Source organism: Benincasa hispida, chromosome 5, assembly GCF_009727055.1.
Source record: "Benincasa hispida cultivar B227 chromosome 5, ASM972705v1, whole genome shotgun sequence".
Lineage (NCBI taxonomy): Eukaryota > Viridiplantae > Streptophyta > Magnoliopsida > Cucurbitales > Cucurbitaceae > Benincasa > Benincasa hispida.
Genome location: NC_052353.1, coordinates 19,446,225 through 19,517,719, shown reverse-complemented (window position 1 = coordinate 19,517,719; position 71,495 = coordinate 19,446,225). Strand labels below are relative to the sequence as shown.

The 71,495-nt window shown below is 35.2% G+C and overlaps 2 protein-coding genes, 1 long non-coding RNA gene and 1 pseudogene across 3 annotated transcripts; 1 reads left to right on the top strand and 3 right to left on the bottom strand.

Moving 5' to 3' along the window:
* Positions 1 to 15,235: 15,235 nt before the first annotated feature.
* LOC120077612 lies at positions 15,236 to 39,506 on the bottom strand. Its single transcript, XM_039031551.1, has 16 exons — positions 38,741 to 39,506; positions 38,324 to 38,446; positions 37,538 to 37,664; positions 37,138 to 37,246; positions 36,315 to 36,365; positions 35,861 to 35,955; positions 35,664 to 35,742; positions 35,180 to 35,242; positions 34,992 to 35,039; positions 34,739 to 34,791; positions 33,019 to 33,094; positions 32,869 to 32,940; positions 32,660 to 32,722; positions 32,469 to 32,537; positions 31,939 to 32,014; positions 15,236 to 15,371 (listed from the first exon to the last, which is right to left on the bottom strand). Exons 1-15 carry the CDS (start codon positions 38,928 to 38,930, stop codon positions 31,967 to 31,969), a joined length of 1,266 nt encoding a protein of 421 aa, XP_038887479.1. The 5' UTR covers positions 38,931 to 39,506; the 3' UTR covers positions 15,236 to 15,371; positions 31,939 to 31,966.
* Positions 21,882 to 24,507, top strand: LOC120077613. Its single transcript, XR_005481793.1, has 2 exons — positions 21,882 to 21,941; positions 23,345 to 24,507. It is a non-coding gene; the product is annotated as an uncharacterized LOC120077613 (long non-coding RNA).
* Positions 39,507 to 54,646: 15,140 nt separating the features above from the next.
* On the bottom strand, positions 54,647 to 55,189 carry LOC120078543 (pathogenesis-related protein 1-like). The gene has a single exon (XM_039032818.1). It carries the CDS (start codon positions 55,172 to 55,174, stop codon positions 54,647 to 54,649), a length of 528 nt encoding a protein of 175 aa, XP_038888746.1. The 5' UTR covers positions 55,175 to 55,189.
* Positions 55,190 to 65,226: 10,037 nt separating this feature from the next.
* The window catches only part of LOC120077249, a 105,537-nt pseudogene continuing 99,268 nt past the window's right edge, over positions 65,227 to 71,495 (bottom strand).

Sequence of the window (71,495 nt, the reverse complement as noted above, 5' to 3'; positions counted from 1 at the left end):
CATCAATCCAAAGAAATGTGTCTTCTTATGCAGCAATATCAAATTTCTTGGCTCCCTTATTGGACAAGAAGGTGTCCAAGCAGATCCTAAAAAAATTGTAGCCATCAAAGAATGGTCAATCTACATCGGTAAAAAAGGTGCAATCTTTCCTTGGTTTAGCATCATTTTACCACAAATTTATTAAGAATTTTAGCTCCATGTTGCCCCTTTAACTTATTGTCTAAAGAAAGGTAATTTTTCATGGTCTAAGGAGACTTTTGATAGTTTTAATGCTTTAAAAGACAAACTAGCCAACCCACTAGTTTTAGCCCTCCTGGATTTTACTAAAGTATTTGAAGTAGCTGTAGATGCAAGTTCTATTGGCATAGGGGCTGTTCTCTCACAAGAATCCCATCCTTTAGAGTTTTTTAGTGAAAAGTTAAGCGAGGTTAGACAAAAGTGGTCCACCTATGAACAAAAACTTTATGCATTTGTCAGAATCCTCCATTAATAGAAACTTTATCTTATAGGCAAGGAATTTGTTTTAATAACCAATCCTTATTCCTTAAAATTCTTTCATTCTCAGAAAAACATTAGCTGAATGCATGCTAGATGGATTTCTTTTATAAAAAAAAAAATTGATTTTATCATCAAGCATACCTCCGGAATTACTAACAAAGTGGCCGATGCCTTGAGAAAGTCATCCCTCCTTACCATGCTTCAGAGTAAAATTATCGCCTTTTACCATCTACCAACTTGTTATAAGAATGACCTGATTTCCATGATATTCGGCAAACATGTTTCTCTAACTCTCTTCCTAAGGACTACCACCTTTTGGATGGTTCTTTTAGTTTTGTGGTAATAGGTTATGCATCCCACAAGGATCTCTACATGAGATTTATCATCATGGGAGCCCATTCGAGTGACCTAGCAGCTCATTTAGGCCGTGAATAAACCTATGGAACCCTTGTCAAACGTTTTTTCTGGCCTCAGCTTCGAAAAGATGTCAACAATTTAGTCAAAAGGTGCTTTACTTGTCCAATCTCTAAAAGTCACACTCAAAACACCGGTTTGTATACTTCTCTTCCAATCCCTACTAATATTTGGGAGGACTTATCAATATAATTTATATTAGGGTTGTTATAGTCAGAGAACGCGCAACGGAAGTACAACAAATCAATAAGCATTCTAATTTATTAATTTTGGCTTTAAATTAAGCATGCTCATAAACTAACAAGAGAGTTTCATGGCATACCTTAGTTGAACCACTAGAATCTTGATTTCAACTGCAAATCTTCTCCAAATGAACTTGTGAACCACCTCAAGGCCTTCCCTACTATTCTCTTGGTGTCTTAGATTGAGTTGTAGGACTTAAAATAAGCTTGAATAAAGGGAAATTGGAGAAGAAGATCAATGCTACACCATGGAAGAAGACCTTCCTCAACCTCAAGTTTTTCAAAAAAACTCAACAAATGCATGCTCGATTCTCAGCAAAAACTTCTCCATTTATTGCAAAACCATCATGCAAAGAGAATTGTTGAATGAAAAGCACCTCCTGCTTGGAAGATCGACTCAAGAAAGGAGTGGAGAATGTGTGAGCAACTTAGTTTTGAAAGTGGAGATATCCCACTTTTGGGATTTTTCATTTTCAATCTTTTTCAATTTTGTTTATTAAATTGATTTCCAAAATCAATTTTATTTTTAAAATTGAAAACTTTATTAATTTTACAAAATTAATTCATTAACTAATTTTCTAACAAAATTAATAATAAATAATTAATTATACTTAATTAAATATCAAATATTAAATTAATTTAATACAAATTCCTCCATCATGAATACCTATTCATGAATTTAATATTTAAATCATATTTAAATATTAATTGATTCTCCAATTCTGTTTAGTTCTAAAATTAAACGCATAATTTATCACATATAACTACTAATTCCCTTAATTCTAATTTGAACATTTCAAATTAACTTATCATCCTACACTCTAAGGTTAATCCATTTATGAGCTAGTTAGGGGGATCTCGTGGACCTGAAGATCATGGGCTCCAACGATGCGAGATTAATTGGCTAAACTCTTTAGCCCAAATTAATCCCCATTTGTTAACTACTAGGTCACTGATGCGTTGTGAATGTGATGAAATAATGGTGTATATTGCGATGGTGAATTATGCATTGCACATGCAAGTTTTCCTAGTAAAATCCAAGTATAAATCCTACTAGGTTGCCTAGTAAGTCCAGGGTCAAACACAGGGACTATTGAGACAATATACAATGGTAAGTTTTGATTTTTTGCGGTGACAAAAACAATAAGTTGGTTGGTATTTTTGTTTAGAGTATAAATCCTATGCGGCGGAGTTGAGTAAAGAGTTAATGACAGTGAAAGTTACAATGAGTATGCGAAGAACAGGCTGAGAAGGGTTTTAGCTAACACTTCCTAAGATTGCGTTCAAGTTATGCGATCATGCTACACACATACAACAACATGTCATCTCTTAATACAAATGCCATAGTTTCTATTCCTAGGATGCATGCGACATATACGATAATGTCTATAGGACTTATTTCTAAGCCTCTATTCTTGTCTATGCGATGATGAATGATACACACATATACAAGGCGACCACATACTATCATATCATATTTCTAGGGTGCATGCGATGCATGATAGAAGACAGAACTTATTTCTAAGTCTCTATCTTTTGCTTATGTGTTTCTAATCTGACTCTCTCAAGCCTAGATTCTAACCTGACTCTCTCAAGTCTAGGTTCTTTCTTTAGACTACCCTCTCAAGTATCTCTAAAGGGTGATGGACGCATACATAAGACAAGATGATCGCATAAAGTGAAGATCTTAGGTCATGCTAGCTAAATGCTTCTCAACCCTTTCAGAAATTTAGTTACTCATGCGCAATGTGAAGAGATTGAACAGATGTAGAGATGCAAATTCCATTTTATAGATAAGTTAGAATATAAAACAACAATGGAAGATAGGGATAAGAAGCCCGGTAGCAATGTCTTGCTTCCCGAGGCTTTTACACTGTGTTTTTCTCTACTCTGTCCAAAAGAATGTTCTTGCTTTCGCAAGAGTNCAATGTCTTGCTTCCCGAGGCTTTTACACTGTGTTTTTCTCTACTCTGTCCAAAAGAATGTTCTTGCTTTCGCAAGAGTCGGCCCTCTCTCCATTTGCAGCGCTTCCCAGTGGTCTCTTGAGCTAACCAGGAATGATCCTTTGGCGTCTTCTTTCTTCGCTCGCCTCCGCCTTCTAAGTGTAAGAATTACAGACTACGGCTATCTATCTATCTTCTATGTATATGGCGAAGAAGAACTCCAAAATTCTGAACTCCTTTAATGAAGCTGGCCTTCGGTATTTATAGAGCTTCAGGATGAAGAGCTTTCCTCTCAAATGATTGCAATGATGGAAAGTCATTAAATTTCTATCTAATGCGCTGATTAATGGTCACCGAAAAGTTGAATGTACTTGCTAAAGTGTGTCGTTAACGGATTGTCAACTAAATTCAGATTCGACCATCATCAGCTTTCTGTCCCATCGTGGTTTATTAAGCTTTCACGTTGATGCACCATCCTTATGCGGCCACCTTCTTGAGCAGATTTTCGCGAGCGCATACAATCACATTGTTCTACAGTCACAATCTTCTAATGTGCTCGGGTTCCGAATTCCTTGGATCGCAATTTGCTTTGCGCCAATGTATTTTTCTGCACAAAATAAGAAAATTAGTTGCTTTAATGCGATGGGTGCATGCGATCGCAATATTCTTAACTTAATGCTTTTGGACATGATTATGCATATTCTTATCGTCGCATTCCCACATTGTTTTATATTTTTACGTTGTAATAATATGCATTTTTTCCCGTTATCAGTCACTCCACTAAAGCCCAGAGTTGCACCCCTCACTGTAGATAAATTATGTCCACTCGATATAACCATGATTATAAATTAACCCTTCACAGGTTATTCATAATAACAGTTGGGTCAAATGACTGTTTTACCCTCGAGATTACCTTTTGTTCCTTAAGTCCCACTAACCCTCTAATGAACAATTGGTTTGTGACCCGATCAACAAACCGAGGTCCTCTCGGGCCAATCAGAGGGTGGGGCCCCTTGTTCAAGACCTAGAGTCAACACTTAAGGGAACAACCTCTCTACTATCCCTGGAAGCAGGTAGAAGTGAATTCCATCTTGTACCCTATGTCTCCATCTATCTATCCGGTCTTACGCCTGAAATTGAGGTTTATTGAACCGGCGTTGTTGAGCCAACCCTCAGCTATGAAAATATAAGGATAATCACGAATAAACAAGAGTTCATAGTTAGCTCAGGATTAAGGTTAAGTTACCTAGATCATCGCTTTGAAATAGTCAGTCTTAAACAGTAAACAACTTTATAAAGTAAGATGACTAATTTCGTGGTCCGGTCTTGTACAAACTCATTGCATAGGACGACCCCACTCCTCATGTCATAACATGTACGAATTACAATCACATTGTCTATAGCACTTTACAACTCCTTGAAACAACTACAGAGTGAGCCACATCCGATAGTGTTACCAAAATAAGGCACCCAACCTTATTCATATACTATAGATTATTTTGACAATTTACTTAAACTGATCCACTTTGATGTCTCCACATAAAGTTCAATTATTCATGTAATAGACATGGATATTTTAAGTTTATTGCATTTATTTCTAAAACCAAATAAGCAATTCATATATTCAATAACAACTTATTGAATTTTAAACATAAGTTTTATCGTTTACAAACCACGAGTTTTAAGACATAAAACCCAAAAAAGGGCTGCTAATGACACAAAGGGGGTTTGACTCTATATTTATTGTTATGGATAGGTTTAGCAAAATGACTCATTTTGTACCTTGTAAAGAAATATATGATGCTTTGAACATTGCTAATCTTTTCTTTCGAGTCATTGTCAGGCTTCATACAATTCCAAAGACAATTGTGTCTGATAGAGATGTCAAATTTATGAGTTTTTTTTTTAAAAAAAAAATTGTGGAAACATTTTGGCAGTAACCTCAAATTTAGCTATCCAAGCGACCCACAAACAAAAAGTCAAAAAAAAGTTAGAAACCAAACTTTGGGTAATATGCTTCGATGTCTAAGTGGAAATCTACCAAAATAGTGGGACACTAACCTTGCATAAATGGAGTTTGCTTGAGATAACATGCAGAGTAAATCAACAGGGAAGTGTCAATTTGAGATTGTATACACTAGACCCCCTCGTTTGACGTTTGATCTTACAACTCTTCCTTCTAATGTAAATAGTAGCAAAGAAGTTGAACAACTAGTTGAACGTATTCAAGAGCTTCCCTCTGAAGTCATTGACCACCTAGAGAAAGCAACCTCCACATATAAAGCCCAAGCGAATATTCATAAAAGACATGTTCATTCAAGTCAGAAGACCTTGTAATGATATATCTTCGAAAGGACCCCTTGCCAAAAGAAACATACAACAAACTTAATGACAAAAAAATTCAAACCATTTGTTATCCTTGAGAAATGTAGTGATAATGCTAACAAGATCGACCCCCATCTTCATTCAACATACACAATACTTTAAATGTTGCAGACATCTTCCCTTATCAAGCCCCAGATGAGTTCAAGCTTTCAACTTAAAACTTGGATAAGTTTAATTCTAAGAGGGTTGAGTTGATGTAGGGATATTAAAGGTATTTTGAACATTTCTTGTAAAGAGAGTATTTTGGGTTTTCTTATAAAGTGACAGATTGTATTCTCTTTTTAAATTTAGTTTTAATTTTAGAATAAGTGTGACAAAACCCTTCCCTTTGGGTCTATTGGTGACGTGAAATTAACCGAGGTCCTATGCCGCATGACTAAGTATGCGATACTCTAGCAATCTCACTAAGTGATGCAATGAAGGTTAAAGATGCTAAGTAATGAAGATGGAGATGGAGTCGAAGAAAATTATAGAAATGCATTGATCAAAAAATGTATTAATTTCTTAAGCTAAAATGTAATACAATACAATATAAAAAAAGAAGAGAAAATGAAAGGACCAGCTGGAAGCAATGTCTGCTGGCAGCAATGTCTTGCTTCCAGCAGATGTGTGTCAAGACTGCCGGTGGTGCTATGGATGGGCGGTGGAGCTGACTCTCTCGAGCTCTAACTCCGACAAAGGCTTCGGTCGTCACTTGGAATGGATGAAGGGGATGAAGAACTCTCAAGCTTTCTCCTCTTGCATTTGTCTGGATCATAAGAATCTGCCCTAAGACGAGCCTCAGGCGAAAAACATGGATGATCTGAAACTCTGCTCAGCGGCTTCAATTTATAGAGGTTGATCACCGATAACATTAATGGACCTGATCTGATTTTGACATTCGCGGCGTGATGGTCCTTTTCTGAATCTCTGTTGCTAACGACGTGATAGGTGAAATGTCAACATCATCTTTTGATACTCCTGAGATATGCGTTCATGTTGCATTTCACCAACCTTGCGTTCATCCCTCTATTATGGTTATCATCATGTAGCCATAATCTCCTTGGAATGACCGCATTCGCTCGATGGCCACAACTTCTCAGCAATGACCGTATTCGTTTGACGACCGCAACCTCTATGCGATGGACGCATGCTATTGATGGCCGCAACATCCATGCATCGAATGTATGCTTTCGCCTTTGCGATGGAGAAATTCTCCGCATGTGGTCGTCTTTGCGATAGCCCGGCTTCCGCGTATGCGTCCGCTTCTTGCGTTAGCTACAAAGATAGACAATTGAACGCATAATAACGCATAATAGTGGGTTAGACGAAATTCTTAATGTCGATGAACGCAAACTCATTTTCTCATGAATTCCTAACATAATCGCCGTATATTCTGCTTAACAACCCTCATAATTCGAAATAAAAGGCCTAAGATGACGTGCATTTCTGCATGTCATCACAAAAAACTTGATGTGTTGTTGTTATGTAGTGAAATAATGATAAAGGATGCGATGGTGAAAATGCGTTGTGCATGCAAGTTTTCTCAGTAAAATCGAAGTATAAATCCTACTGAGTTGCCTGGTCAGCCCAGAGTCGAACTCAGGGACTAGGGAAAACAGTATGCGATGGTAATTTTTTAGATCACTTTGCGGTGATAAATAAAATAAGTGGTTGGTTGGTTGGTTGTTTGAAATATAAAAGCTATGCGACGGATTTGAGAAAAGAGTTAATAATACGGAAGATGCGATGAATATGTGGGGGAACGGGTTGAGAAAGGATTTAGCTAACACTTCCTAGGATTGTGTTCATTGTTATGCGATCATGCTACATACATACAACAACAAATCATCTCTCAATGCAAATGTTATGACTTCTAGGTATAAGAACGCATGCGATATATGCGATGATGTCTATAAGACTTACACATAAGCCTCTATTCTTGTCTATGTGATGACGATTGACACACACACATACAAGGTGACCATATGCTACCATAACCTATCTCTAGGATGCATGCAATGCATGTAGGAAAACAGAGCTTATCTCTAAGTCTCTATCTCTTGCTTATGCAGATCTAATCTTGCTCTTTTGAGTCTAGATTCTAACCTAGCTCTTTCAAGTCTTAGGTTTTTTCTTTAGACTCTCTCTCTCGAGTAGCTCTAAAGGGTGTTGGGTGCAACATAAGACAAGATGATCGCATGCAATGAAGATCCTAGGTCATGTAAGCTAAGTATTCCTCAACCCACTCGACAAATTTAGCTACTCATGCGTATTTTATAGAGAGTGAACAGATGTAAAAGTGCAAGTTCCATTTTATATATATAAAATCGAAGTACAGAATGATAATGCGAAATAAGAATAAAGAACCTGGTAGCAATTTCTTGCTTCCCAAGGCTTTTACACTGTTCTTTTCTACTCTGCTCAAAAGATATTCTTGCTCTCGCAAGAGTCAGCCCTTTCTCTGTTTTTCCACGCCCCCTGGGTTCTCTCTCGAGCTGACCAGGACGATCTTCTGGCGTCTTTTCCCTTCTCTGCTTCCGCCTTCTAAGTATAAAATAAGAACTAAGAACAAGGCTAATTCCTTAACTGAACGAGCCCTTCACTGAAGATGGCCTTCGTTATTTATAGAGCTTCAGGGTGAAAAGCTTCTTCTCTCTTATGATTACACTGATGGGATGACATTAATTATCTGTCTGATGCGCAGAATAATTATCACCGAAAAGTTGAATGTACTTACTACAGTAGGTCGTTAACGGCTTGTCAACTTAATTCGGAATCGACCGTCATCAGCTTTCTATCCCATCGTGATTTATTAAGCTTTCACCCAGATGCACCCACCTTGATGTGCCCACTCTATGCAGCCACCTTCTTGAGCAGATTTTCGTGAGCACAAATGATCGCATAGCCTTGCGGTCGCAATCTCTTAATATGCTCGGACGTTAATTTCTTTGGATCGAAATTTCGCCTTGCGCCAACGCATTTTCTGCATAAAAATACATAAGTTAGCTGTTTTAATGTGATGGACGCATGCGATCGTAATGTTGTGAACTTAATGCTTTTGGACGCAATGTTGTATATTTTTACCATCACAATCCTGCATTGTTTTATAATTTTACGTTGTAATAGTGTGCATTTCTGCCTGTTATCATCTATTTAAAGGATAGGTTAGTTAATTAGGTGATTACAAGCTCTTTCCCTTTGGGCCTATTTAAAGGGAACTTATCACTCATTTTAAATCATTAATAAAAATTTGAGCTCCATGATTCTTCCAAAATTTCTCAAAGACTCTTTAGTCTTCACCATATTTTCTGTCCAATTTCCTTCTCTTTCAAGAAGGCTCCCACAAGCATTGATTCATCTTCAGAGTCACAGTAAGGAAGACTTTGTGTTAAGGAGATGAATGGAGCGCAAACTCACAAACACGTTCTCTGTTTAGGTATTTATTTGTTTAACCATTTTAATGTATGTTTAGTATTGAATAAAAACAAAGTGATCCAATGCTTCTGCTATGGGATGAAGTGTTCATTCCCTTCACATGCCTCTTTGGCTCCTTCGACTCCCTCTGGTGTTGCACAGTCCTTGCCCTTGCTAGGGGACTAAGTCACAAATGTGTTATTCCTCTTCTTCCAGATGAGGGGGCATGTGTTGACGTTGTAGAGGTTCATTCGATGGTGGGATCTTTGGATTCTACTCCAGATGGTTTGGGTATACATTTGCTTACCCTTATGTTCCATCACCTCTGGTCAAGATGGTGAATGATGTTATTGTTGTGGTTGCTCCTCGGGTGGAGTCTCAGGATTTTGATCTTGGTGGTTTAGGATGTTTGTCAGGTTCTCCTCAAGCCAAAGAAGCCTTTTCTCTTCCTTTGATGTTGGTCTCTCAATGTGTCGTTTCTCTAACGATAACATGTCATTTTGTGGCTGATGAATGTAATCTTTTGATGGACCTCCAAGCCCCTTTGATCTTTCAAAGGACTTAGGCTAGTTTTTTTATTTTTAGTTGTGGTTTTATTTGTTGCTTATTGGCTCGAGCTGTGAGCTTGTCTTTTTTATTTGTTTCTTTTGTTTGCGGGATCTAATACTAGTGTTTTTAGGCATTGTGCTTTCTTGTGCCTTGACCTTGGGCTAAGAGGTTCTTGTTTTTGCAATACTACATACTACAACATTTTTTACTTTTTTTTACACACATTTTGTGGAAAATTTATTATTTTTCCTCATATTACAAGAGTACAATGTCCCTAATTTAAATAGAGTACAAACTTAATGAAATAAGAAAAATATTGATAGAAAAGGAAAGAATCTAACACAATAATTACAACAAATAAGATCAAATAAAATAAAATATTTGCATAAATCAACACTCCCCCTCAAGCTGGTTTAAAGATGTCTTCTATTGCCAACTTGCTAATCAATTTGTCAAATTGTAATCTAGAAAGCCCCTTCGTCAATACATCAGTAATTTGCTCAGTTGTAGGGAGATAGGTAGTACATATCACTCCAGTATCAATCTTTTCCTTTATAAAGTGTTTGTCAACCTCTACATGTTTTGTTCTATCATGTAAGACTTGGTTGTGTGCTATAGAGATAGCATCCTTATTGTCACAGCAGACTCATATGGGTGATACCTGGATAAGTTTCAATTCTTCCAACAATCTTTTTATCCATATGCCCTCACAAATGTCATGTGCTAAAGCCCTGAACTCTACTTCAGCACTACTTCTGGCTACCACACTTTGTTTTTTGTTTCGCCATATAACAAAATTGCCTCCAACAAAGGAACAATACCTAGAAGTTGATCTCCTATCTGTGGTACTACCTACCCAATCAGCATCATTATAAATTTCCACTTGTAAATGACCATTCTTCTTAAATAGTATCCCTTTTTCTGAAGTCCCTTTCAAATATCTTAGAATTTTGTAGACAACGTCAAAGTGCTTTAGCCCTGGGGCTTGCATGAACTGGCTCACCATACTGACAGCAAAAGCAATGTCTGGAAGGGTATGGGATAGATAAATAAATCTTCCCACGAGTCTCTGGTATTTCTCCTTGTCTTTTATCTCCATATCTTTTGTGGCTTGCAATTTTAAGTTTGGCTCAATAGAAGTTTCTGCTGTACGAAAACCAAGTAAACCCGTCTCTTTGAGTAAATCAACGACATATTTTCTTTGATTAACAAAAATATCTTGTTTTGATCTAGAAAATTTCATCCCTAGGAAGTATTTCAAGGTTCCTAGGTCTTTAATTTGGAATTCATTAACTAGCTTGCCCTTCAAATTGTTTATCTCAGCTTCATAATTACCTGTAAGAATGATATTATCACATAAACTATTAAAACAACCATTTTATCATGACTAGTATGTCTGTAGAAAATGGTATGATCTGCTTGACTCTGAAGAAAACCATAACCTGTCACTGCTTTCTCAAAACGTCCAAACCATGCTCTAGGAGATTACTTAAGACCATAGAGAGATTTCTTTAACTTGCAAACTTTGTTGGTTCCAAGGGTGGCTTCAAACCCTGGTGGTAAGTTCATAAATACCTTCTTTTCAAGCTCACCATTAAGGAAGGCGTTTTTTACGTCAAGTTGATAAAAATGTCACTCACAATTAATTGCAATAGATAACAATACTCTAATGGAATTGATTTTTGCAACAGGGGTAAATGTTTCATGATAATCAATCCCATAGGTTTGTGTAAAGCCTTTAGCAATCAATCTTGCTTTGTATCTTTCAACGTTCCCATCAACTTTGCACTTTATAGTAAATACTCATGTACATCCTACTGTTCTCTTATTTTTTGGAAGCTCAACAACTTCCCACGTGCCATTTTCTTTTAGAGCACTCATCTCTTCCATAACTGCTAAGTTCCAATTCAGATCATTCAAGGTTTCCTGTATATTCCTTAGATTTGTTATCCTAGATGTGAAAGCTCTATAATCATCAGACAATCTATGGTAAGAGAGTAGTTTGCAATAGGGTATTTGGTGCACTGAAGAATACCTTTTCTATGGGCTATCGGAATGTCAAGATAAGAGATATTAGATAAAGAATTAGAAGGAGAAGAAGAACTAGAAGAAAGAGGAATCGAATGTCTAATACCTGGATCTTCAGGATCACTCATCGGAGTATTTGATTGGTCCTGTGATAAGTCAATATTTGATCTCGATCTCTTTGAGTTAGTTTCTTCTAGTATAAACCTGAAGTTCGGGATTTCGAGTTAGTGTTTCTCCCCCTGAAGAAGAAATGTCCACACTTGGCATCAACGGACTAGAATTCATAATTTCAGGACCACTAGTGTTTGAGAGAGATGAAGTTTTCCAAAATTATCTTCAAGGTTAGATGTCTCCCCCTGAAGAGAATTTGGGCTAAAAAAAGGTTGATTTTCCAAAAAAGACACATCCATACTCTCAAAATACTCATTGGTCAAAGGATCAACACATTTGTAAGCCTTCTTATGAGGGACAACCTACAAAAATATATTTAGTAGCTCGAGGGTCAAGTTTAGTTCGAGAGAGAGTCGAAGTATAGACATAAGCAGTACACCCAAATAATTTAATTGGTAAATCGGAGGACAGTCGGTTATTAGAAAAAGACTCATTGAAGTAATTTATAGGAGTTTTAAAACTCAAAACCTTAGACGACATTCTATTAATCATATATGCAGCCGTAAGAAGAGCATCACCCCACAAATATGTTGGAACATTCATAGAAAACATCAAGGCATGAGCAACTTCAAGTAAGTGTCTATTTTTTCGCTCAGCAATGTCATTCTGCTGAGGCGTGTCACAACATGTAGCCTGATGAAGAATACCCTTATCTTGTAAAAAAATCGGTTAATGATTCATTGAAATACTTAGTGTTGTTATCAGAGTGAAGAATTCGAATTTTAGTTTGGAATTGAGTCTCAATCATATTATAAAACTGAACAAAGACCTCTTTGACCTCTGACTTTTTTGTTAACAAATAAAGCCAAGTTAAATGAGTGTGATCATCTATAAAGGTAACAAACCAACGTTTACCACTCCGAGTCAAGACTTTAGACGGACTCCAAATATCAGTATGAATTAAGGAAAAAGGTGATGATGCCTTATAAGGTTTATACAAATAAGTAGATCAGTGATGTTTGGCAAAAATGCAACTTTCACATTGAAAAATAGAACGATCAAAACCTTTGAATTGGTGGGGAAACAAATACTTTAAGTAGATGAAATTCGGATGCTCTAATCTATGATGCCAAAGCATTATAGTTTCTTTAACAAAAGGAGAACAAACACTACTCAAGCTTTGAACTTTTTTATGACTAGTGGAAATGTCGTCAAAGTAGTAGAGACCATCAATCATCTTAGTACGTCCAATCGTCCCCCCGAGTCCTAATCCTGAAAGATACACTGAGTTTCACAAAAGATAAGACGACAATTAGCATCCTTAGAGATTTCACTCACAGACAACAAATTATTGGTTAATTTGGGAACATGAAGGACAAAACGGAGTCTTGTAGTCAAAGGAATAGTTCCTTTTCCTGCAATAGAGGTGTAGCTACCATCAGCAATGCAAATCTTTTCATTGCAATACACAGCGAATATGAGTCAAATAAGCAAGGGGAATTAGTCATATGATCGGAGGCTCCAGAATCAATAATCCACGGAGATGAATTAATACAAGAGAGAGCTTGAGGACAAGTACCTGGTTGTATCAAGGAAACACTAGGATTACCAGATGAGGAAGTGGACTTTAACAGCTTCAGAATTTGGTCAATTTGCTTTTTGCTAAATGGGCTAGAGTCAGCAACATGAGCATTAGAGGTATGCTGATGAAAATTTCGCTCACCTTGCTTAGAACTTTTCCAATTCGCAGATTTTCCATGAAGTTTCCAACAAGTTTCACGCGTATGACGAGGTTTATTGCAATGGTCATGCCAGATTCGAGGCTTTTCATGTGGCTTGTTGGATTGATCAGAAGTCTTCATCGCAGTATTTTCGATCACCAACGCAGATCATTCAATTGAATCAATAGGTTTTTTGCATATCATAACATTCTTGTGATTTTCTTCCCTGCGAACTATTGATTCAGTGATACCAAGACTCGCCTGAGCAGTGGCAGCTGTCGAACCCAACTGCGGCGGACCAAACGAGTGAGCAATGTCAACTGCGGCGGACCAAAAGGGGTGAGGAACGAGCAACGTCAACTGCGGCGGACCAAACGAACAGCTATGAGTAGTGGGAGCGGCGGACTCCGAACCCTAAAAAAACTGACGAGCCTTGAAAAAACACCCACGTCAACTACGAACCCTGAAAAAACCTGACGAAACCAATGGAGAAACGACAGTCAGCGGTCTCTGAATGTCCGACGATAGCAACGAATAAGGGAAAAAGTCGTCGGCGGCAGCGGCAACACTCCTAGATTTGTTTTTTTAGGTTTTTTTTAGAAAATTAGGGTGTTAGGGCTTGAGTATAATTATTCTCTGATACTATGTGGAGAATGTATTATTTTTTCTCATATTACAAGAGTACAATGTCCCTAATTTAAATACAAACTTAATGAAATAAGGAAAATATTGACAGAAAAAGAAAGAATCTAACACAGTAATTACAGTAAATAAGATAAAATAAAAGAAAATATTTGCATAAATCAACATATTTGCATCGTGAAAAGTCCCTAATACGTCGACATAAGATATCCCGATGCAAACAACATTCTCCCTCACATAGGCAATTTGCATTGGCATAAGCTTGCTTCTGCCAACGCAAATCAACACTTTGGTATATATTTTCTCCCCACGCAAGAATTTGACGTTTTTGCCAACGTAGTCTGTATTATTTTTTAATACAAGATATATGTTTTTATTATGTTCTCAAATTTCGTTACTTTACTACCTAATTGATATATATTGAATATTCAATTGAATCAAGAAAGCACTTCAGTCTAGACCAATGATGAGAAATGACATTGGTGTATCAACATTCAGTTAACATGCATTTTTGGAGTAAATGGATAGTAAATTAGGCATGTCATCAGTGTATCAATATTCATATATCATGTATTGTAGTAAACCAGATTTATCATTATTGTATCATGGTTCAATTTGACATGCATTTTACTTGTAAATCATGTCTATACCAATGTATATCAAGATTTATTTCACAATGATATATTATGTTTTTTTTAATACAATAATTGTAGGGACAAAAGATCAAACCTCCAAATTAAAAAAAGCATGCCAATTACTAGTGAATTAACTCACTTAGCATATATTAACAAGCATTCATTGGTCTTTGAAATGGAAATCACTGTTGAACATGTGGGTAAATTAGAACAATGAAAATAAATCAATTGAATTTCAAATATTTTTGTATATTTTTTAAATATAAAAACAGTTGCTAGCCACACAAGGAAAACATTGACTTATGCCATCATTTTTTTACTTCACATGCCTATGTTCTTTTTTTGTATGAGTTAAAAAAATTGGTTGGGGATTGAATTATTCATCCTTCGTATCTCATCCATCAAGCTATGCTTAAGTTGATCACACAAAACAAACGGACACAAAATAATGCTAATTTAATGACAAATCAATAATAGATAAGGCGAACCAACCATTACTACATAAAACAAAAACATAACACTTACCCTTATTTAAATTAATAATACATACTTTTTAAAATGTTATATATATTTGTAAATACTTGTATTATAATACATATTTATACACTTTGAATAATGAAGTTATATATTTAAAATTTTCTAACCTATTTTCAAAACTCAATATATAAAATACCTCAACCATGGACAAGAGCCTATCATTTGGGGATTAAATAATCTATAAAAAAAAAAAATGCTAATCCTCATGTCATATGTTGCCACAACTGGAACATCTGTGAGTACATTGGGTGGAGTGAAAGAATGAAGCAACTGCAATGATGTGTAATATTAGGACAAACACTACCCATATAAAATATGTAAAAAATTAGTGTAAGCAATGCCAATAGGTACAACTTTATATTCTTCAAAAAAGAAAATTAAACAAGAACCTATAGACCATCTGAAAGATTTTCTCAATTTCATTGATATAACTTTTTTATTTCTACATTTTTAAATAATAGTCTTGCCTATTAGCTATTTCTTCCTTTAATTATTCAAGTCTTCGTAAAACTCCTTCGATACATTCATTTCTTTTCAGTAGCACCACACTCAAATCTATATTGATGAAACTAGTTACCAAACAATGCATGTCAAAAAGTTGTTTCTGATTTCAAACGTTTTGGTTTGAACGCACATCCTTAAAGGTTCGGTCTTAGAATATTTTCGGTATTACTAGTTAGCGCGATAGTTTATAATTGAGGTAGTTGAGCTAGCGCATTGGATGGCAATATAATGTGCACAGTTCCATTAATCGTTCTCACAATCTACTCATTTCACCCACTTTCCATCTATTTTCATTGTAGCTTACACAAATTTCCTTCATTTAATTTGCTCCATGTCTTGTGGTGCCACGAGGTTATCAAGGCCATGTTTGCAATTAAAACTACAGTTGATGGAGAAATGTTGGAGCACATCAATGCAATGGATATATCTAAGAAAGCATGAGACCCATTCGCCTCACTTTTCTCAAATCAAAATAATGCAAGATTGCAATTTCTAGAGTGTCAATTGCTCAAAGGGAGATGACTATCAAACAGAACTTCACCAAAGTAAAAACTTTATGCCGTGAAATCTTCGAATTAGATTCTACTTCTGCTATTTTAGAATCAAGAATGAGGAGAATTATCATCCATGGTCTTAAACCTAAATATAGTTTTATTGCTGCTATTCAAGGTTCGGCAATTGTTCTTTGATTGACCAAGAAAGTATGCTTGCCAATCAAGAAACATTGGCTAAGCAAATGTCAGAGGTCACACTAAAGAGCAATAAGGAAGAAGTGCTCTTTAGTGGCCAAAGAAAAGGTCATTCAAAATATCAAAAGGAAGTAGGATAAAAAAGAGATGAAGAAACTCCAAAATGCTCTCAAGTAGGGGAACTAGTAAAACTAATCAAAATCAGGAGCATAGAAAAAAAGGATGAATGTTATAATTGTGGAAAGATAGGCCACTGTACCAGAGATTGTCGTCGAAAGAAAAAGGCAACAAAAAGCAACACAGTTACCTCCCAGACTGAAAGCATCAGTGAAAAAGCGTGGGATGCAGAGGCATGCTTTGCAATAGCAGATCCCAACCCACCAACCTATCCAATGTGGTGGAAAATGAAATGTTGGGTCTCCATGCAGAAGAGGTAAATTATGAAAATGATTGGAGATTCAGGTTGCTCTAACCACATGACAGGAAATAAGAGGAAGCTGCAAAAACACATGAGTACAAAGGAAGCCGAGTTGTTGTAACTACAAACAACTCGAAGTTGCCAATAGTCCACGTTGGCAAAACTATGATAATGCCTCGTTTCAATTCCAATCAAGTGGAACTGGAGAATATCAAGCCATCAGTTGGACACTTTCAAGTCTTTGGTTGTGTTTTATGTGTTTGTATTAGATCAACTGAGAAAGAAGTTTGACAAGAAAGCAATCAGATGCATCTTTGTTGGATATGACAACCAAAGAAAAGGGTGGATGTAACACCTGAACCCTCATAGGTTTTCCTTAGAGGGAGAGAAGAGTTTGAAGTTCAAGTTTTGGAAGGAAAAAGTTTAACTAAGTACCTAGACTATGCTTGGGAGGAAGAAAAATTTCTAAGTGTTGGAGGCATAGTAGTTTGGAGTTAAAATTTTGGCTAAGTGTCCAAATTGTGCTATGAGAATCAAGTTGGATTCATAGCATAGGAGAGGATGGAGAATCTTGGATGAGGTCAACACGTGGTGTAGTAGATGAAGCATGTTGAATGCATCCCAGGGGGAAGTTTTGGACAACTTTGGATGTTTAGGAGATATGGGAAGCTATGCTATGAGGTGAGTTAAGGGAACTATGCGTTGAACACTGGGATGGACGCATAGAGTGCCATGATGGACACATAAGGAAAGAATGATGGGCACATAGGGTATTCTGGAAGAGATTGGTTAAGGGTTGGACAACATAGGACACCACAAATGGAGGAAACCCTAAAGAGGGGAGTACTGGACACATAGATGAGGTGTTGAATGCATAGATGGAAGCTTGGATGCATAGATGGCCATGTGGGTGCATCAATGGGCGCATGCTTGGAGGAAAAAGAGAGACAAAGAGGACACACGACTATGCCTTGAGTTGAAGGAGTAAGCTATGCTTTGAGAAGAAGATAGAAACAAAGAGAGAAGGAAGAGGAAAAAGGGTTGGTGTGTGAGGTTGGAGTTGGGCGCACATAAGACTAGGGTTTGGCACATAGAAGATCTTGTGGATTTCATTTTGGATCTATGAAGTGCAAGATGGAAGCATTAGACAAACCTTTGGGAGGAAGTTACACCAAGGAAGCCCAAGAATCCTAGTGGACGCATGCCTAGAAGGGGGAATAGGTAAGGTGGGTGCATGCCCTTACTATAAGCCAAAGAGGGAACTATGGGGTAAGTAGGAGTCAAGTTGATATAGCTAAGAAACCATATGCCCAAAACTAGAGGACCATGAGTTGGAAACACTGTATGGGCGCATAAGAGGAGCTTGTTAGATGCATGTAGGGTTGCTAGTGAAGCAACCATGCACCCAACCTAGGTTAGTATACGTTGATTTGGAAACTTGGAGAGCAAGGTCGGATTGATAGCAAATAGGGTACGTGGCTTAGTCAAATAAAGCCTTGGTCGAGCCTAAGGTGAGGTGGATGCATTATAAGACATGCAAAAGGCCGAAATGACAACTCAAGGAGGGCCTACACATTGGACTTTGCATGGTGAAGACACCCTAAGCTCGCATGCAAGTAGGAGGTGTCAAGGACCCTTGTGCTGGACTTTGCATGGTACCGACACTTAGGATTTACATGCAAAACATGTGTCATGCATTTGTAGCCTAGGAAGGGTTACAAGAACACCTTTGAGGACCTATAAATATCCCAACAGAACTTCATTTCAGCTCACAACTCATTTCCTTTCAAAGAAGACTTAAAAGGAAAGTTTTAGGGAAAAATTAGGGTTTCGGGGTAGGGCCATGCATTAATCAAAAGGAGGCTATGGGTTGATCAGTGTTGTCATGCACCCAGTTGAGCCCATGCGTTGATTAGAGGAATTCCAGGGTTCCAAAAGGTGTTGTCATGCGTCCAGTTGCTTAGGGAAAGTCTGCCTCGTGTGCAACTGCTGTCCAAAAGTATACAGAGGCCTAGTTTCATATCAGTAAGAGTTGGTAAGCTAAGTTTAGGGTCAAGAAGGTATTCTAAGGTTATTTTAGCCCTAAACATGAGACTCTATGTTGATTATTGAAATTGTACAGGCTTGAGACCTAGGAAGGGAGAAGGGGGAACTAGGGAACTTGGGAAGAAAAGGAGATCCTTGCGAGCAAATTGTGAGTGGTATTTTTTTAAGAATTTATGCATATCTATATAAAACTTTATGCATATTTAGATGTATAACTAGCTTGAACGATGATAAGAATATGAGGCCCGAGATGGTCAAGGGGTCAGAAGACCTAGTTCCTGAGCTTGTGAAAGAACCTCACGGGACAGTAAGAGGGTCATGAGGGCCCAATTCCTGAGCCCGTGAGAGGAACCTCATATAGGATGGTCACAGGACCGACGGGTCTAACTTCTAAGCCTATAAGAGGGGGATCTATGTGTACATAGTAATAATAAAAGAGACATGTTTAACTATCTACCGCGTGTGTAGGTAGAGCAGGTAGCGGACTTGTTCGTGCCTGAGGTTTGAGTAGCAATCTCGCTATGTGGATATGCTATTGAGTTATTTGTCTCTAAAGGGTTGAAAGAGACCCTGTAAGTAGTTTACTACTCACTGGGCTTCCAACTCATTCTTTTCTTTTATGTTTTCCTTCGTAGATAGCATAAGAGTCCAGGTTGTTGTGAGAAGACGAAGTCTGCCACGAGTTAAATGTTTATATAGTAATTGTAAAGTTGGGATTGGATAAACGTTGTAAAACCCTTAAATCTATAATTCCTGTTAAATAGAAACAATAAGTTAATTCTATTTGTCTTTGATTAAATTGAGTTAAGACGAGTTAAGGTGAGATGGGCTGCAGATATCACAAAAGAGTGGTATTTGCTGTCCTCAAGCCTCCTTTGGGGTTCGAGAGGTGAGCTTGGGAAGGGATGTGACAGTGGAGATGTGTTGATCCTATCAGAGGACAATGCTATACATCAAGGAATGTGATATTTGATGAAGCATCATCATTATGGGCATCCAAATTAGAAAAGGCACCCAAAGATGAGAAGTCTTTTGAAGAAGGACCAGAAGAAGAAATAAGTCAAGTATAGCAAGCTCCAATAGAAAGAGAAGAAGAAGCCGATGAAGACGAAGAAGAGCAATTACGAACACAAAGTCTTTGGCAAAATGGAGTATGTAATCAAGAGCCACAATTACGAAGATCAACAAAACTAAGAAAACTTAATTCTAGGTGTATGAATGCAACAGAAAGGAATAAAAAAGAGTTTCTCTATGGCCTCCTCGTTTTAACAACAACATTTGAGGAGCTAACAACATACGAAGAAGCGTCAAAGAATATCCAATGGAGAAAAGTCATGGAAGAAGAAATTGACGCATTAAGAAAGAATCAAACGTGGGACTTGGTGCCGAAGCCTAAACATGTTAAACCCATATCTTGTAAATGGGTTTACAAAATTAAAAGTCGAGCAGATGGGACGATAGAGAGATACAAAGCTCGATTGGTGGCTTAAGGGTTTTCTCAACAGTATGGTTTGGACTATGATGAGACTTTCAGTCCTTTAGCAAAGCTCACCACTACTCAAGTCTTATTAGCACTTGCTGCTAATAAAGAATGGAAGTTGTGGCAGATGGATGTGAAGAACGCTTTCTTAAATAGAGAGCTAGATTGAGAAATATATATGGAGCAACCAAAAGGATTTGAGGATGAAACTCATCATGACTATGTTTGCAAGCTGAGAAAGGCTTTAGATGGTTTGAAGTAAGCACCAAGAGGCTGGTACGGAAAAATTGCAGAGTTTCTAGTTGAAAGTAGCTTTGCAGTAACTCCAGTAGATTCCAGCTTATTTGTCAAAGCTCAAGGCTCAAAGGTCATAATCATATTAGTCTATGTGGATGATCTAAGCATAACAGGAGACCACATAGAAAAAGTTCAACAAATAAAGCAAAATCTACTAGTCCGATTTGAAATGTAAGAGTTTGAAAACTAAAGCATTTCCTTGGACTAGAGGTGGAATGCTAAAAAAAGGAGTTGTTCCTTGGACATCAAAAGTATGTAAAGGATCTTTTGCAGATGTATGGCGTAATTGACTGTAAGCCAATATCTACACCAATGGAGGTTAATAAAAAGTTCTGCATGCATGAAGGTAAAGATCTTGCAGACTCAACGATGTATCGTCAGTTGGTAGGTAGTTTAATGTACCTTACATTAACAAAACCTGATATCTCATATTCCGTCGGAGTTGTAAGTCGTTAAATGCAGAATCCGTAGTTGCCTCATCTTGAAGCAATTCGAAGAATTTTACGATATCTAAGAGGAACAAGTGAATATGGCCTTTTTTTATAAGAAAGAGGAGGATTGGAAGTTAGAAGGCTTCTATGATGCTGACTATGCAGGAGATCATGATACACAATGGTTAACTATTGGTTACTTGTTCAAACTTGGTTGTGGAGCAGTTTCTTGGTATGGCAAGAGGCAAGAAACAGTTGCATTATCTACCACAGAAGCAAAGTAGAGGGTAACGACCATGACATCACAAGAGAATATGTGGATAAAGCAACTAATGAAGAATTTGCACCAAGCAGTTAATCATGCAGTGACTTTATATTGCGACAACCAATTTGTAGCTGAGAATCCAGTATTCCATACAAGGATCAAACATGTGTAGGAACATACCACTTCACTAGAGAAAAGGTACTTCAAAAGGAAATTGAGATGAAGCTAATAAAGACAGAAGATCAACTTGCAGATATATTCACAAAAGGGCTACCAACAAACAAACATGCAAAGTTTCGATAGTAGCTCAGAATGATTGAACGACCCAAAATAGTTAATATTGAGGGGGAGTATTAAAATATATAACAACACTAACTAGTCTAGAAGGTTCTTGAAATATCTACCATATGATATATGTAAATTAGTTTTTTACTAGAACTATGTTGTAGTATGAATAAATATCTCAAAGAAAAAAATCTAGAAAATTCTAGAACAACCTTAGGTTTAAGGAATTCTAGAATCCTTTAGATACAAATAAACCAAGAAATATCTAGATATTTAGAATCCAAGAATAATCTAGAGAGATTATTTTGTTTGGGTCCCAAGGTTCTCATGTCTATAAATAGGAGGTGTAGCTCCATTTGTAAGCCAAGCAAGCAAAGAGAGGAAGAAAAAAAGCAAGAAAGTCAGAGAGAAACTTGGAGTAAAAGGTGAGTAAATGTATCTTAAGAGTGAAAAAATATTCTCTCCAAAAGTGTCCATCCTTATAAGTTATTATTGTCTCTCTTCTTTTTGTGCCAATTTCTTAACGCTTTTCCCATTTCTTCATTTATCCAAAACACTTTATTGAAATACTTGATCTTAACATTATGATTGCTCATAGGAAAAGTATTCGTAATTGTACTAAATATCCTATAGCAAACTACCTTTCTTACCATAGTTTGTCTGATGATTATAGAGCTTTCACTTCTTGGATAACCCATTTGTTCGTCCCAAGGAATATGAGGCTCAAAATGATTCGAGTTAAAATTTAGCTGTTATAGAATAAATGAATGCTCTTAAAGAGAATGACACGTGAGATATAGTGGACCTACCAACAGATTAAAAAAAAAATAGTGGGATGCAAATGGGTGTTTATTATAAAGTGCAAAAATGATGGGAGAATTAAAATATACAAAGCAAGGTTAGTTAGGGCTTTACACAAACCTATGACATTGACTATCAAGAAACATTTGCCCTTGTTGCAAAAATTAATTCAATTAGAGTGTTGTTATCAATTGTAGTTAGTTTAGATTGACCACTTTTATAGCTTGATGTTAAAAAATGCTTTTCAACACTATAGGGTGATCTTGAAAAGGAGGTATTTATGAACTTAGCACCAAGTTGTGAAGTGAATGTTGGAACTTAAAAGGCGGCAAGTTAAAGAAATCTCTCTACGATCTTAAACAGTCACCTAGAGCGTGGTTAGAAAGTTTTGAGAAAGCTTCAAAGCCAAGCAAATCACACCATCTTCTATAAACACACTAGTCATGATAGGATGGTTGTTTTGACAATGTATGTTGATGATATCATTCTCACAGGAAATGATGAAGTTGAACTTAATTATTTGAAGAAAAAGTTTCCTAGGGATGGAATTTGTCAGGTCAAAACAGGACATCCTTGTAAATCAAAGATAATACATTGTTGATTTTTTGGAAGAGATAGACTGACTTGGCCACAAGACACCGACCACTCCTATTGAGTCAAATTTAAAATTCCAAGTTTCAATAAACATTGAGATAAAAGATAAGGAAAAATACTAAAGACTCATGGGAAGACTCATTTATTTATCTCACTCATCTAGATATTGCTTTTCAGTTAACATGGTAAACCAATTCAGGATGTTAATTGTGCAAGTAGCTTTTAGAATTTTCTAAAGAAAAAAACCAATTAGCATGGTTTACCTGCACAATCAACATCAATGTAAATTTATCTCACACTCGTCTAGATATAACTCATTTTTAGGCAGTTTGCAGAATCCTAAGATATATGAAAGGAACTCCAAGAAAAGACGTTATGTTTAAGAAACATGATCATTTACATGTTGAAATTTACATTGATGTTGATTGTGCAGGTAGCACCACCGATAAAAGTTCTACTTTTGGTTATTGTTCCTTTATTGGAAAAAATTTAGTTCCATGATGAAGCAAAAGACAAAGTGTGTTAGCTAGAAGTAGCATTGAAGCACACTTCAGGGCATTTGAATAAAAAGACTTTTGGAAGAATTTAGATTTAACCAAGTGACGCCTATACATGTCTATTGTGACAATAAGGTAGCCTTTTCCATACCTCACAATCTAATCCTTCATGATAAGATGAAATATATCAAAATTGATCAATATTTTATAAAGGAGAAGATTGATGTTGGAATGATTTGTACCTTTTATCTCCCAATCTTAGAGCAAATTGTTAAAATATGGACAAAAAGACTCCCAAAATTAAAATTTGACAAGTTAATTAGCAAGTTGGCAGTGGAAGGGAGAGTGTTGATTTATGCCTTAATTATATGCTGTAATTATATTGTGATTATTTTGGTAGGATCTTTTCCTTTCCTGTTTTCAGGTCTTCATTCTATTTAAGATTGACCTTTGTATCTTGGTAAAGTAAGAAAGTTGAGGAATAAAATAAATATATTTCCCAGTTTGCAGCAGTTTGTGATACTGATAACACCTTACATGCAAAGGTGGCTGATTAATAAAAGGATTAAGTGTTTTTGGTGGCCAATTCTTGGGTGCACTGCATCCTATGAGCCCTAAGGTGCCTTGGTATGTACTTTTTTGGTTTAGAGTAACATTCTTTCACACTCGTCTATCCCGTGGTTCGCTGTTTAAGATAGGCTTTACACGCAGGCTCAACTACATAGTTGGAATACCTTAGTCTTGACAACTTGTTTTCTTTGCAGATGAGCAGATGAGTCTTGTGATCACTTGTGCTTCAAGAACCCTTTTCGTACGTTTATTTGGGTAGAGGTGCTTGTTTGGAGCCAGTCCACCCATCAGATATCTTATTGGGATATGGAGCCAGTTTGGATATATCACATCAGTCCTGAGAAATGTTTGCATTGTTGGGTTTGAAGGTTCACTTGGTGTGTAGCCATCTATCCCTGGTGGGAGATGTAACATGTAACATCCCGCACATTTTTTAGTAACAATGTAATTTCAGTAACTTTATTATTTGAAATTTCAATAATCGTTATTAGTTAGAGGACATTTTTAGAATTTTGGACTTCAAGTGTAAGTGTGGGAATTTAGTTATTGGTGTGAAATTATTCAATTTGAAATTCAATTTGAAAATTAATGGTAGGAATTAATTTTCTTTTGAACGGAAATGAATTTAATAGTATAAAACGGAAAGAAATTTAATAGTATAAAACGGAAAGGAATTTAATAGTATAAAACAGAAAGGAATTAAATGTAATTATATTTATTTTTTTCGTTTTATTATTATTATTATTATTTTTTTTTAAAACCCTCTTTCCCTTTCTTCCTCACGCACCCGCCGGCATCCCCCTTCAATTTCTTCTTCCTCTAGCTGAGACCCTTGCCGCCACTCCAGCTGTCCTCGCTTGGCTTGTCACGTCCGGCCGACGATCTCTTCTTCAGCCTATCACAGCAACTAGAACCCATGGCCAGTCGCCAAAATTTTGGACCTTAGGAAAGATTTGAGCACTGGTGGAATTTTAAGGTAGAAGTGTGTTGTCAGGCATTGCGAAGGATTAAGTTGGGTTCGCAAACGAACTTAAGTTCAAAACTAATTTTGGACCAAGCAACATTTTGATTGAGGCATTTGTTTGAGAGATCGAAGGCAGTTTTGGAACAAGCTATACTTTGGGGCTTGATTCAAGATTCATCTAAGCGAGGAGAAAGATTAAATTGCTTGAAACTTAGGCATAATTTGAAGTAAGTAATCTTACTACTGGAACTGCCTACGGGCCAGACATTAGATGTATGCTAGCATGATAAATGAATGATATGGCAGAATAACAGCATGATGGTCTAATAGTACAGTATGACCAATGTATGTTTTGGTATCTGAAAGATTTATTTGTGCACATAGACACTTGAATGCTAGCATGAGATGGTATGTGATTCCATATGGTTGTATTTGATCTGTTGATGTTGAGGATTGTAAGACTAGTTACACGGATAATTTTGACTGTTCTGAGATTTAATGGACTGTTTAGAAAAGATATATGAGAATGTGATAATATGACTGAAGCATGTTAATGTATGAACATGATTTAGAATTTTATGGAATATATTAAAAGGACGATTGGGCATGACTCTAAATTATGAGTTAAGCGACACTACTACGGAAATGTCTTAAAGTTAGGTGAAAGTTGGAGCATTTTGTTGATGTGCTTGTTGTTGTGATTTATTATGAAAGTGTGTAAGTTATATGATGTATTATGAAATTTCAAATGTTTGATTGTTACATGAGTTAGTGCATGAAAGTGATGAACTAGGGTGGATCCACTAATACTAGATTAATTATGTATGTTGAGGTTAACTAGCCTGACCTTGATCAAGAGATTTTAGAGGATGCATGATTAGGTGAATGTTATATGTAATATGAAGTTAGATGCTATCTCTTTTCTTTCCAGACTATGTGACTGCAAGAAAGTGATGCATGTCTAAAGGCGCTAGTACATGAAAGAGACGTACTAGGGCTGGTGTGTATGAAAGTGATACATACCTAGAGAGTACTGGGCTGTACAAAAGAGGTACATACTCAGTGGGTTATGTGTATAAGAAAGAGGTGTATACATAACTACATGTACAAAAGAGGTATATATTCAGTGGGTTATGTATATACGAAAGAGGTGTATACATAACTAGATGTACGAAAGAGGTACATATTCAGTGGGTTATGTGTATACGAAAGAGGTGTATACGTAACCATGTGTACGAAAAGAGGTACACATTAAGTGAGTTATGTATATTGAAAGAGGTGTATGCATAACCATGCGTATGTAAGAGATGGTGTTTCCTTCGGGATTCACCAAAGGTTGTGGGTCTACGAGACTTACTAGAGGTATGGACATACTAGGATAGGACTCAGTTCCCCTTCTTGTTTTCATGTATATATGTGTTCTCATGAGGATAGAGCAATTTATTATGTTTCACCAGAGGTAGGTATCTTAGAGACATAGATGCCAGTGTAACGGTCATGCTTGTCCAGGGCCTGTTGCCCATGCCGCATGCCCAATCCAACCCCCTTCTAGCATATTTTCATGTCCTGTATTGTATTAGTTTAGTTAGTTAGCTTGCTTTCTTTACATTTTCATTGTAAGTGACCACTCGCCCTTTTGCATATGCAAGGGCGCCAGTTGGCTTTTTGTTCAGAATGCACATATATGGGATAAGACTAAACCATCATTTCCTCATACCCGGAGTAGTACTCTATAAAGCCGTTGTTGTTGCTTATTGCTTTCTAGTCTACTACAATCTTTCTTTCTTTATTCACACTCACAAATCTTCTTACGAAAACCTTTTCTCCAAACCCGTTTTCTAAAACCGTTTTCCCTAAAACGGGGTGGAGGTTGCAAGAGGCACTCGGTGTGCCATCGGCAGTCCGTAATCGAGTTGGCTGGCTTGTTCGTGAGCGGGAACAAGTGCCGCACAATCGCTAAGAGAAGCTTCCGAAAGAGCGATTGTGACAGTTTGGTATCAGAGCCAAGTTGGCTTATAGAGGGAAGATCAGTGATCATTGTCGGCGACGAAGAACTTGAACAAGTCCGATTGTGGACAGATTGGTAGAGATAGAAGAAAAATGCTCTACTGAGAGAGGTCCAGATAATGTTTCGTTTCCCTTGAGACTCGGCTACAAGAAGTTGCCGAGAAAGCCGATGGAATTGATGCGGTGGTAGGCCGCCTAGACGGATTACCCGCAGAGAATTAATGATGAGGGTAGAGACCCTCGAGACCAAACAGTACGGTCCGGCAACTTTGAAACGAGGCAATAGCTCCTCGGGTTCTGTTGCCACCATAGAGGAGCGTGTCGAAGAGCTGGACAGCTCCCAAAAAGCAATAACTTCAGATGATAACCGACCTATCTGAAGACTTTCGATCGGCCCAGGATGCTCGTCAGAGCCGAGATAGCGGATGTGAGTGCGAGGGTGAATCTCACCATCCGAGCGGTAGGGAACCAAGCCCCACCTGGGGGCGCAGTGCGGGTAAGCCGAATAAAAAATCCCAGAACCAAAACCCTTCTGTGGGGTGCGAGAAGCGAAAGCCCTGGAAAAATTTTATCTTCGACCTTGAGGCAATAACTTTCAAGGCGACGAACACAGTGACTGAGAGTCGAAAGTCACAATAGCAACGATGCATCTAATTGAAGATGCAAAACTGTGGTGGAGATCACGATTTACAGACATACAGGAAGGACGTTGCACTATTGATACTTGGGATAGATTGAAACAAGAACTTCGTTCACAGTTTCTTCCTGAAAACTGTTTGAGATCTTGGCTCGACGAAAACTCAGAAGCTAAAGCAAACAAGTAACATCAGGGACTACGTAAAACAGTTTGCAGGACTCATGTTGGACATACGAGATATGTCCGAAAAAGACAAGGTCTTTTGCTTTGTGGAGGGGCTGAAACCGTGGGCAAAAGCAAAAACTATTATGAACAGAGAGTACAGAATCTCCCCTCTGCCTATGCGGCAGCTGAACGACTATACGACCTTAGCACTGACTCACAAGATGTGAGGAAGCAATCAACTTCCTCAAATGAGGAAAATAGAAACAGCCGTTCCAGCCCTCCCAGGTCTGGGGGAGGAGACAAGACACCAGGGGACCGTAAATCATCCCAACCGAGATCAGGAAACAACTGGCGGGGGCCGCCACAACAGCATAACAATTACAATCGCCCCCTGTCTGTTTTCATATGTAGAGGGCCACACAGGGCGCGTGAATGTCCAAATCAAACCGCGTTCAGTGCTTTTCAAGCCACATTAGCCTCTACCTCCGGAGACGAGGCCGAACTAGAGGAGACGGTAACCGAGCCAACAGCAAAAAATTGAGAATCCCAGGATGGGGGCATTGAAATTTCTGTCTGCACTCCAGAAGAATATGGGAAAGGCGACGGAGCCACTAGAGAAAGGTCTCATGTATGTGGACGCTTGGGTCAACCAAAGATCGGCCAAAACCACTTATGGTTGACTCTGGGGCTACCCATAACTTCATGGCGGAAACGGAAGCTCGCCGCCTGAACTTGAATTGGGAAAGAGATGCAGGAAAGATGAAAGCTGTGAATTCCACAGCCCTACCAATTTCGGGGATAGCGAAGAGAACTCCGTAAAGTTAGGAGACTGGAAGGGGCCTCGTCGACTTCGTGATTGTCAAGATGGATGATTTTGATGTGGTACTGGGGATGAAAATCCTACTTGAACATAAAGTCATACCAGTGCCCCTCGCCAAATGCTTAGTCATTACCGGATCTACACCGACCGTAGTCCAAGCAAGTATCAAGCGGCCAAATGGAGTGAGAATGATCTCAGCCCTCCAATTGAAAGAGGGCCCGGCCACGACGAACCCACGTTCATGACCATCCCAGTAGAATCGGTTGGAGTCCGCTGAGGAGGAGATCCCCCAAGACGATCTATTTGTCTTGAAGAGTATTCGGGACGTCAGGCTGAGAAGCTTGCCCAAGTCCCTACCCCCATGAAGGGGATTGACCATGAGGTCGAGTTGTTGCCAGGGGCAAAGCCGCCTACCTAGAAAGAGCATCAAGGAGAGTGAAGAAATGGGCTGGTAAGAAGCAGAGGGCCCTTGAGTTTCAAGCTGGGGACAAGGTCCTGATCAAGCTACGACCGGGACAGTTTCAGTTCCGAGGCCAGAGAGACCAACGGCTAGTAAGAAAATACGAAGGTCCAGTGGAGGTAATTGAGAAGGTCGGGAGAACCTCATATAGGTTCAGTTACCCTCATGGATGAAGATTCATTCTGTCATCGGTGTGGAATTCCTGAAGCCCTATCATCCCGAACCCGAGGATGGACAGCGGAACATGCTAAGGCGCCCATCAGTCACGATGAAAGAGTTTTGCTGAGAAAGAAGTTGCACAAATCTTGGGTAAACGTACGCGCCGTAGTGGAAGACCCAGACGAGAACTGACAGAGTTCTTGGTGAAATGGAAGGATCTCCCCGATGAAAAGATCAGTTGGGAGCGGGCCGAAGACTTGAAGAATGCGGCTCCGGCCATCGCAGGTTTTGACAAGGTCGGTTGACGGGGACGTCAACCAATTAAGTGGGGGAGAATGTAACGGTCATGCTTGTCCAGGGCCTGTTGCCCATGGCCGCATGCCCAATCCAACCCCCTTCTAGCATATTTTCATGTCCTGTATTGTAATAGTTTAGTTAGCTTGCTTTCTTTACATTTTCATTGTAAGTGACCACTCGCCCTTTTGCATATGCAAGGGCGCCAGTTGGCTTTTAATGGAAGGATCTCCCCGATGAAGAGATCAGTTGGGAGCGGGCCGAAGACTTGAAGAATGCGGCTCCGACCATCGCAGGTTTTGAACAAGGTCGGTTGACGGGGACGTCAACCAATTAAGTGGGGGAGAATGTAACGGTCATGCTTGTCCAGGGCCTGTTGCCCATGGCCGCATGCCCAATCCAACCCCCTTCTAGCATATTTTCATATCCTGTATTGTATTAGTTTAGTTAGCTTGCTTTCTTTACATTTTCATTGTAAGTGACCACTCGCCCTTTTGCATATGCAAGGGCGCCAGTTGGCTTTTTGTTCAGAATGCACTATATGGGGATAGACTAACCATCATTTCCTCATACCCGGAGTAGTACTCTATAAAGCCGTTGTTGTTGCTTATTGCTTTCTAGTCTACTACAATCTTTCTTTCTTTATTCACACTCACAAATCTTTCTTACGAAAACCTTTTCTCCAAAACCCGTTTTCTAAAACCGTTTTCCCTAAAACGGGGGTGGAGGTTGCAAGAGGCACTCGGTGTGCCATCGGCAGTCCGTAATCGAGTTGGCTGGCTTGTTCGTGAGCGGGAACAAGTGCCGCACAATCGCTAAGAGAAGCTTCCGAAAGAGCGATTGTGACACCCAGCTTGACCCCAGTAGTGGGGTTACTTACTAAGTATTTTTAACTCATTCTTTCTCATGTTGTTTCAGGTAAGGGTAGAGATGCACCGGCGATGGACAAGCGGAATTCGTGATCGAGCCACTGGGATTAGTTTTTACGCTTCCGCTCATGAGATTTAAAGTTCTTTTCATGTTCCTCTTAACTTTTAGTTTTGATGCTTAAAACTTACTTTTAAAGATTTGTTTTTCAGACTTATTTATTGTTCTTTATGATTTATGGGTACCCTACTATTGTTTTAGTATTTAAATTTAATGAAAGATTTTTTAACTTACCTTATTTAATTAGCATTTATTTCACCATAATCGAGTGTCGTTTTGAGTTCCATGCATGCATGTATTTAGTAATGGCCTAACTTAAGTCCTAGGGGGTCGGGTCGTTACATAACATCCGGGTTCATCCCCCGTTATCCTTCAAGCTATTAAGTCAGTGATGCTTTTAGACTTTTTTCCCCTTGTCATCTATTTTTATAATTGCTTTGCTTAGGCTGGGAACTATTTTTGGCTTAATATGTCTTGTTCTGTGTCTTTAACCCCAAACTATGAACCCTCCGCAAAAAGATAAGTATACGCTCTTGGAATTGTAATGTTCTTAGAGTTCCTTTTTGTACTTTTTTATTCCTCATACTATCTAGTGTAAAAGTTAAACTAAATTAAAAAAATAATAGAAACACATTTAAGTGTCAAAGATTCTTTAAAGTACATCTATGACATTCTTTAATTGACATTTCTATATCAATCGGTATAATAATCATTTTTCATTCGCATCATCAATTGCAAAGGAAAAATTTTAGAAATGTGTTTGTATTATAAGTTGAAGCATTCGTAACATTGGTATTTCAAAAACTTTATAAATATATTCTTTTAGTACAACAACTACAGAGTGGAGGATTGAACCTCCGACATCTAAGGACGAAGGTAATACCATTGAACAAAATAACTTTTGCAACTTTCTAATAATTAATAACTCTTCTTTATATTTTAAAATTAAATTTATAATCATACTATGAATAAAATAAATAACAACACTTTACTATTAAATCAGGGGAGATTTTTAAAAATAGAAAAATAAGAGAAACTATTTACATAAAATAACAAAATTTTAATCTTTTTTTTATAGAGGCTAATAGAAGTTTATCAGTGATAAAAACTTATAGAAGTCTATTATTGATAGACGACTATCAATGTCTATCAGTTTTTTTTTTTTTTTTGTTATTTTTATAAATAGTTTAATATTTTTTCTATTTGTAAAATTTTTCCTTAAATCATTCCATATAAGAACAAATTTGGAACATTCAAAACTTAAGACAATGCCATCTATTTATTAATACTTTTCTTTAATCTACTTTTCAAAAGGAAACTCTAGCCAAATTTTATCTCTACTATCTACTTCAAAAGTTTGAATAAGATTTATTTCTATGAAAAAATTATTTTAAACGTAAAAATACTGTCGAAATACACAACTCTAATAAGCTTAATTTATAAAAAAAAAATATATAAAACCAAAAACAGAATAGACAGGACAGTTTGTTAAAAAATCTTACGTTTAGATTGAAGACGTAAGATTACCTGTTAGTGTGATCTCAAGGTTTTGGTCTCACTTTGCAAAAAGCCACCGTGAATTTGGCAAATGTATATCAATGACCTACAACTTGAATCCAATGACATGCTGAGAACAAAATTAATTGACCCTTAAACTGTAATAAATTAATTGCTCTTGATCAAGGAAGCTCGAGACATTCTCTTTTGAGCACTAACAAAAAAAGAAATAAAAACAACTTTTGAGTATAAATGAATTAGTGCATGTTTGAGAGTGATTTTGGAATTGTTAAAACCATTGTTGTTATGTTTAAAATCACTTCGAACCCACCTTTGATCACTCAGAGTTAATTTAATATTTAATTTTACACTTCTAAATGTAATTTTCATCTAATCAATTTTGGTTTCTGAATCATTAAAATCATATTTCCTAGAAATCATATTTCCTAGTGATTTTAAAAATAACAAAAGTGATTTTAACCATTTTCGAATCACTCCCAAACATGTCCTAAGATTTTTCCGTAATAATGAAGTGAAGAGGATAAAAGAAGCTAACGTACGTTGTTCGGCAAATGCATTTTGCAATGAAATTTTGTACTGCATTGATTACAATCCGATGAAAGGGTGAGCTGAGGATGATGTAAAATTGTTGAAACAAATTGAACAAGTTAGGATTTGAATCTCATATTATAATACATTCACATATCATATAAGATAAAGAAGAAAATTTGAGATACACAATTTTTGGTACCTGGCTAAGGAACTTAGTTGGTAGCTCATCTGAACATCTCTTTTGATCTAGACTGTTGAATTCCTATAATACTCCGATAAACGAAATAGAATACAGAATATTTGAAAGTTCAGAGACCAAAAATAGAATAAACATGAAAGTTAAAAGTATCAAAATATGAAATATTTTAAATATGCTATTGCAATTATATGGGACAAAATGAGGCTCACCCTGGAGTCAGTTGTTCCATTCTTACAATCCACAAAGACATCACATTCTTCATTATTTGAGAGTATCTGTATCTGTATGAAGGAACTTAGAACTCAAATCATGCAAATTTTTCAGAAAATAAAGGGTTCAAATGCTATGAGTTTTACAACCTTATCAAGTGGCCGAGCTTTAAATTTTTCAGCTTTTACACATTTCTCTTGTTTCATATCATGGAGAGGATTTGGTCTGTTGCATGTGAGAATAGCTTTTGTAAGATAACAACAATATTAAAGAATAAATGATAGACATGAGTAACACCTTCCCGCCAATTAAAAGATAACAAATAAAAATGAAAATACTGGTAGATTTACAACTCTACAGGCATTCACTTGCAACTAACTGAGAATCACAAAACCATTGTTAAATAATACATTCTCAAATGAGCAAACTATGTAGCGTAATAGAAAAAGTTAAAACTTAATTAATCTCACTAATAAATGCTACTACTAGGGGTGTTCATGGTCTGGTTTTGGGCGAAACCGTAGACCGAGCTGAAAAACTTGATTTTCTAGTCTTAAGGTACCACAGTTTCAATTCTAAAACTGAGCCGTCCTAGATTAGTTTAAATCGGTTCAGTTCTATAACAACTGATTAATTTTTTGTCAGGAGAGCAAAATGAGAGGGAGAAAAAAGATGTGGAGGTGTCGGCGAAGCTTGTGTAGCGGAAAAAGCTTTAAACAACGTCAGGTAATGCCTACGCTAGCGTGTGACAAGTGTGGACCTGGTGGATTGGTGGTGGCTGCATGGCGTGGTGACAACGTGGGTTAGTTAGATCTTAGGATTTAAATTGACACAACGGTGACATGGGTGGATGCTAGGTTGGATCTTAGGTTTGAGTCTTGAAAGAAGATGAAGAAGAGAGGGAGGTTGGAAATCTGAAGTTTGAAAAAATAATAGAGAGATAGGGAGTATGGGTGAATGAGAAGAGACACTTGGGAGAATGGGAAGAGAAGAGTCAGTAGGAGACTTGGGAGAATGGGAAGAGATATAGGCCATTATAAGGTTTGCTTTTTTTCAGAAAATTTTAAATGCTAACCTCACGTGAATGAAAAGGAAAAAGGGTTGGGGATTAAGATATGGACATATAGGTCTCCCTTACCGCCTACTGTCTTCGTATAAATGTAACAGACCAGAGGACCAAGTTCTCGTCATGAACCAGTGACTTCTGATCTAAGTTTTCAGTTTTAATAATCATTATTTCCAATCCTTATCTTATAATAGAAATGGAATCTTTAAGAGAGTGGTGCATGCTGAATAAGTGCAATATGCCTCATACGAGCCTAAGCGAGGCATGCCCACACTTTTTAGGACTTTTTAAGACAGTGATGCCGATTAAGTTTTCCATATAGAAGAGTTAACAACAATCTTACCCCTAGAATTTTTTAATGTATAGTCTACGACCACAAGTTGATCCTATAGGCCTTAAGTAGGCCTAAGTCATTCCCAGGCTCAAAGGGGTGGTGCAGAAAGAATTAAGGAAATCTTTATTAATTGGTTGAAATGGATCGGAGCCATATTATAAGCTACCCGGTGGCCAGTTTCAGATAATGCAAATGATGGTTAGTCAAGCTGAGCTAACAAAAACTAGAATATATATGATAATCCTTAAAATGTCGAACAAGAGTCTAAAAAGGAAAACTTACATTATAGTCAAATACGATTAACCTCTAGATTCCAAGATCACTAATACGATCACCAATAATTTATACAAACTCTAAGCAGTATAAATATGCTTCATAGTTACTAAAACTATAATTATTAATTAAATCTTCAGAGTAAAGGCCTTTTACATTATAAATTTACAATTGCTGAAAGATCTACCTCAATTACCTTCTTGTGCAGTTGTTTTCACTTCGTGAATTAGATACATAAGGATTACTTACCTGCAATAGTTGGAGTGTCAGTGCTACAGGAAATTTTAGTAACATTTAAAGGAGAAACATAACATTTTCAAATTGTTTACAACAGACTCAACCAAGACCGCTTATTTACCACTAACATACCAGCTTAAACATCATAGGCTGAAATGCGTACAAACATAAATGGTTACCAATACCATCAGTAAAACAGTCTGATAGCTTACATCATATGTGTGCTGGGCGGCCCTCTCTGATGTCTTCAGATGAAACACCTAAAACAATCAAATAAAATCAATCAATAAAATTATGGTACAGAATACTCGCCTATTGGAGTAAAATAAAAATTTCCATCAAGGTGCTGGTACAAACATTAGCTCAATAAATGAAAACAATACATGCTCAAACAAATTACTTGAAATTCAGGCATTTGTGGAATGCTCTTCTTTGGTGGGAGCAAAGTAGGAGCCTCAAGGATCTGTAAAACCAAAAAAGTCCAATAATTTTTTTTTTTTTTAAAAAAAGTACACAAAACTTGTCGGTAAGAGAGTGAAAGAGACTAATCTCTAAGATAAAAGTAAATAAATAAAAAAAATAAAACAACTGACATCATTACAAACATAATCAAAAGTCAAGCTACAACAAAATAGGAGAAACAAGAGAAACTTAAAGAAACAAATCTACGAAGGTATAATAAAAGCAGCCCAGTTGCAAGAGATATCTTGGATTGAAAACCCTTCAAACTTCTTTAGCACCACGAGGAAGATTTTAACCAAGTTGAGTTAAAAAAAAAAAAAAAAAAGTTGTTATAATATCATATAAACAATGAAGTACATCTTATATGAATAAATAGCATTTAAGGTAAAAGAAATTGTGCCAAACACTACAACAATACTAACTTTTCGGTTCAGCGGGCGTGCTTTAAAGTTAGAAGCATTCAGTTTATCATTTTCAATTGCTGTTGCGTTGATTTTAGACCTGAAATTCAGAACTTGCAAGATGATGCCATCAGCTTGAAGCACAAGTTACTGTATGCTGAATGTGTTTAAGAAAACACAAAGAAAAAAATGCTTTATTTCCGTTCAAAGCTAACTACCTGCATCTTTGTGCCCTACTTGCTGTCTCCAGGTTGGGCTCTTTAGGTATGGTAGGTCTAATTCTAGTAACAGGTAGATTAACTTCTGAAGCAACCTGCAGTAGCTATAAGGGTTAAATTCTAGTGTATGAACGAACTAAGAACAGAGATTATATGTTGATTCAGGCCTCAATTGTTGACTTTATGCCTTAATTATTTGTACATTGTATTTATTTGGATAGGATATTTTCCTTTTTAGTTCTAGGTCTTTCTTCTATTTAAGATTGACCATTGTATTATTGTAAAACAAGAAAGTAAGGAATTATTTAATAATATTCTAACTTTACCAGCACCATATTACCGTAATGATAAGTTTTCATGAGCACAAGTATGATATATTGAATGAAGATGCATTGAAAACTAATTTAAATGAACTATTACTATCAATTCCAGTTTCCAGGTAGACAGCACGTACCTTTTTAGATACCTTGCGTAGTAAACTTGTTTGACGTATCAAACATGGGATCTGCAGCAAAAGGTTAAAAATTACTTAAAAACTTGTGATATCAATAGACTCACTCTGCAGGTTTGATAGGCTGGAACATCATAACTGCCAGTTCTGCAAAAGCAGATTAAAGATAAATAATTTCCACGGAATCCCTCTCCTTTTTGTCTCTCTCTCTCTCTCTCTCTCTCTCTCTCTCTCTCTCTCTCTCTCTATCTATCTATCTCTATAGACCTCATTTAATATTTTAGGAAAAAATTACTCAAAAAGTTGATAATAAAAAAGGAAATTCCAAGATGAATGTAATCAAACCACTCAAATATGCTTGATTTATGATGTTACAAAGTGGGAGAGGAAACGAAGAAAGAATAACAATGATTAGATGGAAACAATATGCCAATCAGAAAATACAAGTCTTGGAAATTGGACAGCACTCTAGAATCCCATCAGTTAAGTCTTAGTATCCTTACCAACATCTTCAAATCTTGTTTAAAATGTTGTCAGTAATAGATATGAATGCAAGAGAAACAGATAACAATAATTACTAAGGGGGTAATTAAACCATCTAAATGAATGGGTCTCAAAACCTCTCAAGCTAACACAGGAAAGATCGCCACATTATTAGAAAGAATATTTGGTTTGAAGTTTTAATACTGGCTTCTTCTCTCTGGAACAAAAACTAATGTTTCCTTCCCTTTCCCTCTATAAAGACAACCATATATGTAGGAGACTTGTAGAATACCAAATCAAAATAATAATAACAATAAATGTAGAAATAGAAACTTCCACACACATTGGAAAAATAACCAGCCTCCAACTTTTGCCTTTTGGTAGCATGACTAACATTCAATGAAGAGCGCTGAGAACTGGTCTCTATACTATTGCTCAAGCTGAACTGAAATCTAGGAAACATTAAAAAATGATGAGTGAGTATAAAATTGAAAAGAACATAAAATGAACGGTAAAAATAACTAATGCTTATGCAGAAGGTCATTTGGAGAGCTCACAGAGCCCTTCTTTCACCAGAACACGTTCCACAATAATGAATGAGCAACAACTACTAACTATCCTGATATAACCTACCTTCATGAGTGGAATGGGAAATGATCCCATCATATCTCAAGAGAAAGTCTTGAAGATACTGCAGACATCATTAATGCCAATCAAAATAGTATTTAAAATATGACCATCACCTTCGCAGAACCGTGTTGGAATGTACTCCTCGGGGTTGATTTTGCTTGGCCAAATAGCTTGCAGTTGGTTTCATAAAAGTTGAACACCTTGGTAGATTTACCTTGACAGTAGACTTCAAATTAACTCCTAGAATATCGTGAGCCAGTAAGGATGGGAGTTAGAGGTTTGAAAATATTTGGAGAAACTTCCAAACAGGAGAATAATTCTAAGTTTCTAACTGAATGAAATACAATACAAGAATAATCTGCAACTCCTTTAGAGGGTGTTTGGCTTGAGGAGTTGGGGGAGTAGGAGTTGAGGGGAGTGGAGTTCTTGTTTGGCCTAAGAAGTTTGTGGGTCCCGCTACTAAAAAAAATCAATTTTATACCTTAGTATTAGTAAATCCTTATACGGTGGGCCCCAAGAGTTCACAACTTCCCAGACTTTATAACTCCTTAAAATTCACAACTCCACTCCTTGCTCCAAACCAAAAAACCTTAGCCACCTAGGTGACAAAATATACAAAATCCCACCACAGGTGAACTATACAAAACATAAATACATGGGCCTTATACACCTTATACGATTCATACAAACTGTCTTAACAGAAAAAGGAAAAAGGATCCAAACTTTCATAATGGTGGTATGGCTTGCAGGGGTTTTCTCAACCACACCAAAAGATTTAAGATCGACATTTTTCCACCATCATATTAATCGTTAAGTATTAAAATAGTACTTCCAGCACAACATATTGACGAGGTTGAATCCAACTGAACGAATAATAAAAGAAGACATGCACATTATACCTGGATCATTCTCATTAATCTCAGAATTTTCATGGTCATCCCAGTTATTCTGGACATCCTTGAGTTCCATAGAGGTGCACTCCGCTCCAACCTCTTCTTCCCCATTCAGTTTTACGACGAATGCTAATAGAGAAAAAACAAAAAAAAAAACAAAAACAAAAAACAAAAAACATACTATCAGATTTAACATGAACGACCAATTAAATTTTGATCTAATCTGCAAAATCATTTGATTCTATTCCCACGATCACCACAATGCACTAAAAACTATTCCAAGAGAAAACGGCGTCCTAAAAAATCCAAAAATCAAATACCGCAGAACAGAATCATTCCATAACATGAACATTTATAACAGATATCAAAATAACATCGAAATCATGAAGAGACAAATGATGAATAAGAAAACGAAATACTTACGAGAAGGTGGATAGGTTCCAGCAAATTTAAACCAATCCTCGGCTTCCCTAATCTCCTTCTCTGTCTCGGGACGAGTGAAATCATAATACATAGCCACATCAAACTCGTAATCCAAATCAATCTCCTCCCAAACAAATGGCTTGTCAGTAACCTCTTCCATTTCTTCATCCGTCTCCATCTCTTTCTCCATGGATATTGAACGTCGCTCGCCCGTTTCTCTCTTATGATAAACGACGAATGAAGCAGGAATTTTCTTTTTGTTCTTCACAGAAACACGCAACCAAAACAGAACAACAAACAATAAATATTTCTACAACATTCTATCACCTCGAATCTCTCCGCTGTCCGCGAGAAAAACCTGCGGACATTCGGTTCAAAAGTGGGGCGAAACATCAAATAGCGATGATCGATAAGGGGAAAAGAAAGAACATATAGAGAAAGTCAGAATGATGGGTGATATTGGAAGGAATGCGTGTGTGTGTGTGTGTGTGTGAAGTGGAAGTAGCCGGAGCTAGTGTTTGGAAGAGGAAGCCATAGCCATGGAAGGAAGGAAGGAATGGAGGAAGGAAGGAGAAAGAAGAATGGAATTGGTGGCGGGCAATTTCATAAACTGCCGCCCGATGGCATACGCAAGTTTTTTTTTTTTTCTATTTTTTTTTTCCTTTTTTAAATTATTATTATTATTTGTTATTTATTATTTATTTGAATTCGTGAATCCCACGACCGGAAATTACATTGTCCAGTCAGATCACAAGGACACAACTGCTATTTGCATTGCATTGCATTTTTCCTTTTTTACAAATATGTCGCGATGGACGTCTAACCTCAAATTGATAGTATATACTTAACGACGTATTGTATTTTTTATTTATAACTTCGAAATAATGAAATGAATTGAAATTTTAATTAAAAATAGAAAATACGTGTAGCTTGGAAACTACTAGTTAAAACACGTGCAAAACTTTGTTAGAATTTTAATTTTTATAGTGAAATTTAAATATTGAACAAATATATATTTCATTTAGTTTGAATCAAAAGTCTTTGACACTAATTTAATAATACAAAAATAGATGCTAAATTATATATATTTTTTAGGTTAATTTACCATGAAAATAAAATAAAAGTTGGCTATGGTTGAGAGTATTTATATTATATTTGACTTTGAATTTTAAAATAATGAAAGCGATAAAAATTTTAAAAAAGAAAATGATGAACATATGATGTAAAATAAAAATGATAAATTAAAATTTATAAAGAAGTAGTATAAAAAAAAATTATCTGCCTGAGTCAATTTTTTGTTGTGGTTCCTTTGAATTGAATGATTTTTGTAGGAAAATAGATAAGAATGGTTGAATGTTGAATTATAAAATTTTAAAATTAAAAAAACACTTGAGAAACATTAACTTTTTTAATTATTAAGTTTGTATTGGTGTCTATTATCGACACTAATAGATGTCTAATTGTGTCTAAAAGAAGTGTATCAATGTTTATCAATATCTATTACTACATTTTGCTATATTTGAAATTATTTTTAGCAGTTTTTCCATTTAAAACAATTATTTTGTATGTCTGCAAAATTAAAAAATAAAACAAAAAGGAAGATTTAACTACAGAATATTGTTTCGGTTGGAAAAAAGTGAATATTCAATCTACCTCCATGGTTGTGCATGAAGGGAAAATTTTTTATGTTGGCTGCACTAATATCTGGTCCTAAACAACCGGAAAATGACATAGATGTTTATTTAGCTCCGTTAGTAGATGATTTGAAAAAAAAATTGGAAAGATGGGGTAGAATGTTACGATGCATATGAAGAACAACGTTTCATGCTTAAAGCTATTTTAGGACCATTAATGATACAACATCCACATACATTAGAAATGATTGTGAGGGTAGATGGGTTAATAAATAATGTATTAAACATGGTATGTCATTTACTATGATTATATGTATTTAAATATTAAGATTATATGTTTTTTGTGTTGAGATAGATATAATATATATAATATATATATATATTATATATATATATATATATATATATATATTATATATATATATATATATATATATATATAATATATATATATATTTTGTTGCAGATTGACATGGAAAATTCAGTAAGTAGCAGCGAGGATGATAGAAATATGATCTCACAAAAACATAGCAGAATAAGTATTCCACGTGGCCCAACTACAATGTTTGAGTTGGCACAAATAAGAACATCTGGGCAATGGTTGGCCATTGATTATAATGAACATGGAAAACCGATTGGATTTGGAGCAAAGAAGATACAAAGTTATATAAGAGTTTGTGTTTGACAACAAATAAGTGTAACGTATAATTCTTGGAAAAAAATTTCAAACATTTAAAAGATAATTTTTTTGATTGTGTAGCAGTATGTTTTCTAAAATTTTAATTCATGTGCATAGTAGTTTATTAGTTTATTGTTTAACTACTTTTTTCATTCTGTAGATGTCGTTCGATGTGGACTCTAAGTCCAAACATGGTATACTCATGTTGCATCTATAAAGTTTCGGACTTTCAAGACCACATTGACTCAAAAGTTCATACTTCCATTTATGGATGAACCCTCGGTCTTGCAATTTCCTCCCCAACAATATTCTCATATAGAGCAAGATCAGTGGACATCGTTCGTTAATGAACAATTGAGTGAAGAATGGGATGTAAGTCATTCTAAATAAATTAAATGCCAATATTATCATTGTTTTGATAGGTAACTTCAACAAGATTTTGTTGAACAGGAAATCAGTCGTCTTCAAAAAGAAAGACGTGCGAAATATGTATTTAATCATCACATTTCTCGAAAGGGTTATCCGAATCTTGCCCAAGAATTAGTAATTTTTTTACTTAAATTAAATCTTTTATTCTAATATGTTTATGCTAATTAAATATGTATGTTCATGTAGAATCTATCGAGTGATCCTTCTTATATTGGGCGACTTTATGGAAAGAAGCATGAAAAAGGAACTACCTCAATCACGTATGAGAATCCCTCCATCCCCCCCCCCCCCTCCCCCCCTTTTATTCTAGGTGAACCCACACAACGATAATAGAATAACCCATATAAACAAAATGATAACAACCCCCAAAAAGCTAACAGATATTTGGCTTGGTAGAATTGATCGATGATCAAGAAGAAATGAGAACTTGTTCCTACTTTCAAGATTTCGAACTCTCCACAATCTAAATTTGATCAAACTAGATTGAAAGTTCTAATACATGCATTCTAAACATAAGAATACAAAGAAAAAGCATAAAGCTTGAGAGAATAAACTCTAATGAAATTTTATTCAAATTCAAAGTGTTGTTCCAAATGACAAAATTACATAGGTATTTATACTAATTGAAAATACAACTTGAAAGGATACAACTTTTCACCTAATTGACTAGGTTCAACAAAAACTCTTTAACTACATACATGAACCTTAATAAATGTAAATACATTGAAATAAATTAATACATCAAGCATTAAACGTGAGGATGAATCTGAATTTCCATATTCATTAGGACTTTTGGGTGCCCAAGTGACTCTTAGAGCTTGAAGGGTTACAACTCTTCATGATGGGCTGGAAATTTAGCTTGGAAGCAAGCATTTAATCCTTTTAAAAGTCTTTTAGCTCTTGCTCATCATTTGTTTTTTTGGGACATAATGATTGCATCATGATTAGATTGACTTGAAAAGCTCTCCAATGAATTATCAGCATGAGCTTTGATTGAGCTGGATTGAGCTTGTTGAGCTTCATTTTTCTCTTGTAAGCTTCATTTTTCTCTTGTAAAACTTCATGTTCTCCTATGATGGTCAACTCTTTATTAAAGCAAGAAAAAGAAAAAATGATGAATACTTTGATGAAGCTACTCGAGAATGTGCCAATAGAATTGTAAGTTTATATTGTGCAAGGTTTAAGATGGCATATATATAATGTCTGAAACTTGTGATGATATAGATATTGTGTGAAAATTGTAATATGTTTTACAGGATAAATTGGTTGAAGTCTATGAAGGTGAAGATGTTTTGACCAAAGCATTGGGTACAGAGGAACATTGGAGACGTGTTAAAGGAATGGGTGATTTTATTTCCCCTTCCCAATATTTCAAATTAGTAAAACCAAAGTCCTCAATGAGCAAAGAAATTGAAGGAGGCTCTAATGAAAATAATGTTCGACAAAAGAGAAAGAACTCACAGCAGACAATCTCATCAGTCCAAATCATCTGTTGGAAGTGTTGCACTAAGTGCATTTGAAGAAGAAGATATTGAGAAGATGCCCAAAGAAGATTTGGAGGTAATTTATTTGTTATGACTTTTAAATTTTAATCATATTGTGCTTAACCATGCATGACATTAGCTCTTTTAAATTTGTTAAGGGGACACCATGCCACTTGGCTATAGGAACTATAGATAATATTGTTGTAGTAGCCACAACATTTGATGTGAAGAATCTCATATCTAAGAGTTCTATGAGCGTGCTTGGATCGCTCCGATCTCACCGTGACCGAAATACACATTATATATTCAAAACATACAGTTATGCAAACAAACACTAATTATTGGCATGCTATGAACAAAATAATAAAGAAAAGAGTGCCATACAGTTGAAGAGGTTCTTTAGACTTTAGCACTCTAAGCAGCAGAAAACCTCTACGCGATCTACCAACACCCAGCAACAGCAGCACGAGCAACCACGAACACGAACGCCATGGGGACGATACCACCACTAAAGAGCCTTGGGTATTCTCGGAGTGAAAACCCAAAGGGTGGTCTTTGGTGAATTTGGTAGAGGAAGGAGGAAACACGAATCGTGTAGGCGATAAGCAAGTGGGAGGGAAAAAGATGTTATCGCATAGCAGGCTGGTTATCGTTTAGGAGAAGCTACACGATCGTGTAGGTTTTACTGAACTATCGTTTAGGAAAAGGTATATGATCGTTTAATAAAATCGGCACATTATACGATCGTTTAGAGAAGCTATGCGATTGTGTAGGCGACAGTGTGCGATCGTTTAGGCGCGAGGTAGACGACCATTTAGGTGGAGAGGACTATCATATAGGCTCTCGTTTTACGTAAGCGATCGTTTAGATGTTCACCAACGCGTGCTCTCTTTTTCTCTCTTTGGGTGACCGATTGAACGATTCAAAAATGAAAACATTTTTCATTTTAATTCATCGGTTATAATAACCGATGCTGCCCCACTAACCCACGTCCAAACGTGAATTTGGACTAATTATCATATAATTAATCAACTAATTAATTAATTAATATAATCATATTATATTTTTATCCTATAGTTTGATATCACATATCTACTATAGTATTTTCTCCTCTACTTGATATAAATCATATTTATATCTAATTTCCTCCAAAATAATGTATCTCATACATTTAGCCAATTATATCACATATAATTAACCAGTCCAATTATATCATATATAATCAAACTTTCTCTTGTCTCGAAGCTCCAATGATCCATGAATAGCTGACTAAACTCTTTAGCCACGAGATCCACCATTCGTTAACTGTCAGACATTCCACTAAAGACTAATACCTGAACTCTTCTTACCACAGATATATTTCTGTGTCCATCGGATATAACCAATCATGAGTACGATGATCCTTCACAGATGCTCGTAAGTACAACTGGGCCAAATTACCATTTTGCCCCTATAGTTACATCTCACTTCTTAAGTACCACTGATTCATCTAATGAACAGTACAACATAGTCCATCTATGTGTGAACACCTCTCGGGCCAAGAGAAGGTGTGTGGCGCCACATTGTTTAAGCCCCAGAATCAGCCCTTAAGGAAGCTATCTATCTACTTACCCCTGCCTCGAGAAAAGAGTGAATTCCATCTTGTGTAGCTGAGTTCCCAACTCCCAAATCAGATGAATCCCCAAAATAGTAGGTTTGAATCGGCGACCTGACCACTCGCACCCATACAAATCAAAGAACTGTCCTCAATGGCAGGAGTTCCCAACTCACTCACGATTGAGATCATGTTACCTATGGTAATCCTAGTGAAGTGAAGTCTCTGTCATGAACGGTGTTATATAACGAGACATTAACACTTCGTGGTCAGGTTTTATACAAACTCTTTGTATAGGACGCTCCCGCTCGCATGTCCCTAACACGAATGATCAGGATCAGACCATCTGTGACAAGTCACAACACTTGTGACCATTCCACAAAGTAGGCCGCATCCGTTGCGTTACCAGGATAAGGTTTCACTCCTATATCCATATACTACAGACCATTTTGGTTATCACTAAAGACATGATCCACTTGTATGTCACCACATACATGCTTGAGTCACATACAGATAACCAGAGATTTTATGTTTATTGGTTTACGGTAAAGCAAATAAAACAAGCAACTGAGCAAAAATACAAGATGTGAAGTAAATATCATATATTAACAACACAAGCGTTCGTACAAACTCTTTAGAAACTATAGAACACGAGACTTTAGGGCATCAACCCCAACATGATGATGATGTGTCATGATTAACTGTTAAAGTTCTGATTGGCATTGTCATGGGAGAAGATTTTCCTATACCAATTACTGTGAAGGGTAAAATAGAGTCCTTAAATCAAGCAATGGGTAACTTCGTAACATGGCCTCGTGAACTTATAGTTATGGTTAACGAGAAAAAAGTATGCCTCTTTTTCAATATATGAGTTTGGTTATTTGTTATTTTTCCTACTTTTAATTTTTGTAACTTTGATTATGGTAGGACCATTCAATAATTAAGAGCTTCAGTCAATCCCCAAATATACTGACGCCAATGGTACCATCAAACTCTTGAACGGATATGTCATGCATAACATGAACGATGTAGACATGATCCGTATCAATTTGGATGAGCATATATTTGGAACAGACAAATTTATTTATTTAGGCCGCGATGATCTGATCCAATATTGCAATATGGTTGAAATAGGCTACATGGGTATTTTGACATACATTGCGTAAGTATTACTCATCTAGATTCACTCATGTATACTTTGTTTTATGTTTAAATAATAACTTTTACTTTGTTTAGGTATCTTTGAGATGAATGTGGTCGTGATATTACAAAGAAGTTTTTTTTATAATTGATCAAGCAAGAATATCGCTATACGTGAAGTCTCAAGATATTCGATCCAGAAATTTAGCCAATAAACTAGAATTGGCTAATTTGGACCAATTAGTCCTTATTCCATATAACACAGGGTAAGTAAATACAAGTTCTTCAGTTATTTTTAATTTGCATTATACGCGTACTAATATTTAAAAATTATTTTAATTGTTATCATTGGATAGTGATTGTAATCAATCTACAAGAAAATTGTGTTTATGTTTTGGACTCTATTCGAAGTAAGGTTCAAGAGGATTTTCATGGAGTTATAAATATATAAGTATGATTGAAATTTCTTAGCTCTTAATTGAAGTATTTATGTTTAACTAATATTTTCAAACTATTTAGTGGATTGAAAACATGGCAAGCCAAGCACGATCTCCAACACCGTCGGTCTTCTCCAAAATGAAAACCTGTAAAGGTAAATTCACATTCATTTTTTTAACAATTTATGTTCATTCGAACATAAGAATAATTGTTTTCAACTTCTTTATATATAGTGCCCCCATTAGTTAGATTCTGTAGGATGCGGGCACTATGTGCAAAAGTATATACACGAAATAGTGCATAATCTTATTACTCCCATTACTAGCCTCGTACATAAATTATTTATTTTTTATATACTAGTTTTAATTTAATAAATGGATGTAAACTTATGTTGAATTTATCTTTTTTTTCCCTCTTTGTAGGGAAAGATTGATGTAATTTGAACCCAATGGACAAGTTTTGTTGGCCGATTTGTGTAAGGATGTACTTCTTGTTTTTTTGTCTCAATAGAATGTAAATGCTAGCTTAGAATGAATGCAAATTTATCTAACCATGATCTGTTTATTGAAAGATTTATGTATAATATTTTTGTGTTTATGAGGTATTTGGTGTTAAGTATTCATGGAATTAGTACTAATTGATATTTGTGAATGAGAGAAATGATGGCTTGGTGTAAGTATTCTATGAAAGTCTGTTATTGTTATACAAATGTTGGTGATTAGTGTGTTTATTTCATATTTGATGAGTATATGTAATGAATTAGAAATATTAATTCTTGTTTGTGGATAAATTTATAGGTGGAAGACAAATATTGATGGTTTGCCATGCAAATCTTTTTATATTTTTTAATAAAAAACAATAATGGACATTTTCTGACCCAACAAGAGACATATAATGTCGTTTTTAACTTTTTGATTGATATTAAAAATGGATTGGACAACGGAATTTTAAAAAAAGGGACAATAATTGATAAAATGGATATAAATTATGGGCTTCAATGTCGGTTTAAAGGGCTTCAATTGATTCTTGGACTTTTTAATAATACTATCTTTAATGTTGGTTGTCAATCGACATTAAAGCCTAAAACCGACATTAAAGCCCAAAGTTCTTGTAGTGCATGTAGCATACTGATTTTGCATTTTGGCGGTAGTTTTCTCATGCACTGAGCATCTCCACAGTGAGTACAAGATATCGCTTCAACAAGGCTAATAGTTGTTATCAGATTCTGCATGCCCAATTATTCTTGAGCTTTATCGAAAGTTTTTCTAAGTAATGAACCATTGCAAAAGTTGTCCACCTGATAACACCTAAAATGTACTATCTTAATGTCTTTAATCTTGCTCGTTTATGATATTTAATGTGCTTAAATATTTATATTTGTAGAATTTCAAGTAACACATGCATTCCAAAACGTTACGAGCCGTTCGGAGTTAGTTTGGAGAAATTATGAGCTAAAAAGGACATTCGAGGCTTCAAACAGAAGAGAAAATGACAAATCTACCCCCCACTGTGCCCTATGGTGCTGCAACACGACGCTCTTCACAGAATGCTTAAAAAGGGTGCAATGGCCTGATGTTATCCCGTAGGGCCGTGACTATAAAATTTGCTCTTCGATCTTTAGGTCATATCTTTTGATCTGGGTAGCAGTTTCGAGCTAATGAGTACTCGTTTTCTTTGTTTTTTTCGTCCTCTAGCCATCTACGATATTAGTTTAGGTTTTTAGTTGAATATTTCTCTATAATTGGTTTGAAAGAATGCGGGTTTGAGCTTTCTCATCTCAATGGGAAGGTAAGGATCCCAAATCCTAGTTTTTAAGGTTTTCTCCAATCATAATCTTATGAGACTTGTGCTAAATTATTAATCTCCATTGTTTCTATTTTGTCTTCAGATTCTTTTACTGTCGTTGCATGTTTATGGTTATATTTCTGCTTGAGAATTTATGAGATCATTAGCTAGACATTAAATTACAATGCGTAACATATAATTGTAATTTGATCCAAGGTAGCAAAAGGTTAGACTTGTGATTCACTGTCTATGATGAAAAGCATTGCTCTATCGACCTATGAAGAATCATGTTGAATGTTTAGTTACGCGCTTGAAAATTGAACATTCACCTTAGCATAACCCAAGTCTCAATGTGGTTAGTCCAAATTAATTAGGATGATTCTCATTTAATTAAATTGACTAATTTGATAAATTAAACTTCCCTAGCTTTTCTAGGTGAGCTAGCTAAGCCTAGACAATATAGAAGTTAATCCGATGAATCTATGATAAAGCAAGCAATTGGAGATACCTCTAAAAACTAGGATATGTCGCTTTTACTTGCAATTTACATTCCACATTTATCTTTCTATGCTTGCTTCTCAAACCACACACAAAACTCCTCATTTACAGCTTTAACTAAAGAATTAATTTTGAGAAACTAATCTTCGTACTTCCTGTGGATCGACCTGGTCTTGCTACTTGCACTACCAAGTAATATAGATATTGTTGATTGGTACAATATAAATTCCATTTGATTGGTCATTCACATGTGACAAAAGACTACATCACCACCAATACTTGAAAGTTTTCATTCAACTTTCCATAAATTGTTTCAGTTGGATGGAGTACGACAGATTACGATGAGGGCAACGTTGTAGCAACCTTTTAAATATCTCCGATGCATCACTCGATGCTTCATCATCCTACCCAGTAACCTGTCGTACTCCATCATCATCTTTTCAAGCAAGTGTATCATGTTACGACAGGTTATGATGAAGGCAACGTTATAGCAACCTTTTAAATATCATCCCGATGTATTTGTTCTTGAATACCCATTGGGTAATCGGTTGAATATATGACAACCATGGAGTTTGGACTTTAAATTCAAGGTATTATGGGCGATTGAGCTGCTGTCCAACAGCTTAGGGACAGAATCGACAATTTTTGGTGAGTTTTGCTTAAAGTTCTTAGATACCCATTTGGTTTTGGCGTGAAATTAATGATGCCTATAATGATTTTGATGCTGGATTGAAGTTTGGAAGCTTTTAGGTTGCTGTCTAGCAAGATTAAGGGTGTTTTGGCACAATCTTGGTAAGTATCAAAGTTCAGAAACCTTTTGATGTTCTTGGTAATTTCTGGAATTTAGGGATTTTGATTCTTAATTTTACGGTCGACATAGATTTGAGGTTTTATTGGAAGATCGAATGTCATTCTGAAGAAAGAGAGAGTTGGATAAGTGTTTTAAAGACTTTTTATAATGAAATTAGGTTTAGAATTGCGTTCTAGAGATTGAATTTGAATTTGATTATGGTTTGTTTTAGAAGATTGGTTCAAGATTTCATTTAGTTTAGGAAGGAGACTAAATATTTGGGCTAAATTTCAAGGTAAGTAGCTTTACTATTAGAATGTCGTCGAGCCAAGTAAATTGATTGATAATATTTTGTTATGTATGAGGATTGAAGCATGATTTTTTTATATGGTTGACTGTAAGTTTTGATTGACAAACATTGCATGAACTATGACTTTATATGAGTACATGTGAATTTTATATGGGACATGCATGTGTATGTTACATGAAATTTTATACCTGATAAACTATGACACGACTCGCCTTCCAGACACATGAAAAGATTTGTCTGAAAAGGCACATGACACGACTTGCTTGAAAAGGCACATGTTACGACCCACCATCCAAATGCATGATATACTTGCTTGAAAAGGCAGATGTCACACACTTGCCCGAAAAAGTACATGTCACGATTAGTTTGAAAAGGCACATGGTACACATAGGTTCTAGATGGTTCATGACATAAAAACGTCCTAAAAAGGCATATGACAAGAAATAACACATGACACAAAAAGATCCTTAAGTGGAACATGACCCAGTTTTGACCCATTGGCTACCTTTTAGGTTCCACTAGTTAAAATGATTTTCAAATTCATGATTGTATGTGATTCATAACCTGATTCCGGTAGTGCGGCTACTTATTTTTTTCAAGTATAACAAAAAACATACTGGGCGTACGACGAAGGAGATCCGTAATTGTGTCGTGAGACTACTTTCAACGCTTCCACTCAGTTTTATATTTTCAATTTATTTTCAAATTTTTCTTTAAGACATGAGGTTAAACTGAGACTTGTATGTTTTGAAAATTATTTCATAAATTTTTTTAAAGGACCTCGAACAAAAGTTTTATTTGTTTGTTGGTTTATTCATTTTAGGAATGTTTTGAAATTGTTATATTTGTTTTATAAATTTAACTTCCAGAATCAAAATGCTTTGGTTTCGAAATTGTTTTTTTTATGAAATAATGACCCCGTAATTGTGCCATGTGACTACGAGTCGGACGAAGCCCAGTCCAATTGTGAATGGCGGCCGGCCGGTCGTGCGTTGGAGCGGGTGGCGACTGAATGTGGAAGCTGGAGTTGCGCCGACATGGAGGCTGAGGAGGCCTTCTACGTGTGTGGGGTTTCAGGAGAAAGAAAGTGTGGTTTTATTTTATATTATTTTTAGTTTCTTAAAAGCCACAAGAAATATATATTTTATTTTATTCTTTCTTTTTACAAGTCTTCACAAATCCACCCAAATAAATTCAAATCCCGAAATAATTAATCAATTTATCTTAAATTAAATCTAAATTTCCAAATCTTTTCAAATATATATGATTGAATGAATTGCAAATAAAATAAACCAATTATCTCCTCCTAATTCATTACATCAATTTTGAATCCAAACTCCAAAATTTAAGGGATAAAACTTGAACCTATATTTTCTTCTTTTCTATCTTAAATTCTAATTTTTTTTAATCTAAATCCTTGATGAATTCTAAGTTTACAAAACCTCAACTCCTTTATTAAATAAACCAAAAATTTCTTAATTCTTCGAAAACTTAATCTGAACCATTTCAAATCATTCCTTGAATAAACTCAAATTAATTATCTCCAACAAACTAATCTAAACAAATCAACTAACCCTTCAATTATCTTCAGATTTGGTTCCAAATATTCCAATATTAAGTAATAAATTCCAATAATTTTCAAAGTAATTAGTTTATATAAAATTCAAAAGGTTACATATTCAGTGAAGGCCATTATGATATGAACCGTCTAGGCATCAAATTGTTAATTATATTTTATGTAATAATTTTGATGTAATTTTCTTATTTTTCAATTTTATCCTTGAAATGTATGGAATAAGGGTATTGTTGTCATTTAACTTATGTTTTATTACTGACACACATTAGAGTTTTGGGATGCTATATAAAGTTTGGCCATTAGATTGTAAAAAATAGTTTTTGGCTTTTGAATTTTTGAAATGATACTTTTCATCGGTATTGATGACGGAGATTCATCACCAACGTTTTGCAATTCTTGATCTAGGGTTGCATGCTTAAGCATTCAGGTAAGAGTGATCAACTTGTTTGTGGAGTGTTCGAACTTGGAATAAGCAACTATTTCTCCTGTTCTCCTTATCTTTTGGTCCTTAATCAAAAGGAAATCCAATTTTAAGTCTTTCCTTTACATTGGCATTAATTGGCTTAAGAGTTTTTGGAATTTGCTACTAGGGGTTCATCAAAGGGTTTCTAATTTACAAATTTATAGGTTTTCATATCACATTATCTCCAATCATAAGTTTGAAGTTGTTGTATGTGGGAAGTGCTTCTCTAAAAACAATTATGTTAGATCCATGGAAGTTGCTATATAAACCTTACATGTTTTGCATTCAACCACACTTTGGCTACATCTCTAAGAGAGTATGGGATACTCATATGTAATTTGTTTGCAATGACTCCAAATTCGAATGCATAGTTCTTGGGTTGAAATTATAGAGTTTAGATGCAATATATTCCCAGGTACTTCGTTCTCAGTCACAGTTATCAGTATGAGGTTCATCTCAGGCTCATTGACAACATACGCTTGTCTATTTCTACCCCCACTTTGCTCTTAATATTGGTTCTTATTATCGTCCATATTTCTACCCCCACATTGAGGCGTGGAAAAATAAAAGTGCATGAATGTAAAGTGCAAGAAAATAAAAGCGGTCTAGTTTAGAAATTAAGATCCACCTAAATGTTTGATTTATGTAGGATTTATAAAGGTATTTTCTCATGCATGCAATTCCTTAGCTTACTTGCTCGGTCATGTCGTGATAAGTGTTCAAATAACGTAATTAAGAACTTAATTAAACTAAATGCTTGATGAATTGGGTACAAATGTGTTCCATAAACATCTAACACATGCATTACGATTAAGAGGTCCGCTAAGAGATTAGCTACAAGTAACACGAAATTATTAACTGATTTTTCTTGTGCATGCCACACACCCAAGATACGATTTATTGCTACTTGGCTATTAAACTTACTGCTATTTTTCACTGACTACAAGTTAATCTTTAGCTTAGAAAAGTAAATGTACAAGGATCAAGCCTAACATACAACTAACCTTAGAAGTTCAAATAGAAGAGGAACCACAAACATTCAAAACAAAAAAAAATCATGGACTAAGACCAAATCCTTACAATCAATATACAAATGAGTTTCGTCTACTCCTAAACTAGCAAATTTAGCTTGCCACGAATGAGGTCGAAGGTTGAAATTACAAGTCAAAGTGTTAAAAGAACATGTAAAATAGAGAGAAAAAGGGAAGAGAGCTGAGGGAGAAGAAGAAATTTGAACATGGGATCGATTCAATGACCCAAAAACGAGAAAAGAATCATTTTATAAACTATCGATAGCGTTGTGGCACTATGGATAGCACTGCGAAAATTGCACCGTAGAAATTTTAGCACTGTGACACTACAACTTTTGCTAGCCTTGACATTCTAGCACCAAGGCTAGCATGATGCGGCGTTGACTTATTGTCTCCAAGGGTGTTTTCGTCATTTTCCTTTTCTTTTGATCCACTTGCTTTGTTAGGGCTCCAAATAGTCCATTTTTGCTCAATTTACACCATAATAATCAGTTCTACCTCCTAAGTGCTCAAAACCTACAAAAGCATAATATAAATACATTAAACAACATAACAATCTCGAATTAAGCTGAAAAAGATAGCACATTTAAGATGATCTCATCTATGTCATACATACATAAACTCCCTTGTAGCGTTAAATAGATAACAGATGAGAATCTCAGAGATATTGTTAGTGATCCAATAATACTTAAATTGTAATCTGATAACCTATTCTTGACACAACATAGAATAAATAATTCCTCGACAATGGTGCCAAAAACTTGGTTTCTCTTAGAACTGTGAGAAAATTCTTGTGTAGTAGATAATTTGCAATAATTCATATAAATGGTGATTATTAAGCGGTACTCTCTTTTTATTATCACAGAAGATGTACCCTACCACATTAACCGAAGTGTAAATTAATGCAATATCAATTAATACATGGAAGTATTCCAAGGTTGAATCCTAAGTGAAAAATTTACTAATAGATAATACAATAAGAAATAGATGCTTGATTACTCAACAACAATTTGCAAATGTAGCAACCACTCGAAAATGTATAGTGTGTGCGTATTTCAAGTGCATAAAAGGTAAAGAAATAAATAACATGAAAATATATTATGTTGGTGATGGTATTTCGAATAACATGAAAGTATTACCTTCCTTTGATTTACATCCAAAGGAATTTATATACCAAAATTAAAAGGATCGAATCTCCATAATTTAGATAATTAATAAATTAAACTCACTTGAACCTTCGAAAGTTACATGTATTTTCAATTTTTCTAAATAATTAAAACAATAATGTAAAATATGAAAGATTAGATTACATTATATTTGAAAATGTATAAAGCTTTTGTTGCCATTTTATATTCCAATGAGACTAAATATATTATTTAGCATATCTATGAGAAATTTTAATTAGTTCTTGTTATTTTTTTTTTAAATTTTCTCTCTATTAATCTCATAAGAAAGTTTATTGTCATCTTTCATTTCGGATTGTTTCCAACCAAAATCCAAACTATTGAAAAGCATTGAATTTATTGACAACATTATGGCTTTGGTATCCTACAACATTTTCTTATTTGAAGGAAAAATACAAACCTTCGTTTTTATTAGAATGTATTCGTGGTTTGTTTGTAAAATCTAAAACAACTTAATGCAGCAGAGTTCATGTGTAATTTTATTTGATTGTTTAGTTACGGGTATTGACTCGATTAAACATTCAATAATATTAATAGCATCGTAGAAAAATAGATGTTTTAAACTCACATAATTTCTCTCTTCCTATTCTTGGTAATAATAAGAATTTGATTGGAAATTGTTCAATACATACAATATGAAATTGAATTTTTTAAAAATATAATGATTAAAATTAATTAAAAAAATGGCACAAGTATTTGAGTATTGACTATTTTATTGGTAATAGTAGGGTGTACAACAATCTTTGATAAAGCATGATTAGTAGAACAATCCTGCATTTATTTATTAATAGTGAATATGCTCCCATAACCATAATGTTAAAATCAAAATCTTTAGAATTTATTGTTTTAATTATTGAAGGAAAAGGATCCTTTAATATGGTCGCTCGCCAATAACATTCCCTGGTGGGTCATAGTTGCAAGTAATGAATGTACCGCCATTGCTACACCTCACTTTTGCACATCCAACTTTTGTTGAGTTATTCCACACAACTTGAGTGTAGTGGCCACACATTTTGTCTTCCACGCATGTGTTGGAATCATAATCGTAGAATTGTTTCTCATTCACCCACATTTCAACTGCCTGAATGCCAGACATTTCACCAAAACTCATTGCAAGATTTTCCCCATAAGTCCCACTATTAGAATGTAACAATTGGCAGTCATTGCTACGTTCATTGGCATATTGTCTAGCATAGTTTGCCACTTCCTCATCCCATTGGATAGGTTGGATGGGCTGAATGCCAAATTGTACAGCACTATCTTGACCACGGGCACGAGCACGAGCATCGTTGTGTGCATCGACATAGTCTTGAGGAGAGTCTTGACCAAGAGATGGAGGAAGCATGGTAATAATACTAAAGACACATAACAAAGACAAGGAAAGTTTTAGCATATCCATTAACTTGATTGTAAAATTCGCTTAGAAAATTCTTGAAAATTGATGTGGAGAGAAATGAGATGACCATGGTTTCTATTTATAACCATTGCACCTTTTCTCATTTGAAAATGAGATAGACTATGGTTTCACATTTGAAAATGTGACATTTCAAACACATTTAATAAATCAATTTGGTCACCTCCTTTTCTCTTCCTTGCAAATATTAAATTACTTTGCATTGCACCTTTTCAAGAGTTATGGAGTTATATGTTACATAGTTTAAGATTAGATTAGTCGAACTAACTTGCATTTTTCAATCCAAACATAACATTTTTTTTTACCACTAGGAATGTTTAAAAACCAAAAGTATAAATCAAAACCTAAACTAAAATATTTTTACATATATGTATATATAAATATACATATTTTAAAATCTATTATTCCAAATAAATTAATGGTGGCCAAAAAATATGTAACACTAATGATTAAAATATTGTTTATTTTATTGATCTTGAAGAAATATATGGTCAAATGGAATTTACTCAAGTTGGATGGCTATTTATAATTCGGCCATGTTTTTTTTTTTAAAAAAAAGAAAAAAAAAAGGAAGCAACCGGCGTCAATAGGTGTAAATTTCGCCACATGTTAGAATTAGGAAAATAGCAAGAAAAGAGATTAAAAAAAACATTTAGCCATCTTGGAAAAAAAATATTTAGCAATATTGTAAAAGAAAATCATTTAGCCATCTTGTAAAAGTATAATTTAAAATTTAACATAGTCTACCAATAAGTTGAATTGACATAAAGCTTGGTCTATCAACCTTGAGGTCAAAGATTTGATTTTTCCGTCCCAGGTTGTGCAAAACAAAATAATCAAATATTGTCTCAAAATAAATATAACTTTTAAATTTAAATTTCATCTCTTTTAATATTTAAAAACATTAATTTGGTTTAAACAATTTGAAAAAAAATAATTTATATGCTTAAAACATTTTAGATTCGATTAATTAACATTTCAAAGAAGTAATTTTCTCAATTAAAAAATAAAACTTTTTACATTTTATTTTAAGTAAAAGTAAGCTTTAGGTTTGATCAAGCTATATATCATTATAATTTTCTTTAGTACTCCCGATTTATTAAAAATATTTGTTATAGCTAACAAAAATTGATATTAAAATTTTTCAACTTTTAACCAGAAGAGAAATTTAAAACTCTCACAAAATGGTTAATATATTACTGTTGTTAATTTGTTAGCTATTGATATATTATTCTTGAGTTGATGCTAGATGATTATTTCATAAATATAAATACTAAAAACGTGTATAAATATATCTTCAGAAAAAAGTGTTTTTTTTACCCATAAAAGATGTTAAATCTATAAAATTTAAACATTATATTAGATTATAGCTTTTATTTGGATTTATATGCCAATAAAACTATTATTTAGCTTCTTTAAAAGAAATTAGAATTAGTTTTTGTTATTTTTAAATTCTTTTGTTAATTAGTTAATCTTATATATACCTACTTATATTATAAAAAACAGTAATGGTGGAAAAAATATATAACACCAAAATATGTATATATATATATATATCCTTAGTTCTTGATCTTGAACCAATATGGTCAAAAGGCAACATATCCAAGTTGGTAATTTGACCACCTGTTTAAATAGGGAAACAAGAAGAGACAAAAGATAGAAAAAGAAACAGCCATGTTATAAAAGTAGAGTTGTTTGAATTTTTTTTTTCTCTCAACAACATTTCGAATAAAATATAGTTTCTTAATTTCATTTGAGAATAAAATATAGTTCCATTGCTTAAATCCCAAAAAGTAAATGTAGTAGTTGTTCTCACAAGATCCAAGTTGGTCTTACAATAATTTCTCTCTTTTAAATTTAGAAGATTGAACATTTGATTTAAAATATTTACAATTTTGGGCATTATTATTGACCCACAAATTTTTTGTTTAGTTAATGCTTGTAATAAAAAATTGGTAAGAAAACTTATATTGACTATTATAAAAATTTAAGTTGATGCGCACAAACGTCAACAAAAATACTATTGTTGATACAAAAGTACGTAAGTTTCATCAAAGTTGTGAATTTTCAACTTTTCAATTAGTATCGATTAGACATTTTAAAGATTTAAGGACCTAGTAAGAACACTTTTGAAAGTTCAAGGATAAAAAAGGTAAAAGACTGACCTAAATTCTTTTTCCAAAAAAAAGACTAGAACCAAAAGATTTTATGTTCCACCCAATAGAGTTTTTCATATCAGAATCTTGTTGCTCATACTATGACAAAGACTTATAACAACGTCTGACCGTAAAATAAAGATGAAAGGTATAAAGATCAACTAGATGTTAGAAAAAAATAAAAATAATGTAAAAAATACCTTTTTGGTCCTTAAGTCTTGGATATAGTGTTCATTTTGTTTGAGATTTTGTTTGTCGGCCTTATAATTTTCTCTAAGGCAGTGGTTCTGCAGATGTCTCAAATATGTGACATCAGCATATTATCCTACAGAATATTTTCCTTATCTAGAAATATCCATCTATGATATTTAGTTCAATTTGTTCCTTTTTGAAGTGCGACTTTTTATTCCAATTAAGGACTTATTTCCTTGATTGGATTCGATTATTTAAAGTGAGTTTTGTAGACCTTTTAGGGCTGCCACATTTGTTTTGACAAGATGTTTTCTATACTTTGGCCAAACTATTCTACGTAGTGTTCTTGCTTGTTTGCTCACTATTCTGCCGTGCATGTTCTTCATCCATTGGGTACCACACTTCGAAGAGTTTCATGGTCTTAGGGGGAGCCTAAGCCATTGCTGCCAGAGAAGGGATTCTCAATCTTAGGAGGAGCCTCAGACTCAGCTTCAAAGAAGGAGTTTTCTATCTTAGGAGGACCTTATTGGGTTTTTATGTCCTAAATCTCGTAGTTTGTAAACAATAAAACTTATTCTGAAAATTCAATAAAGTTGTTATTGAATATATGTATTGCTTATTTCGTTTTAGAAATAAATCCAATAAACTAAAAGATCCATGACTATTACATGAGTACTTGAACTTTATATGGCAAAGTCGAGGGGAATCGAGTGACGAAAAAATCGGTTTAGGTAAATATCTAATGCGCTCCCCGTCATGTTGACATAAGAGTGCATAAGGTTCAAGTAAATAGTCAAAATAATCTATAGTATATGAATAAGATTGGGTGTCTTATTCTGGTAACATTATCGGATGCGACTCACACTTTAGTTGTTACAAGGAGTTGTAAAGTGCTACAGATGAAGTGATCTGATTCATACATGTGACGAAATGAGAAGTGGGGGCATCCTGTCTAATGAGTTTGCACAAGATCGGACTAGGAAATAAGTCACTCTTACTTTATAATGCTATTTACATTTAAGACTGACTATTTCACAAGGATGTCCTGGATAACTTAACCTGAATCCTGAGTTGACCATAAACTCCTATTTATTCGAGATTATCCTTAGATTTCCATGGGTGAGGGTTGACTCAATAGCATCGGCTTAATAAGCCTTCCTATTTAGGGGTAAGACCGGGTAGATAGTTGGGGACATAGGGTGCAAGATGAAATTCACTCCTACCCGTTTTTAGGGAAAGTAAAGAGGTTGTTCCCTTAAGTGCTGACTTCAGGTTTTGAACAAGGGGCCCCACCTTCTCATTCGCCTGAGAGGGACTCATTTTGATGATCGGATCACAAGCCAATTTTTCAATAGAGGATCAATGGGACTTAAGGAATAAGAGGTAATCTTGGGGGTAAAACAACCATTTGACCCAGCCGTTACTACGAACAACCTGTGAAGGGTTGGCTTTCTAATCATGGTTATATCGAGTGGACACAATATATCTACAGTGAGGGGAATGCAACTCTGGGCTTTAATGGAGTGGCCCAATAGTTGATGAATAGGGGTTAATTCGGTGTAAAGAATTTAGCCAATTAATCTCGAATCGTTGGAGCTCATGATCTGTAGGTCCACTAAGTCCCCCTACTAACTCACAAATAAATTAACCTTAGAATAATATGATAAGTAGATTTGATACGTTCAAATTAGAATTAAGGGAATTAGTAATTATATGTGATATAATTACACGTTTAATATTAGAATTAAACGATATTGGAGAATCAATTAATATTTAAATATGATTTAAATATTAAATTCATGAATAGGGATTCATGAAGGTGGAATTGGTGTTAAATTAATTTAATACTTGATATTAAATTAATTGAATTAACTAAATTGGTTAATTAATAATTAATTACTATTTTTATTTAAAAAATTAATTATTGTAAAGTAAAAATAATTTCAGTTTGAATTGTTAAAATAAAAATTGAAATTGAATTATAATTTTGAAATTTGTATCAAAAATTTCAAAAATAAAGAAAATTGGAATTTGGAAAACCCACAATGTGGGATATTTTCACTAAGAGTTCCTAAGTACCTTCATCATCAAAACCCACCTAATTCCACAAAGTATGAGGTGTAATTCATGTAGAAAATCCATTTGCATGAAAGGCATGCAATAAATAAACCAAATTGGAGTGGAAATCGACCATACATTGAAGAGATATTTGCTGAAAAATCTGTTTGAAGTAGTCTTCATTTTGCTGAAAACCAGAAAACCTTTCTCCTCCATTTCCCTAATTCAAGCTTATTTTGAGTCCCACAACTCAATCTAAGATACAAAGAGGATAGTATGGAAGACCTTGTGGTGATTCACATCCAAAGGAAGGGAGAATTGCAGCTGGAATTCGTGATTCAAGAGTATCTTCAAGGGTTAGTGTTGTAACCCTTTTTTTAGTTTATGAGTATGCTGATTTTGAAGCCAAAATTAATGAATCAGAATGCTTATGATCTTTTTTTCTTCTGTTGCATATTTCCTAAGTCTAACAATTGGTATCAGAGTATCATTTAAGCATTCAATTTGGTTTAGTTTTGGCTTGGAATGTGTTTTTTTTATAAGTTGTATGAAAATGGTAAACTGATATGGTTTTTCTGAGTTTTGGCATTAAGTTCTCTTCAATTATGTTGTAATTCTTGTAATTGGCTCCTGATTGATGGGCCTTAATGTGTGTTTAAGTGTCTGTAATTCGGTTGGAGTCATTAGGGTTGAAATTAAGATGTAATTGAAGGAAGAAATGAAGAAGGTCGAGTTACTGCACATGGAAATGAGTTTTTGTCTAGCAACTTTGCAATGCTGTTCATCAAGTGCCGTAATGCTGTTCTTCGTAGCAGCCCAGAAATCAGATGAACGGTCGCAGTGTCGCAATGCTGGGGTGAGACCCAAACCGGTGGACCAGCTGAACCGGTCCAATCGGTTCGGGTTAAGGAGGTCTGGTTCGACCTGATTAAGCCCGGTTCAGCTACTTTTGAAGGTTTAGAGGTCGGGTTCGAGCGGTTCAGGTTTAGTTTGGGGCGGTTCGAGTGGTCCGTTTTGGAACCAAATTGTGTTGAATTTTGTAATAGTTAGGTCTTTCTTTGCTTGAAAATGCCAAAACTAAAACCATAAAAGTGTGTGTTTAATTATTTATGCATGTGATGTATGTTATAATTAAATAAATCTTTTATGTGCATAAAGTATGCCATGTAGATTTAAAATACCACTATAGGAAGCATGTTACATGCATTGAAAGTATGTTATAAAGAGTTTAGCCAATTAATCTCGAATCGTTGGAGCCTATGATTTACAGGTTCACTATGTCCCCTTACTAGCTCACAAACGGATTAACCTTATAGTAGCGTGATAAGTTGATTTGAAACGCTCAAATTGGAATGAAGGGAATTAGTAATTATATGTGATATAATTACATATTTAATTTTGGAATTAAATAAAATTGGAGAATCATTTAATATTTAAATATAATTTAAATATTAAATTTATGAAGGTGGAATTGGTGTTAAATTATTTTAATATTTGATATTAAATTAATTGAAATAATTAAATTGTTTAATTAATTATTAATTATTAATTTTATTAGAAAAATTAATTTTGACTTAATTGTTATAAAACTAATAGAATTTCAGTTTTTATTGTTAAAATAAAAATTGAAATTGAATTGTAATTTTGGAATTTGTTTCAAAAATTAAAAAAATAAAGAAAGTTGGAATTCTAAAAACCCACAATGTGGGATATTTCCAATAAGAGTTCCTAAGTACCTTAATCATCAAAACACACCTATTTTCACCAAGTAGGAGGTATAATCCATGCAGGAAATATATTTACATGAAAGTCATGCAATAAAGAAACCAAATTGAGTGGAAATCGGCCATGCATTGAAGAGATTTTTGCTAAAAAATCTATTTGATGAAGTAGTCTTCATTATGTTGAAAATCAGAAAACCTTTCTCCTCCATTTCCCTAATTCAAGCTTATTTTTGAGTCGCACAACTTAATCTAAGGGACCAATAGGATAGTAGGGAAGACCTTGTTGTGGTTCACATCCAAAGAAAGGGAAAATTGTAACTGGAATTCGTGATTCAAGAGTATCTTCAAAAGTTAGCGTTGAAACCTTCTTTTTAGTTTATGAGCATTAATGAATTAGAATGCTTAAAATCCTGTTTTTTCTTCAGTTGCATGTTTCCTAAGTCTACCAAACTTAAGATTTATCACTGAAGGGAATTTGCTGATCTAAGAGGAAGATAATCAAGTTAAGACGACTCTCACATTGTTCAGTGCTGATCCAAGAGGAAGTCAGTATTATAATTAGTCAAAAGTAAAAGGGAAGCAAAAGATTGAGTTTGTTAGAGCTAAAGATCCAGAGTCTTATGGCTTTACAGACACATCTACCAATAATGTTATATTGAAAGATAATCACTTGACTAAGGTGGGTTTATCACTATTGTAGAAAGGTGGGGCATAAACGTCCTTTTTGCTATCAATTACTGAATATTCTCTACATACTCATCTATTCTAGAAGTGCTTCCTACTTCTTACATAACCATTATAAAAGAAATAGACAAGAGTCAAATAGGTATGGAAAGAGAGAAATGTTCAGAACAAATGTAATGTGGTTTTAACTTCGCTCAGATCCTCTGCTAAAGATCACTAGTATTTTGATTATGGAAGCTCTAGGCAAATGACTGGTGAAAAGATCTATTTGTCCGATCTCAAATCTGTCAGGTATGGAGAGGTCACTTTTGGTGATGGTGCTTGTGGAAAAATCATTGGGAAAAGAAAACTGAATTATCTGGGTCTTTCTTCACTGAAAGATGTAATGTTGGTTGAAGGACTTACTGCCAACTTTATTAGCATTAGTCACTTGTGTGACCAAGGACTGAATGTAAGCTTTACTATAAACAAATGTTTTATCACAGACGATGTCAAAGCTCTCACTATGACAGGTTCGTGTTCTTCTGATAGTTGTTATCTGTGTATTTCTGATCATTCTTCACAAGTTTGTCATCTCTCTAGACATGATGAAACGAGCCTATGGTATAAACGTCTTGGGCATGTAATCATGAAGACTATACAAAAGGCTCTTACACTAATGTTATAACCAGTCTTCCCTCTTTACCAGCCTCTCCTAGAATCATTTATGGAGATTGTCTATTTGGTAAACAAAATCATGCTTCTCACAAGGAATGAACCCACTCAAGCTCTTCTTGTATTTTGGAACTTCTTCATATGGATCTGATGGGACCCATGAAATTTGAGAGTCTGGGATGCAAATGATATGTTGTAGTTGTTATTGTTGACTTCTCTAGATACACCTAGGTGCGTTTTCTTCATGAAAAATTAGATACCTTTTTTGTTTTGCTCTTTTTCTTCAATTACAACATGAGAAAGATCTGAATGTGATACGTATTTGAAGTGATCATGGTAGGGAATTTGAAAACTCTCGATTCACTGAATTCTGTCAGTTTGCTGGGATTCACCATGAATTTTCAGCTTCTATTACATCATAGTAGAATGGAATTTTGGAAAGGAAAAAGAGAACTTTTCAAGAGTTGCAATACTTCGAAGAGTTTCAAGTCTTAGGGGGAGCCTAAGTCATTGCTACCAGAGAAGGGATTCTCAGCCTTAGGGGGAGCATGAGACTCAACTTCAAAGGAGTTCTCTATCTTAGAAGGACCTAAGATTTTTCAATGAAGGGAGTTCGCTAATCCAAGAGGAAGATAATCAAGTTGAGAGAAGTCTCACACACTATGGGGTGTTGAAGTGTTAAATGCTAATATTAACATACTTAGGGAGAGCCTAAGTTCAATTATGAGGGAGTCTCACTTCTAGGGGGAGTCTAAGTGATGTGTGAGTTAAGCTCAGCGTGAGCCACTGTAGTAATTAATGTATTATAGATAAGTACTATGTTGTAAACTACTTAAATCTTTAATATTAATGAATTATCTTTCCCGAGTGCTTTGACCTCAGACGTACGTGTTTATCCCCAAACTGGGTTACTAACTATTTTGTGTCTTTACTTGTTTACATGTTGTTGGTATTTTTGTTGTTATAGTTGTTGTTAATACTTTCTATTTAACATCCGCATATCGAGTGACGAATCATCCTATTATGTTTTTCGCATTTGGTATAGGTTTCAAAATGTTAAAATGGTACCACTTCTTTAACAAAATACTAGAAAACAATAGGATCAGGAGGTACACCAAGATATCTTAACTAGGTTGACATATTTGTAGCACTCTTATCATATATATATATATATAAATTCTAGTCGGTGTTTCCATTTGCCTATGGACCGACCAACAAATATGTTTTAAAAAAGAAATTGAAAACTGACCAACTACTATCCTACACCAACCAACCAAACTCAATCCCAAGAGTTAGGTCAATTTTTGGTGAACTTTTATACAATTGTACAATTAAGACTTGCTTCTATTTCAATTTGTCGCTAGGTTTTAAGATTTACACTTTTTACCTTAAATTTTTGCAAAATATATACTCACTTCAATCTTCGATATTACTATTTCTTAATTAATTTAAAATAATTATCCAAATTTTTGCAATATCCAAATTTCTTCATTTGTTATCTACTTTTCACCAATAGGTTCTTATTGAGAACTAAAATAAGTAGCTTTCAAAAACGTGTTTTTATTTTTGCAGTTTGGCTAAGAATTCAACCATTGTATTTTAGAAAGATGAAAATCATTGTATGAAATGTGGATGAAATAGGCTTAACTTTCAACAACAAAAACCAAAAACTAAATAATTACCAAATGGGGTCTAAAATAGTTACAACTTCTCAACAACTCACTTTATTGAATTAACTTTTACGTTTTAACTAGAGCTTTCTAACAACTACCGATGAAAAAATGTGAAAATTAACTAATTATAATTCTTTAAATTCTTTTATATTAATGGACATTAAGACTACTAACTTAAAGTAAGTATCTAGTGAAAAATCGAAGTTAAAAATGTTCATCTTAAAGTTAAAGAACCAAATTTGAAATAAAACTCACATCTCTCAAAGATAACATCGTAACATTTTGAACGTCCTAGGGACTATATTGAAATCAAATTCAAAACTTTTGAGAATTAGAAGGATAACATTTTGAAATCTAGGAACCAAATGGAAACTAGCTACTACAAAAATAACTTGCCATGACACAAGGGTATAATTATATAGAAAAAAAAGTATCACAAATGTAGAAAATTCACATTTTTTGTGCGAGAAAATGGAAATTTTTAGATTTGTATAATTCATGGCAGTTTACGAATGTACGACATTTATAATAGTCATTAAATATTAACCCTAGATTACCAATTAAATAAAAATGTAGATGCCATTTTTTTAAATCCTCTACCCCAAAAAATCTTCATCGGCCGTATTTGGTCATATTCACTGATAATCATAGGAGTTGTATTGATCGTACTTTTCTTAAGACCTAAGGACTAAAAAGGTATTCTTTCATAGGGAAAAAATTATTTTATAATAGTATGACGATACTAAAAAATAAGTAAAAAATGGGAATCACTCAAATCTTTTCAACACAATCTTTCTTAATAATTTCATCACAGTTACCAAAAAGAAAAAGTAAATGAATAAGTGGAGAAAAACCCCATCCATTTGTAGAGCTTTGAATCAATTTATGCACTGTCTTCACATTTCTTGGTTTGCTCTCTTGTCTTGGCCTTCAAATACTAAGTTGGGCAAGTATTGAGCATTGATAACTCCTGTACTTTGAACCATCTTTGAAAAACCACTTTCTTCGTTTGATAAAAGTTTTTTCCTGAGTGTCGTACTCCAACACCTACAGGGTAAAGGAGTGAACATCAGCAAATATGAAATTTAGAAACGGTTAAAATAACTTTTTTTCATATTTAAAATATTTCAGAAACACTCATTTAATAATTCAAAATTAATTCAATGTTTAATTATATATTCTAAACACAATTTTCATATTATTAAAATTGGTTTTAAATGATCAAAAGCATTTTCGAAGTGATTTTAACAATTTCATAATCACTCTTGAACATGTCATAAGACGAGATGCAAAATAAAAGAAGTGATTGATTGATGATTATGGAATGTAAAATGTTTTACCTGAAAAAATTCAAGTAGAAGAATTCGATCACAATCTATGATGGTATTTAATCTGTGTGCAATAATGAGCATTGCACAAGATTTAAACTCTTCCCTCATAGTTTTCTAAATTAAATCATTAGTTTGTACATCAACGGTCGCGGTTGCTTCGTCAAGAACAAGTATTTTTTTATTGTCGAAGGAATGCTCGAGCAAGGCTTAACAGTGGACTTGTTGATCATGAACTTCTTCTCCAACCATCCATTGTACTATGAGTTTTGGTGACATAACATCAAATTCTATCCGAACAAAAATATGGCAATCAGAACTCCTAATCAAGCAATATTTTGTGCATATAATTCTAGAGATTTTTTTTTAAAGGACATACCTGATAATGATAAGAATCCATTAATGGTTAATGAGACAATCTGGACTTACATAATAAGTTAGTCTATAAAACCTGAAACTTAAGCTCTGATACCAACTATAATGACCCAACTATCTAACACTTATTGGAGGGACGTTACTACATGCATGTATAACTTGAAAATGTTGACAATGAGTCTTTTGTAAATTTAAGGAAATGAAACAAAACTCTTTTTATTAAATAAAGCTCTAAAGAATAAAAAATAAAATCAGTCTTCGGGGTACCCTTGACTCTAATTTAAAATAAATTAAATACATATAAATTTTAAATATTTGACTCCTAAACAAAACATAGAAATTTGAGAAAAACATATGTTGAAGCGATGTTAAGTCCCAAAGACTCAGCCTCGGATTGTTCTTGTCATTCGTCGTTCTATCATTTTCTTTACCTGAAAAAGAATATAAAGAAAGGGTGAGTATAAAAATACTCAGTAAGTGACCCACTATTGGGCCCACTAGGTGAACTTGTTAGCCTTTCTACCGAGACACAAGTGTACATCATGTATCATAGGCACAAGCATAGGTGAAAATCTCATAGGGATACCGAAATATGAACATAAGGAGTGAACTCAAAGGTTCACAAACAGGAGAAGTACACAGCCCGATAGGAGTGTTAACAACCATCATCTGTTCAATATGCAACATACAACATTCAAATTTCATAACAAACCATAAACATGTTATTACAAACTTAGTAATATAGGACTCCGTAACACCCTTGACCGTCCATTCATCGGTCCTACATAGAAAATCATTCCTTCACAATGGAAGCATGCACTCAACATATTCACAATATTAACATCATTTTGGTTCGAGGGCGAACTAGTAGTAAATCACTTACCTCAAGTTTAGATACCAAATTTAATTGCACAAAGAAGAAGAAAGGGCTTCAGTTTTTTTTTTTGCGCACGCTTCACTAGGTTATATATGATATAATTAAACTGGTTCAATTATATGTGATATAGTTGATATGATATATAAAATACATTAATTGGAGGAATTTGATATAAATATGATTTATATTGAATAAAGGAGAAAAGAACTATGGTTTAAATGTTACATATGATGTGGTATTAAAACTATAGGTTATAAATATAATACGATAAGTTAGTTATTATATTTATTTATAATTAAAATAATTATACGATAATTGTGGGCAGTTTCTCTTTTAACCGTGTGTGAAAGTGGGAGGTTGTGTTCAGTTTTCATAACTGAATGATAAAATGAAAAATGTTTTCATTTTGGGATCGCTTCATTAAGTACACTTCTAATCGTTTAGCTCACGAGAGACTACATGATAGCCCTCAAGTGTTTTTCTAAACGATCATGTAGCATGTTACTAAACAATTGCATGGCAAGCGAGATTCACTAAACGATCGTGTAAACGATCAAGCCTCTTTTTAAACGATCGTGTACCTGCTAAGTTTTACTAAACGATCTATCACAGAAAGTCTATGTGATAGACAGTTCCTTCTCCCACTTGCTTGGTTATTTGGTTCGATCGTTGCCTCCTCCAACCCTCTACCAAATTCATAACAAAGCCTACACTTCTTAGATCCTCACTCCGAGAATACCAAGGTTACTGAGTGATGGTGTTCGAGAGGTTTCTTGTTCGTGGAGAAGATTGTTCGTGATTGGCCAAATGATTGGCTAGACGATCGTAGAGACAGCGAGAGGTTGCTAGTCTAAGTCTTCATAAGAGCGAGAGATCTTTAGAAGAAGAGTTCTTCAAAGGTATGTCTCTCGTCCCTTTTGTTATTAATTACTAAAGCATGCTGTAATCGGTTAGAAAATGCATAACTAGTTTTTATGTTTGTGAATGCTTGTAATTCTATCACAATGAATTTGGATCGATTTTGCTTCCGCTCATGGGTTCTCTTTGATAAGAGTTTCTTCAATATATACATGTATTCTTATATCTTTTTCCTTTCTCTCAACAAAAATCACCAAAAATCATTATATATTTAAATATATATATATATATATATAACATACATATATATATAATTTCAAAACCCAAGTATTTATATATATATATATGCCTTTTCTCCATCACACCAACCCAAATCACATTAACTCCAATCAATTTAATTAACCCCCAAAATAAATTCGCCAACTTCAAATTCCAAACACACAACAACTGATCCCATTTTACTTAAATTGGATTTCAAATTTCTAAATCTCCACGAATTGAATTAAATCCAAATTTTAAATCTTTAGCCTTAATTCAAATTGAATTATCCCAACACCAATAATTTAATTTTAGTCTCAACGCTCGAAATAACACCCAAATAATTTAAGATAATTAAATTAAAAATTACCTAAAAGAACTAGATTGTCACAGGATGCATGTGCTTAACACTTAAAGAAGAATAGGCAAGAGAGAAAACATGCATTGAGAAAGTCAAAACGAAGAAGATGGAGTTGGGACTTAGTAGAGACAGAGAAGGAGGAGGTCTAGTCAGCTGGTTGTTTCGGTTGGAGGATCCAGGTTAGGACGTGCTAGTGAGTATGTTGCTAGTTCGGACAGGAAACCCCCATGTAAACCCTCAATTCTAACTAAAAGCAAGCCAAGCTAAACTTAGGTCATGAGATTAAAGAATACTTGTAAGCCAAGAGAAGGAATCTAAAGTTTAACAAAATGACCAAACTTGCTATGAAAATGAGAGTTGAATCTATAAGTATAAGGAATGAATGGAGAATTTTGACTAAGTGTTACAAGAGAGAAGAAGTAACTTCAGATACATTACCTTAAATTGAGCACTTAGTAGAAGGAGGAAGAGGCTTTGGCATAATGGGTGCATACCAAGGGAACTTTGAGTGCAAGGTAAGTGTTATTATGAGGTGTTTGGGATCAAGTGAAAACCTAAGGGAAGAAGCAGTTGTATTAGAAGATCATGTGTGAAACTATGCACCATCAAGGGAGAAAATTTGGAATTAATGCATAAGTACGAGTGATGGGCGCATAAGAGATCCAAGGGAGAAAAGTTGGTTAAGTGTTGGGCAACATAAGGCATCACAAATGAAGGAAACCCTAAAAGGATAAGGGTTCGGCGCAAAGGTGAAGCCTTGGGTGCATTAAGGGCCATAAGAATGCATGTCTTAAAGGAAAAGTAGGACAAGAGGACATGTAGCTAAGTCATAAAGTAAGTTATAGGTTGAAAAGAAGAATAGAAACCAAGGGATGAGGGAAAAGAAAAGAGATGGGCACATAGGACCTAGGGTTGGCACATGTGGAGGCTTTTTAAACATCATTTGGAATTTAGAAGGATCAAGATGGAAGCATAAAGTACATCCTTGAGAGAGAATTACACCAAGGAAGCCAAGAAACCCTAGTTAGGCGCATGCTTGAGGAGTTAGATGCATATCTGAGGAGTTGGGCGCATACTCTTGCCTAAGACTTGAAAGGAGGATATAAGTTGACTAGGAGCAAAACCTAAGGGAGTATGCATTGGAAACACCATCGTAGGTGCATAAGAAAGATGTTGGATGCATGGAGAAGGGTGGATGAAGTCACCATGCACCCAACCTAGGGTAGGCATCCGTTAACTTGGTAACTTGGCAAGCAAGGTCGGATTGGCAGCAATATGAAGTACGTGGCTCAACCAAGTGAAGCCTTGGTCAAGCCAAGGATGAGGTGGATGCATATTAGGACATGATGAAGGATGAAATGACACCTAAAAAGGGGCTATGCATTGACTTAGGTTAGGGTGACGCGTAAGCTTTGCATGCAAGGAAGAAGTGTCAAGGAGGATGTGTTGGACCTTGCATGAGGTTGACACATAAGCTTGCCCTACAAGTAAGGTATCATGCGTTGGAGCCTGGGAATCACCTTGGATCACCTATAAATCCCCGAGGAGACTCCATTTAATTTCACAACTCAAATACCTTCAAATCAAAGAGACTTAAAAGAGGGGAAGTTGGATAGAATTGAAGAACTCGGGGATGGGGTTTGCGTTAATGACATTACCATGCACCAATGGTAGAGTGGCCATTTGAAACCCGAATTTCCATTTTTCCTAGTTAAGCAGGTGATAAAAGGAATTAACTAAGTGAAAGTTAAATCCTATGTTGAAGAGAAGGAAATTTCTAAGTGTTAATAGATTTTCCTTAAGTAGCTTGGAGATAAGCCTTAACTAGTGAAATTTGGCTAAGTGTCAAGTCAAAAAAAGAACCATGCGTTGAGTGTTAGGAGACATTAACGCATAAGATGAGTAGAAAGGCAACCATGCGAGAGATTGTGAGGTTGAATGAATGATTGGCCGAGACATTGCATGGAAGTTGCCCATGCGCTGAGAAGGCGTGAGCAAGAGCGGGGAGAGAGAGATGTTGAGCACAAGGCACTAAGTAGACGATAAGCGTACAAGCTGGACGATAGCACTAGACGATAACACTATATGATAGCATCAAGCGTTAAGCAATGCGCGAGCACTAAGTGATGGACTACACGATGGCGCTACACGATAGGTGTGGGCGCTAGACAATAGTCGTGCTGCAATAAACGATGAGCAGACGCTCTACACGATAGGCAGAATACTAAACGATGGGCATTACGCTATAGACAAGGCGATGACGCTAAGTGATGAGCGAATGCGTTGAGCAATATGGCGTCAGCACTAAATGATGGAAGTAAACGATGGGCACAGTAGCTAAACAATAGGCTATGTGTGAGATCGTTAAGAGTGAGATCATTGAGAGCGAGATCGTTTACTAAACGATTGAGCTACATGATGAGCCGTTGGTGCTAAACAATAGATAAAGGAACTAAGCGATGGAGCAGTGCTAAGGCTTGCATCACGCAAGATTGATGAACTCATCTAGAAAAATGGCTATGTCGAGAGAAGGTTGTAGCTTGAGTTAGTAGGAGCTGGACGAATTAAGTTTCATGCAAATGATGTCTTATGCATGAGGAGGACAACAAAAGTAGGTCTGTGGCATGAGAGTAGGTGAATGCCAAAGGGGTAGATGGTGGCAAAACATGGTGCAAACACCCTAAAGTAGGAGGTGTCATGCGTTGGAGGCTTGGTAAAGATGATAAGGAAAGTTTCCTTTGGTCTATAAATACAACAACATATGTCTCTTTCATTCACAAGTGAAATCCTCTTCAAAGAATGTAAAGAGGAGTGTTAGAAGGTGGATTTAAAAGAGACCATGCGTTGGGAGTGAGATCAAGCATCAGTTATAAAGTCCCAAGAGAAGAAGATGCTGTCGGACAGTGAAGTCTGAAAGTAGCATCAATTTGGAACGAGGATTTCTCCCAGAATACTCGTGCGTTTGGAGTGATTTCAAAGCCATCATCTATGAGAGTCTAATTTTCAGGGTAGGGATTTCGGATAGCTCCAAGGAATTGAACTGGAGAGTGAGAAAAAGACAGAAGGGTCGAGCTATCCGATAAGCTTGAGCCAGTCTTGATGTTTTGT

Coding starts and splice junctions, on each gene's coding strand:
- LOC120077612 (XM_039031551.1), bottom strand. CDS start 38,930: ATGGAGAAAGAGATGGAGACGGATGAAGAAATGGAAGAGGTTACTGAC. Junction 37,247..37,537: donor TCCAACACGGTTCTGCGAAG/GTGATGGTCATA, acceptor AATGTTTCCTAG/ATTTCAGTTCAGCTTGAGCA. Junction 32,941..33,018: donor AAGCTCGGCCACTTGATAAG/GTTGTAAAACTC, acceptor TCCTTCATACAG/ATACAGATACTCTCAAATAA.
- LOC120078543 (XM_039032818.1), bottom strand. CDS start 55,174: ATGGATATGCTAAAACTTTCCTTGTCTTTGTTATGTGTCTTTAGTATT.